The sequence below is a fragment of the Centruroides sculpturatus genome, unplaced genomic scaffold (assembly GCF_000671375.1).
Source record: "Centruroides sculpturatus isolate CEXI.00-Female unplaced genomic scaffold, Cexi_2.0 scaffold2156, whole genome shotgun sequence".
NCBI classification, from domain to species: domain Eukaryota; kingdom Metazoa; phylum Arthropoda; class Arachnida; order Scorpiones; family Buthidae; genus Centruroides; species Centruroides sculpturatus.
Genome location: NW_019386332.1, coordinates 1 through 54,280, shown reverse-complemented (window position 1 = coordinate 54,280; position 54,280 = coordinate 1). Strand labels below are relative to the sequence as shown.

The window sequence follows — 54,280 nt, the reverse complement described above, 5'->3', positions numbered from 1 at the left end:
ATATTTTAACTAATCCTCATAATCTATCTAAAAATAATGATGTAGGGTTAAAATATAACAAATATCTAAAAAAATGATAAGATATATTATTAATGGATGATACTTTTAGAGTCACATTGTATCCAATTTTCTTTCTTCTTGCTTTTGATAGAATGAGGGTTTGTGACTATATATATAAATTGACTCACAAACCTGATTTATAGTTAATGCCAAATTATGGCAGCATAACTGCCTATCCTAGACAAATTATTTAGTATTTAATTACTTACATAGTCATATTATAGATTTAAATGTATTTTATTAATTTCATTTCATAATCTAATTTCATTAAATTGGAAATTATTATTTATGATATTTCCAATATCATAAATATTTTCCAATTTAATCTAATTTCAACACAAAAAAAAACAAATATGACAAGAGAAATGATTTTCTATACGTAATCTATATTCATTGAAAAAAATTATACAGCTAGATAGAATTGTCTCATTACCAATTAAAATCTTGGCATATAATTTTCTCAGAAAGGCATGTAAATAATTACAATTGTGGTCCTATTACATGCCAAGTAATCACTACTCCAGTACCCTATAAAAACACTAACAGGATTATTGTGTTCAGAATTTTCAATGTACCTGTTGTTTATAGGTCTTTGAATGTTAGACATGCTTGTATGATGCAGTCAAACATGTTATGCACAGCTGACAAAGTTTTAGAAAGACTATTTCATCAAGCTGATGGAAGCAGATCGTCATTTTGCGAAATTTCTCACCATTTGACCATTCTAGCCTGATTGTAAGCAGGTATTAGAGGCAGCGAATACAACATGGTATACATGCATAGTGATCAAGTTCCAGATACTCTAAACAGATCACCAGGAGAGAACATCATCAGGACATCAGGAGAGATCATCATCTGATCATGTATGAATAAAACACACTTTTAATAATCCAGCAAATAAAAAAAAAGTTATATATAACGAATATATATATAAGTATATCTGATCATGTCTCATAAGACAAGCACAAATAGTTGCAATGGAATCTTTGTTTACCAATACACAGGAACAGATGGAAGCCTTACTACAGAACCCTACTTTTCTTTTGCCATTGGCAAGTAACTTGCAGAGGCCAATTTGCATGCAAGACAATCATTATATGGTTTGCCATTAGCACCTCAATGTTATTGGTTTTATTTAAAGTGATAAAACCACAACAGAGAAGCATGGGCTGGCAACATATTATCTTTAGTAATAAATTCTGGTTCTGTTTGGAAATGAACTATTATCATTTTAGAGTATGTATGACCACTGGTAAGTACTTCAATGTCACCTTTGGGGTCATTCAAATATGACCTCCATACTAGGAAGGAGAATATGTAAAAATTTATATGACACTGAGACAAAGGGCGAAAATGTTAATAGAATGATGATATCCTAAAGGTTCATAAAAATTTTCTTATCTGGAATAATTTTATTATCAAAATCATTGTGCAGAACTTTTTTTTTTTGATCAATGATCACACAACAAGTTCTTGATTATTTAAATAGCTGCACTTTAGTAGAAGCACTTTACGAAACATAATCTGTTGTAAGTTCCTCATAATCTGTTGCAACTGCCCTTTTGGTAATGTCAGGATTGACTCCTATCGACTTAGAAATTAAATGCATTATTTGGCAGGAAAATCTTGTCACCTTACCTTGGTGAGATTACAGAGACTCAGATGTCGACAAAATGATTAGAATAGATAAGATTCCCCCAGTTTGACCTTGATCGATGATATCAAAAAATTCAGCATCAACAAAAATACCCTCCCATCAGCTTGTCCTCAACGTTTACTTCAAACATCCAGGTGATTATCCCATGTTTAGGATTTACATTGATGGTTCCAAGATGGGTAACAATGTGGGTGCTGCTTTTGTAGTTTACTCTAACTTAGGCCATACGTGAGCTTCACAAACTCACTTCGTAAACTTTCAGGTGAGTTTAAGAATTTCAAAACAGCACTTCTAACATCAAAAGTTTGACTTTATTCACTTAATTTACCATTACATATGCATTTTGGAATGATGTATAATTTCATTCCCTCTTCAATGATATTTTTACATACATCAATATATTATATATCATACATCATTCATATTTTAAAGCATGATAGTATACTTTAAAAAATCATGTATCCACTATGTAAAAAATAATATTTATATTATACTGTTATTGAACAAAATTAAATAAACATAATTACTTACATTTAACAGTCATTATTTCATACTATAAACTGTTTTACAGATATTTCACATAAATAGAAAAATATTTTACTTTATTATTATAATGATGCTTCTTTACTTTAATGTTATGCCTTCTATTATGTCATATACTTTATTAATTTGCATACCTTCTGATATGTTATCCAAATTAAAAACATTATAAAAATGAAAATTTGATTGTGTTCTTTAAATTTACATTTATATCTTTAATTAAATGTAAGTAATTAGGTTTATTTAGTGTTATTGAACAAAATTAAATATAAATGTTATTTTTTTACATAGTATATATATTTAACATTATAGATTAAAAAACTCATTAAAAAATTCCTTTAAGTATATGATCAGGAAGTATATGAATTTAAAAAATTATATGAAAATATTATTTTTAATAAGTACTGATTCCATTATTGTGTTAAAATATGAATAATGTATGATATATAGTATACTGACTTCTTATGTAGAAATATCACTGAAGAGGGAACGAAAGTACAGTATACATTGTTCTGAAATGCATACATAACAGTAAATTAAAATATAATAAAGTCATTGTCAAGTGAAACATTTCAATATTACAAGTGCTGTTTTGAAATTCTCAAACTTACCTGAAAGTTTATAGAATAAAGAAAAAGCAATATATTGAATTTACTATTTTTGAAACATACTAATATTAACTTTTACTGATTTTTCAGACTGGTTTCCATCCCTGTCATTATGTTTGCACTAATAAAGTTTCATTTGATTTCAATGTCTCCTTCTTGGTATATAAAACTTAATGTATGGCAACAATTCAACTAACTATTCATTTTTCACTTTTCAAGAGCATACTGACAAATATGTTTAAAACTTTTGATAAATAAATTTATAAAACAACATTTTATAAGTGAATTACAATCTCATTCTTTCATAAAATCATTGGGCATTAGTTAACTTTTACAATAATGAATGACAATAAACTATTATAACAGATGTGTTAATCCTTTCAATCAAAATGTATTATTTACAAAATAAGAAATCTCAGTATTCTTTTTAAATAACTTCAATTACTTGTTTATACATGTTTATCTTAAGAAAATTGGCCATTGATTCATATTTATACAGTAATATTTTGTTACAATTGAGCTAGTATTTTGTAAAATTCAAAAAATTGAATTCATCTAACCACTATAAATCAGATTAATGGGATTTTTAATAAAATAAACATAAAATATTTATAAAATGTCTGTTTTATAAAATTATTCAATTATTAAAAAAATATTATAATATATTGTTTGTGACAGTGATGATTAGAGATAAATAAAATGTAGAAAGTGAACAGAGTATTGAAATGTGTTACAGAATAACAATTATTAAAACAAAAATATAATAAACAAATAATAAAATTTTATTAACCTTGAACTAAGCATTACTGAATTTTAAAGTTAAATACTTAAAATTTTTATCAAAATACTACATATACACAATTCTGATTATTATAATATAAAATGCATATATGTTTTTTTTTTTAATAACTAGAAACAATGTAAATAAATCTAAAATTTTACAATATTGATAATTTAAAGTAATTATCAATTTTATCATCTTTAATATTATCTTTTAACATATTAAATTAATTTAACTTTTAATTACAGAAAACAGAAGTGATTAATAATTAAGATAAATCTTACATTCGAGTGATTTGCACTGGTAATGTCAACAGCAAATGAGGAATTTGTAACAATATCATCAGAATAAACTTGACTTCAAAGATTCAGTTTATATAATAAGACAAATATTTTGAAAACTCAAAATAAAATTTATGAAATTTCAATATTTTCTTAATATGCATAAGCTGGTTTATACAAAAATTTATCTGCTAGAAAAATATGTAAAAAGTTAGATTTGAAAATTTAAATTTTTTGCCGTATTTCCTTGATAGAATGAGGATTTTTAAAAATTGTTACATAAAATTATCTAAAAAAAATTCAATTTTTTAAAAATTTCTAAGATGCAATTTGTTTAAAACCGATTTTGATTTATCTGAAATAAATATGTATCTTATATTCACTGTCAAAAACAACAATCAGCAATCATTGGGAGTAGATCACATGGTGCATAACAAAGACAAATAATAAACATTTTTGGCCATCTGATCAAAATTCACATCAATTCAAATGTGTTTTGCAAGTAACAAGCATTTAAATTAAACTCCTTTTTTAACATTTAAAATATCTTTGAAATAGCATTATGTTGCATCATTAAAAAACAGTTATTGTATATACAGTTTTTACTTTTAATTAATTTGCTTTCATTGCATTTGGAAGGCAATCATCCTTTATTCATAAGGTGTTAAAGAATGTAAAAATAAACATAAACTATTTAAATGTATGAAATAAGTAATCTAACTCGTTATTTATAAAAAATAATTATTTAAAAATTTCCTCTTCATAAAAATATTTTAAAATTTGATTTCAAAATTTTGGTTTATCTTAAAATAAATGCAACTTATAAGGGAGATTAGGCAACTGAAAAGTCAGAAAAATCTGAAACATTGTGTGCAAGCAGAGTAATTCTTTCACAACACAATTATTTTTCATTCATTCCATATCATGGTTTGAGAAGAATGAAATAACTCCTTAAACGTATTGATTTGTTTTTGCAGAATTAATGAGATATTGAAAAAATATATGTATAAGAAAATTGCATCTCTTTTTTATGACTATAAAGCTGAATATAATTATGAAAAAAATTCATGTTTTTTGAGTTGCCCCACCACCAACTCCCAAAACAGTTTTTGTACTTTGTTAATTTATGAGATTTATATGTACTTTGTATTGTAAATATATGTATGCATGGTAAATACTTCTCCATAACTTCTTTTAACACAGTAAAATACACATATTACTTGAATATTATTTTATTAGACTAATTTGTCAACTGCACAATAAATAAGATATTGTATAAAATTCTATTTAAAAGAGTTGTGGTGGGACAACTCAAAAAACATGAATTTTTGATATTTACCTATACACAGCTAAGTAGAAAAAAAAACGAAACTTTTGTCTAAATCTTTTCTTTATATCATTCACAATCAATAGTTATTAAGAAAAACTTTTTGAAGGAATGATTTTATCCCCTCAAATTACAATATAGCATAATAGTTTTGTGTTATGGATGAACTACTCCACTTGCACACAAAGTTTCAGATTATTTTGAATGTCCAAGTTGCCTAACCTCTCCTGTTCATATCAAAGAAATACTTATTAAAAAATTTGCAAGAATATTTCATTATTGGATGAGAATATAAATACATGTACAGTGGAACCTCGGTATACGACCTTAATCCGTTCCTGATGTTTGGACTTATACCGAACCAACCTTTCCCATAAGAAGTAATGTAAAAATGATTAATCCGTTCTCATGTTAAAAAAAAAATGGCTGGCTTGAAACACCTCGCTTTCCTGGCTAGTTCCTGCTTGATTTTTCATGAGATCAGCATGTATCTTTTTAGCTTTCGCGCAACTAAATGGTTGTGATACGCTGTCTCTAGCACACTGTTTTTCAGCTATCCAAAGCAAAAGCAATTTCTCAACATGATCTAATGTCTTCGATCTCTGTTTAGAAATTGATTTAACCCCTTTCGCAACGTTAGCAGATTTAACAATGTCTTCATTTTTCACGATTGTCAATATCGTCGTTTTCGGAATACGGTATGCAACAGTTAAAATCTCGAACACTCATGCCACCTTCGTATTTCTCAAAATCTTTTTTTTCAGTTCCATTGTGATTCTAGTCATTTTTTTACTTTTCTGTTTCTTTTCATTTGCCTTTTTGCAATTCATGATTAATAAAAATAATAAAATTTTACTTACAAATTAAAATCAGAAGAAATTTAACAAAGTTATAAACTGTGGCACCGCAAACGTCTAGTCTGGTCTAATCTAGTACACCGATAGTGCTACTTGTTCATAGATGGCGCGTATAATTGAATTAAGTCGTATACCGAACAAAATTTGTTTCGTCCAAACAGGACGTATTCCGAATTTGACGTATTCTAAAGCAGACGTATACCGAGGTACCACTATATTTGTTAATAAATTAAAAATAATTATTAGCAAATCACAATAAATATAACAAATAAAATATACCTACTTGTTATCATTATTACTTATATTACTGTTAAATCCCTTATCTGCACTGCCAGAACTATTTGTTTTGCTACGATAAGATGACATAAAAGGAGTCATGTCTAGGCACTGGGGAAAGGAAATAAAGCTTGAAATCTTTTTGTGGAAACGACTGGAGTGTTCAAATCGCTAAAAAAACAATGAATATAATTAATTAACTGAAAAAGATTCTAAAGGAAAAACAATGTAAGTACTTTTTTCCAATGTAAGAAATGTAAGAAATTTTACAATGTAAGAAATAATAATTCAGTGAGTGTATTTTTCTTTAAAACAAAAATTATCAATTATAGTTTCAGTTTGTTATACAGATTTCCCAACAAATTTAAACAACATTAATTTAAAACTATAAATTAAAACAAAAACAAACAGAACATATACAGTAAATTACTTTACAAAAAATTCAATATAAAACATCGCTTTAATAACAAAGAAATAACGGATGGTTATGATTAGTATTGAATGTTTAATAAAAACATTATTTATAACAATTTGAAAAGGCCAAAAGGTTGTTACTGGCATAAACAACAGGCATGAATAAAATAAATTATTTCTATTTTCAGTTATGATTAAATATACAGTATTAATAGTGTAACTTAATGATCAAATCTACTTAAATTAATTAATTTAAGCTTAAAAATCAAATTAAACAAATTACTTCCTGAACTGATAACTTTTTAAAAACTTTCAAACTGAACTTGGAGGATGTGATTTCCAAAACAAACATCACAACATGCACATTACAGAATATATTGATACACTAAAACAAAATCTCACAGCCAAAGTAGGTAGACTCAAATGATACAAAACATGTTTGCTACAAAAACAACAAAATAAATTATTTACAAACAATGAAAGCTCTTTTACAGACAAATTAGTATCAAAACAACCACTGATACACAGCACAGTGCCACACCAAAAGAACAACTCACAACCTATTGGTTTCTCTTTGGACCACTGCTGTCACACACAATTCTGATGCAGGATAAATCAAGGAGGAGAACAAAAACTTGTACAACATACCAACTATGCTCTATGCTGAAGTAAACACACATGACTTCCAATACAGTTTTAACAGAACACACCTGATGTAGACAACATTCACAATTTCTGGTACAAAAAATTTACATCACCAGGAACTAACTGAACAACTAATACATCATCATCAATCCACAAGACATGCCAAATTTCTTACTCAGGGCATCATCTACATGAAACTTAAAAACAACAATACCACAGACTCCACACAACACAGACCAATTACATGTCTTCCAACAGTCTACAAGTTATTGACATCCTGTATTGAAAACAAAATATACAAATTGTTTAACTACCTAAAAGGGATGGTGGACTAATAAACAAAAAATTGTTATGTCCTTCTAATCTGACTGTTCACCAGAGTTCAAGAATTACCCAGAAGTAATTCTGGTGAACAGTCAGATTAGAAGGACATAATAATTTTTTGTTTATTTTAGTCCACAAACCCCTTTTAGGTGGTTAGGTAAACAATCAATTAAGCTGACTAATATTGCCAAATTTATCTAAAATATACAAACATGCCAATGAACACAACTTTACAGAACAACAAAAAGATTATACATCTACAACAGCTGTAAATGATCAGGCTATATTTTGGATAAATAATTATAAATTAGAAATGAATTTGGCACTAGAGTGAGGCATTAGGCACCATCTCTTATTAAAATTAATAATTAATATTTAAGATTTCAATATTCCGAAAGCAACGTTCAAATATTTGTGTATTTATTACGTCATCAAGACGATAACAGCAGCGAGTCACTNCCCTGGTTTAATTGATCTTGTTTATTATGATAGTCTTTTATTACTTATAAAACATAGAAGACAGCAAAATAATATAAAAATATATGTGATTATAAAAGAAAGAATAGACTACAAATTATTTACCCTTCGCTATCTAGAACATCTTGAACACTAGCCCGAGTTATTAAGTGGTCATCACATTTGAACCATTGATCCCTGTGTTGTCGAATGTATGCAGTATAATGCCCTGTTTCTATGGTACCACTATGATTAACAACTGCAAATAGGCAATACCTGTCAAAATTGATATGTTGAAAATTAATGACAACATTAAACAGTTTTTAAATAAATATAAATTCATTAACATAACATTAATTTTATATATATAATTTCATTACAGAATTTGATATACTATTGCTATCAATAAAAATTTATACAAATGCAATTATATTGAAAATTTCAGTTCTTTTCTGTTAATGGGACACCAGTTGTAACTTTAATCCGATATGCAATATTATTGTCCACTAAGAATATCATGTTTAACTATTTAGCCCACTCAACTGTGCCATACTTGATGTTATATGTTTTACAGGGCTTGCCCTCACCTGGGAGCTAAAGTGCAAGTTATAGCAAGCACTGAAGTGTATGCCTACATGCAAAGCATGAAGAATAGGCAGTGTAATGATACATGTTAAAAACTGACCTTTGGAGGCAAATATCTCATGAAGGGTCAACAATTCTGGGATGGTGTAAAATCCCTCATTCAGAACTAGAATCTTACCTGTTGCTGTACGGCTAGCATCCCATTAACAAAAAAGTACCAAAATTTCTCTTCTAGTGAGAAATTTTATAATTAAAAATGATTTTATTTTTAAAACATCCTGACTGATGAAAAATATCACAATGAAGAACATTACATACTGGGTTAAATAAATATTTCTTTTAATGTAAACAAGGTTTGTTAAAACTTATATAAAAAAATATTACTTATGACTCAATTCAATATTTCTGAGTTATAGAATATAATAATATGAATGTGTTGCAATTCTTTGAAAATATATAAATCAGGTTTGTGAGTCAATTTATATATATATATATATATATAGATATACGTATTATACTCTGTAACACTACTAAACTAGAGCCTTATACCTCATTCGCCTTGGGGTGACCTCTCTCGACCGTTTCAATCTCAACTGAAACGAGGTTCAATCACGATCAACTTGAGAGAGTTCTTGAACTAGATCCAGTCATAAGAGAGATGTCACAATCCCACGCACGCGAGAAAATACAAGATGGCTGCAGAACACGTGTCGGGCTATCGACAGCAAAATAAAAAAGATATTGTATTTCGAAAGACGATGGCATCTGTCTATTATTAGATATATCGCAAGAAAAAGTATTGTATTTATTTCTAACCAAAACTTCCATTTTGTTTGTCGGTGTTCATGACTTACCGCCTAGTTATTTCAGTTTTATCGTCGTGTGTAACATCTGGGTTCTTCTCAAGTTGACTGCCTGTGCACAGTCAACTTGAGAAAAAAATTATTAAGGAAAAATTTTCTGTTAACAAACCCTTTGTTAAATATTTTGAATATCATCACTGAGTACACCTAGATGATGGGAAATCACATAGCAATGCATGGTCGGAAATGCTTTCCTGGAACTTGTTGCACGCATCATGGCAGCTGCTGGGGAAGTCCTGGACACGCCCAGTATTTTCGACCATGCGCCAGAGATGTGAGGCCTGCATCATGGCCCGGGGTTGTAATTTTGAACACCTTATTTGATTTTTGCTGTACTAAGAATAATAAACATGTTTTCTCACCCTGTTCGTGTCCTTCCTTTCTTGTGTTTTGTGTCATCACTACTGTGCCAGGAAAGTGTTTCTGACCATGCATTGTTGTGATTTCCCATTGTCTAGGTGTACTCTATCTCTCCTAAAAAATTGTAATCACTGTACTGATACACCCTGTATATATGTATCCTTAAAAAGAGTTTTGTTTTCAATAATAAAACTAATACGTTAATTTATATAATTTGCATATTTTATGTAAATTTTATCCCATTTATGCCCACTGGCATTGCTAGACTTATTAATAATTATTGATAATAATAATTTTACTTAAATAGTTATTATTTTCATGTTTAGTGACACAAAGTATTATATAACTTGTAATAGTGTATAGTATAGTAAACAGTAATCTATACAGTAATAGAGGGCAAACTGCTTAAGAAAATATTTATAAACTTTCAGCTATAAATGAAAATTTTTTTACTTTATTTTTATTATTATTTTTTTAACATAATTTTTAAAAAACTTTTCTTTTTTTTGAAAGTTTCAAAAAAAAAGTTTTTTTTTAAATTAATCAAGATTAGTTTCAAAAGAATCAAAATATAATATATTAATTAATATTTGGTCAATTGTTAGAATAGAATTAATAATTAATCAAATGTTCTAATTGAAACAAAATTATTACAGATGAAACCCAGAAAAGAATAACAATTCTACCTGAATTTATCACTAGTTATCAAAAGGTATTCTTTCGTCAAGTGTTTCCAGGAAGACTTTTGCAAGAAATTGATCAAAAAAATGCTAATGAGATTCTTGTTAGATCAACTCCACATAATGTAAGTTATGTTCTGAATATTTAATTCTTAAAAAATTATATTTTTTAATAAGTTTTTTTAAGAAATATGAAAAATATAAGTTAATTTTTTAAGAAGAAGGAAATTTTACAAGAGATAACTTTCAAGTGATTTAGTTCTTTTTAGATGTACAGTACATTATCTTTGCTAGGGATAAGATATATATTTGCTATTTATCAGGATTCAGGTTACTGATATTTTCATTTAAAATGCTATAAAAACTACAGTATATACTAGCAATTGCATTTTTCTGTATTATGGATGCTTACAAACCCCATTTATATGTTTCTCAGTTGTATGTTTTTCACAAAATATTTAAATATTTTCTGTATGGTATATTCTTCATTATAAATCACTTAAGCTGTACATTCTTCATTTATACAATTTTATACTTATATACTGTGTTTTTTGGTATCCTCCAGCTTTTATTTTCTTACTTATGCATTATTTGCTTCAAATGGAAAAATTTTAAGTGAAAAAGCAAATTATGTATTCATTTTAGGTGATCACAATGATAGTGAATCACCAGCAAATGCAAAAAACAGTGACTAACTAATAAGTAATATGATGCCATTTATGACATATTTTCTCATTTAGCAAATCACTCTGCTAGTCCAGCACAATGAAAATTTTCACTTTCTGCATTCTATAGTGTGATCCAATTTTGATAAGTGAATAAAAATCACTTTCTAGTTTCTAATTTATTTTCACTATTCACTGTCAGAATGACTCTTCATTCTTTTATGTGACTGGAGTTTTAATGGAAGGATACAACTGTGTGACAAGTCCATTGGAAAAAAAAAACAAGAAACAAGCAAAATTTGATCAATTTTTAAAAGTACATGACTTAATTTACTGTTTTATTTTTTGTTGTTTTATATGTTCAAATATATTATACATGTAAATTGAAACTTTTTTATTCATACTTACACATACAGATTCAGTTGTACTGTACTGTGTTAATTTATGCCATGCTGTACTTTTGTGGTGACTATATTCATTCTAAAAGCAATTACAGTAGAGCATCAATTATCCAAATACCGATCTACCGAAACATCAGTTTACCAAAAGCGTTCTAGTCTGCAAATTCAAATTTCTGCTAGTGCAGCACTCCCCTTCTCTGCCAACCTAAACTGTAGGCCTAGTTTAATGTACTACATTATGTAATGTATGTATTTGTAAGACATGTGTTACAAAATATATGCAGTACAGTTTTGTGTTTAATATATTTTTTTGTAAATGATCAGTGATCCGAACAACCCCAATCCCAAATTGTTTTAAATAATCGATGCTCTACTGTAAAAGGTTGTTTCACTTGTATGTTTCTCAGTTTCCTTGAAAAACATACAAACAAGATTTGACTGTAAATAAGATATNTTGTTTTTATATTTTTCAATATATTTATTTTGTTTGTAAAAAAATAAAGAAGAAATTTTTAAAGATACAATAGCCACAATTATTATTTTAAAAAGTTTACGTTAGGCTTAACATCGACAAAAATTCAACACAAAGTGACATGCAACAGAGAAAAATTTCAACATGGGATAGGTTAATATATTTTTTTATACATAATCGGTTATATGAAAAATAAGTTATCTGAACAACCCCAGTTCCCAATTGATTCGGATAAATGACATTCTACTGTACTTTTGTTTATATCTCGACATAATCGCCTTAAACATTGAGACATTTATCTCAGCATGACATTAGTTTGAACATCCCTTCATGGTACTGCTGCTTGCCAAGTTGCTTGAAATAGTCCAGAATGGTGTCTTGCAATTCCTCCTGATCCACAAAGCGTTTCCCGCCAAAAATTTCTTTAAAGGTCCGAATAAATGAAAATCTGATGGGGAGGTTAAATTTGGACTATACAGATGTTTCAGGACCTCCCAATTCTGCTGTGCCAACCACAGTTTGGTTTGATTTGACGTGTGGAGTATAGTCCAGATTTAGCCCCCTTGGATCTTCGTTTATTTGGATCTTTAAAGAAATTTTTGGTGGGGAAACACTTTGTGGATCAGGAGGAATTGGAAGACACCTTTCTGGACTACTTCAATCAACTTAACAAGCAGCAGTACCATGAAGGGATGTTCAAACTAATGTCATGCTGGGATAAATGTCTCAACGTTTAAGGTGATTATGTCGAGATATAAACAAAAGTATGTAGTGTTTATGGAATGTATTAAATATTTTCTTTAATTAAAAATGTTAGTGTAATTTTGGCCTGTACCTTTAATATTGGACTCCCCTTTGTGTGTGTGTGTGTAGTAGTAGTTCAAAATATCTTAATAATTGACTTCATATTTTAATAATTAATAATTAAATACAGATTTAGAAAAATTTTCTTTTATTTACTTACATAATTTCTTCTAGGTTTACAAGACCAGAACATTTAGGAAGTTCTGCTAAAATAAAATGCAGTAGCTGTCAAAGTTATCAGGAATCAACAAAGCAACTTACAATGAAAAAGCTCCCTGTTGTTGCTAGTTTTCATCTCAAAGTAACTATATGCTATTTAGTTTTTTTATTTTTGTAGTAGTACTGTGTTTCCCTGAAAATAAGGCATCCTCTGAAAATAAGACCTAGCAGAGGTTTTGCTGAATTGCAAAATATACGACCTCCCCCCGAAAATAAGACCTAGCAAAGTTTTTTTTAGTAGTAACGGTCATCCACAGATGGTTGGAAGTGGCCGTTGGCTTTTTGAAAGTACAGCCACCGATTGGTCAGCAGACAATCACACCACACAGCATGATTTGCAGAAGCCTATGGCTTGGGAATGACAGATTTGCATAAGGTTACGGCTGGTGATCGCTAATTGGTCGGCCGGGAATCACGACACATCACATTTGCATAGTGCTATGGTTCAGTAAGCACTAATTGGTCATCAATCCTGATGTCAATGCTATGAAAAGGTTAAATTGAAGCGAGAGTGGGAAGTTCACTCCAGCACGGGAACTTCATAAGTTCACTTTGGTTTTATTTAAGTTCAGTTTGACACGACTGGATATACGTCACTCTTGTTTAACTTAGACTTGGGAATTTTTTTGTTCAACAATAAATGTGAATTCTTCATGGAAAAATAAGACATCCCCTGAAAATAAGACCTAGCACATCTTTGAGAACAAAAATTAATAGACAGTCTTATTTTCGGGAAAACAGGGTAGTAGTAGTAGTTGTTGTTGTTGTTGTTTAATTTATTATTATTATGTTGGATTTAGTGAGTTATACTCAGTCGACACTGGCTGCTATGTACTATGCCAGACCAGAGTCAAGGCATAGCAACCAAAACAAGACAAAAATTAAATAAGGGTGTCAGTGTATGTGTCTGTATTCAGGAATTTCCTAACAATATGATATGTATTCAATATAGTGATCTTCTATAGTGTGATGTATGTGTTTCTTTTCAATTGTAATGTTCCCATGCTTTTGTGTAGTGTGTGTGGTATGACACCTGTAGAGGAGAGGACAACAGGTACAATAAGAACCTTATTCATCCTCCACAGATGCCTTATTTCCTGGGCGAGTTGTGTGTACTGGCTGATTTTTCAGTATACATGTTTTGTACATTGTGAGTATTTGAAATGGATATGTCTATAATGTATGTGATTTTATTGTGCTTGTCAATGAGTGATGGCTTGTCTGTTGTGGTAAATTATTTTCTCTGTGACTATGACTCTGTCATAGTACATTTTGTGCATGTTGTTTTTCAATACTGTCTGTGGAATGTATTTGTAATATGGTTTGTGGCTGTCTAATAATTTGTTTGTTTACAAGCTCTTAGTGTATTATATTTGCTACTTGATTATGTCTATGTAAATAATCTGTTTGTGCCAAGAGCTTGCAACTGGAAGTGATGTGTTGTATAGTTTCTGGCATGATGTGACATTTTCTGCATGTGTCATTTGTGAGTGTTGTATCTTTGAGTATGTGTTTTCTGTAGTTTTTAGTATTTATGACCTGATCCTGTATGGCAATCATGAATCCTTCTGTCTCCCCAAAGAGGCATCCCCAAGCTAACCAGCTGTTTGACGCAGTTATGTCAACAAAATCCTGGGCCAGGTCATAGGGATGCCTGCCATGGAGTGCTTATGAACTCACAATTGCTTTAATGGTGTCTATGCTATTTATACGTTGTAAGTGTAAATTTAATAGTGTGTTATTTGAGTCTGCTAGAGTTACTGCTTTATGTAACTAACTATGATGTTTCTTGTTTTTTGTAGAAAAACTCTTGCAGTGACTGTATTTGTTTGTAATGAAGGTTAACTATGTTGATTGCCATGTCTTCTATCGTTATGTGGAAGGGTTAATCTTTCTATGGCATATTTAGGATGATGATGTTTATGCTTAGCAAGTGTTGTTCTTGTTTTTGTTTGGAGTTGTTCACGATCTGTGTAGGTCCAATGCATAATTCCAAAAGAATACTGGGACAACATATGTGTTTATTGCTTTAACTGTGTTCTGAGAATAGCATTTAACCTACTTTGACATTCTTTAATTAATCTTTGCTTTATTTGTGTATGTTCTGTTAGTTTGGCCTGTTGGAATCCTAAATACTTGCAGAACTCGTCCTCCATGGATTCAATAACATCTCCATTTCCAAGTACAGAATTTTTTTTCAGGACTCCTTTTTCTATATGAAGTGTTTTACATTTGTCTAGGCTAAACTCCATTTGTATGTCCTTGGTGTATAAATATGTGATTTGTAGGAGCTGATGAAGTTGTTTTTGTGTGTAGATGCGTAAAGTTTTATGTCGTCCATGCACATGAGATGTGACAGTGTAAATCATGTTGTGTTTTCATGTCTGTTGATGTAACTATATTGCATGTTGTTTAACATGTTAGATAATGGGTTCAGGGCTAAACAGAACTAGAGGACTTAAGGAATTTCCTTGAAAAATTCCTTGCCTAATGAATATTTGGTTTGTTTGTATGGAAGTGTTATGAAGCCTGGGATGCATTGTTCTCTAGTGCTGCATAGTGTTTTGGAGGAATGCAATGAGTGATGGATGTACTTTGTTCATGTGTAGAATGTGTAGCAGCCAACTGTGTGGAACATTGTCAAATGCTGTTTTGTAGTGTGTATATATATATATACCATGTGTATGTTTCTGTGTTGTTTGGGTGCTTGCTGTGGAATGACTGAATCTATGAGTAACTGTTGTTTCCATCCCCTGTGATTTCTACAGCAATCTTTTTGTTAAATATACACGACCATTGAAATCTGATACGTTAAGTTAATACATTTACAACAGCCATAAATGATCGGGCTATATTTTGGATAAATAATTATAAATTAGAAATGAATTTGGCACTAGAGTGAGGCATTAGGCACCATCTCTTATTAAAATTAATAATTAATATTTAATTAAATAATTTAGAATAAACTGGAAGAAAAGAATTGGCCCAAAGCGGGACTTGAACCCACAACTCCCGCATACCATGCGGATGCATTGGCAGTTATGCTACCCGGAGTTGTGGGAGTTGCGTGTTCAAGTCCTGTTTTGGGCTGATTCTTTTCTTCCAGTTTATTCTAAATTATTTAATTAAATATTATTAATTTTAATAAGAGATGGTGCCTAATGCCTCACTCTAGTGCCAAATTCATTTCTAATTTATAATTATTTATCAAAAATATAGCCCGATCATTTATGGCTGTTGTAAATGTATTAACTTAACGTATCAGATTTCAATGGTCGTGTATATTTAACAAAAAGATTGCTGTAGAAATCACAGGGGATGGAAACAACAGTTACTCATAGATTCAGTCATTCCACAGCAAGCACCCAAACAACACAGAAACATACACATGGTATATATATATATACACACTACAAAACAGCATTTGACAATGTTCCACACAGTTGGCTGCTACACATTCTACACATGAACAAAGTACATCCATCACTCATTGCATTCCTCCAAAACACTATGCAGCACTAGAGAACAATGCATCCCAGGCTTCATAACACTTCCATACAAACAAACCAAATATTCATTAGGCAAGGAATTTTTCAAGGAAATTCCTTAAGTCCTCTAGTTCTGTTTAGCCCTGAACCCATTATCTAACATGTTAAACAACATGCAATATAGTTACATCAACAGACATGAAAACACAACATGATTTACACTATCACATCTCATGTGCATGGACGACATAAAACTTTACGCATCTACACACAAAAACAACTTCATCAGCTCCTACAAATCACATATTTATACACCAAGGACATACAAATGGAGTTTAGCCTAGACAAATGTAAAACACTTCATATAGAAAAAGGAGTCCTGAAAAAAAATTCTGTACTTGGAAATGGAGATGTTATTGAATCCATGGAGGACGAGTTCTGCAAGTATTTAGGATTCCAACAGGCCAAACTAACAGAACATACACAAATAAAGCAAAGATTAATTAAAGAATGTCAAAGTAGGTTAAATGCTATTCTCAGAACACAGTTAAAGCAATAAACACATATGTTGTCCCAGTATTCTTTTGGAATTATGCATTGGACCTACACAGATCGTGAACAACTCCAAACAAAAACAAGAACAACACTTGCTAAGCATAAACATCATCATCCTAAATATGCCATAGAAAGATTAACCCTTCCACATAACGATAGAAGACATGGCAATCAACATAGTTAACCTTCATTACAAACAAATACAGTCACTGCAAGAGTTTTTCTACAAAAAACAAGAAACATCATAGTTAGTTACATAAAGCAGTAACTCTAGCAGACTCAAATAACACACTATTAAATTTACACTTACAACGTATAAATAGCATAGACACCATTAAAGCAATTGTGAGTTCATAAGCACTCCATGGCAGGCATCCCTATGACCTGGCCCAGGATTTTGTTGACATAACTGCGTCAAACAGCTGGTTAGCTTGGGGATGCCTCTTTGGGGAGACAGAAGGATTCATGATTGCCATACAGCATAAATACTAAAAACTACAGAAAACACATACTCAAAGATACAACACTCACAAATGACACATGCAGAAAATGTCACATCATGCCAGAAACTATACAAAACATCACTTCCAGTTGCAAGCTCTTGGCACAAACAGATTATTTACATAGACATAATCAAGTAGCAAATATAATACACTAAGAGCTTGTAAACAAACAAATTATTAGACAGCCACAAACCATATTACAAATACATTCCACAGACAGTATTGAAAAACAACATGCACAAAATGTACTATGACAGAGTCATAGTCACAGAGAAAATAATTTACCACAACAGACAAGCCATCACTCATTGACAAGCACAATAAAATCACATACATTATAGACATATCCATTTCAAATACTCACAATGTACAAAACATGTATACTGAAAAATCAGCCAGTACACACAACTCGCCCAGGAAATAAGGCATCTGTGGAGGATGAATAAGGTTCTTATTGTACCTGTTGTCCTCTCCTCTACAGGTGTCATACCACACACACTACACAAAAGCATGGGAACATTACAATTGAAAAGAAACACATACATCACACTATAGAAGATCACTATATTGAATACATATCATATTGTTAGGAAATTCCTGAATACAGACACATACACTGACACCCTTATTTAATTTTTGTCTTGTTTTGGTTGCTATGCCTTGACTCTGGTCTGGCATAGTACATAGCAGCCAGTGTCGACTGAGTATAACTCACTAAATCCAACATAATAATAATAAATTAAACAACAACAACAACAACTACTACTACTACCCTGTTTTCCCGAAAATAAGACTGTCTATTAATTTTTGTTCTCAAAGATGTGCTAGGTCTTATTTTCAGGGGATGTCTTATTTTTCCATGAAGAATTCACATTTATTGTTGAACAAAAAAATTCCCAAGTCTAAGTTAAACAAGAGTGACGTATATCCAGTCGTGTCAAACTGAACTTAAATAAAACCAAAGTGAACTTATGAAGTTCCCGTGCTGGAGTGAACTTCCCACTCTCGCTTCAATTTAACCTTTTCATAGCATTGACATCAGGATTGATGACCAATTAGTGCTTACTGAACCATAGCACTATGCAAATGTGATGTGTCGTGATTCCCGGCCGACCAATTAGCGATCACCAGCCGTAACCTTATGCAAATCTGTCATTCCCAAGCCATAGGCTTCTGCAAATCATGCTGTGTGGTGTGATTGTCTGCTGACCAATCGGTGGCTGTACTTTCAAAAAGCCAACGGCCACTTCCAACCATCTGTGGATGACCGTTACTACTAAAAAAAACTTTGCTAGGTCTTATTTTCGGGGGGAGGTCGTATATTTTGCAATTCAGCAAAACCTCTGCTAGGTCTTATTTTCAGAGGATGCCTTATTTTCAGGGAAACACAGTACTACTACAAAAATAAAAAAACTAAATAGCATATAGTTACTTTGAGATGAAAACTAGCAACAACAGGGAGCTTTTTCATTGTAAGTTGCTTTGTTGATTCCTGATAACTTTGACAGCTACTGCATTTTATTTTAGCAGAACTTCCTAAATGTTCTGGTCTTGTAAACCTAGAAGAAATTATGTAAGTAAATAAAAGAAAATTTTTCTAAATCTGTATTTAATTATTAATTATTAAAATATGAAGTCAATTATTAAGATATTTTGAACTACTACTACACACACACACACAAAGGGGAGTCCAATATTAAAGGTACAGGCCAAAATTACACTAACATTTTTAATTAAAGAAAATATTTAATACATTCCATAAACACTACATACTTTTGTTTATATCTCGACATAATCACCTTAAACGTTGAGACATTTATCCCAGCATGACATTAGTTTGAACATCCCTTCATGGTACTGCTGCTTGTTAAGTTGATTGAAGTAGTCCAGAAAGGTGTCTTCCAATTCCTCCTGATCCACAAAGTGTTTCCCCACCAAAAATTTCTTTAAAGATCCAAATAAACGAAGATCCAAGGGGGCTAAATCTGGACTATACTCCACACGTCAAATCAAACCAAACTGTGGTTGGCACAGCAGAATTGGGAGGTCCTGAAACATCTGTATAGTCCAAATTTAACCTCCCCATCAGATTTTCATTTATTCGGACCTTTAAAGAAATTTTTGGCGGGAAACGCTTTGTGGATCAGGAGGAATTGCAAGACACCATTCTGGACTATTTCAAGCAACTTGGCAAGCAGCAGTACCATGAAGGGATGTTCAAACTAATGTCATGCTGAGATAAATGTCTCAATGTTTAAGGCGATTATGTCGAGATATAAACAAAAGTACAGTAGAATGTCATTTATCCGAATCAATTGGGAACTGGGGTTGTTCAGATAACTTATTTTTCATATAACCGATTATGTATAAAAAAATATATTAACCTATCCCATGTTGAAATTTTTCTCTGTTGCATGTCACTTTGTGTTGAATTTTTGTCGATGTTAAGCCTAACGTAAACTTTTTAAAATAATAATTGTGGCTATTGTATCTTTAAAAATTTCTTCTTTATTTTTTTACAAACAAAATAAATATATTGAAAAATATAAAAACAAAAAAAAATTATACTTTAGAAGTTAATCTAGTATCAAAAACGTTTGATTCAGCACGACACACAGTCCTCAGAAAAACACCACACAAAAGTGCCAGTGCTGCCAGCTAAAACACATACATCAACAAAAAAAATATTGGAGTAGCCCAAGATATAGCTAAAGATTGCAGCACCACTGCTCCAGCGAAAATTTAAATTTGCCGACTGGAATTCTTTCAGATAAACGACGCTCCACTATATGTAGTTTTTTGTGGAATGTATTAAATATTTTCTTTAATTATAAATGTTAGTGTAATTTTGGTCTGCACCTTGATATCAGACTCCCCTCATATATAACAAAAATATACTTTGCACTGATCTCCATATTTTGTGTGCTTGTGTGTATATGTATATGTGTATATGTATGTATATATTACATATATGTATATATTCTACATTAATTTAATTTACAATACAGTCGACCCCCCTATAAGATCATTGATTTTTCCGTTTTATCTGAATTACATGTTGTACGAGTCACTTAGATTTTACAAATACGTGTGCCGGACTGTGAATGGCTCACATATTTGTAAAATCTAAGTGACTCGTACAACATGTAATTCAGATAAAACGGAAAAATCAATGATCTTATAGGGGGGTCGACTGTATTAACATAGGCATATGCCACTTACAGTAATTGATTGCATGAATATCATAGTGTTCAGTAAGATATTGAAAGTTGAACTTTGACATCTAGTAGTACATAAAATATTATATTTTTTCAGATTTTCTAATAACATACTTTATCTGCATTTTAAACTGTATCATTTATTTTGAAAAAAATCCATTTCTAATTCTCAAACATTTTATTTCAGTGAGTATATCAATTGAGCCAATTTAGATATACTATATGATAAGTAAAACAACTTATAAGAATTTTCTAATCTTTTTATATATACATTACATGAAAATAATGTGTCTTAAAAAAGTTAAAACATATTGTTTATTATTACCTTTCTAAACAATCTATTAATGATGATGGCTCAGCATCTTCTTGTCCATCTCCAATTCCACATTCTAGTAATAAAATAAATTATAAGGAGTTTTTGATTTGAAATACAATATTTTTATGAATTATTATAAAATATTATTTATTAATATATTATTTCATCAGTAAAATATAAGGGGGAGGTCCATTGACTATGGTATGCTTGTTCAATATACAGCCTCTGTAGCCCTGACCAAGTTAATATTTATATATAATGAATATAGATATAGATGATAATATATTATATTGCATTGGTAGGCATTTTTATAGATGAAATACAGCTAAAAAAGATAAAAAAAAAAAGGTTTTGTTTTAGGAGTTGGAAATTGGCTGATCCATTTTACATTGTTTTTTTTTGGGAAAATTTGATTCGATTTGAGAATTTTTTCAGAACAAAAAAAAAAATTTGTTTCCAGACAACTTTTAGAAACAAATTAAGTTCATATAAAATGTAAAATAATATAAAATGAAAGATTTTAAATTTAAGTTTTTTATTCTCAGAAGAAAAAAGAAATTCTATTAACTAACATAATTTTTTTATTTATATTTATTACCTGATGTATTTTCAGTTGAACTTGAAGCTTGAAGATGAGTGTTTGGCCCAAGATCTAGTGAAATATCCCAAAATGGATCTATTGTTGTAGACACTGCTCTGTAATTATTAAGAAGTTAATCTTATTTTTAAAATATGACAAGCAAAAAATAATATGAAAAAGCATATTAAATTTATTTAAAGAGAATAATGAAGTAACAATATTTTTCTTTGAATAATACTCTGTATTTAACTATTATTTAAAAAAATATTTTTAGATTAGTCTCTAAATATCTATTAAAGGAAAATTTAGCAAAAGACACAAACTAAACTATGTAAGAAAGCAAAGTAGAGAATTTATTTGATTATTATTGATTAAATTTATTGACTCCCTTTAAACAATTACTCTAAACATTATTATTTTTTTATTCTTTCTTCTGGACAAATGGAAATCTACTATACAATTTTAAGAATTAAATAATATAAGCAATTAACAAGCCATAACTATAATATTAAAAAAGTGCACATTCATTTTATGAAGTATAATTCATTCAAAACTTAACATATTCCATACAAACAATGTCTCTGAGCATCCTACACTGCCTTGCTAAATATAGTGAAAATGCACATCCTCAAAGTTTGATTATTGTTAGGGGAAATTCTATCCTTTGTTTATAACAAAGTTTATTTTTATTGTTCACTGCACACTTCATTCAATATAGTTCATCCCTTTTATATTAATATTAATGCTATATATGGAGCTAAAGATTCCTTGTTTAGAAGTGCAGCAAACCCTAGAATGATGTCTGGCCAGTGGCTGTTTGGAATTTTGTCCAGTGTTTTCTTCTTGTTACTCAATTCATTACTTAATTTTGAAAATCGCTACTTTTTGCTGACTGTCTTTTTGTTTATCTTGTCATTTTAATAATTCTGATGAAGAATATAACTTCCAACTTACTAATTCCAACTTACAATTAGCCTTGACTAGTTTTATCGTCAACTTCCTTTTTATCGTCAACTTTTTGTTGACTGTCAAGGAATACCTCCTTTATTCTTACAAGAAATACCTTGTAAGAATATATAATTAATATATAAGTTGTAAATAGAACATGGAAGTTGTTTATTTTCAAATTAATACTACTCTCTATGCATCATGAATCCAGGCAGGCATTGAAATTTTTGTAAGGTTTTTATGAATACCTTAAGTATTTATTAATCTGCTGCATTAATGATATTCTATTTTATGATTTTAGTAACAAATTAAAAATATTCACTTATACAAAAAGTTTCATTAGTCAAAGAATAATTAGTGTTCTAAGTGAAATTCTTACTTGCAAGCTTGGCATATAACATCAGACTGAAGTCCTCCAGTAAATATTTGATCAATAATACAGTTACAATGATGAGGATTACTACTTGATAAACCATTGGTTCCTAAAATAATAAAATATTTATTTTAATATATTATACAATATAATTGCATCTAAAAATTGTATATCATATTTATTAATAGACATTGTTAATTTATTTTACTTTTAATTTTTTTTAATAACAAAAGTTAGATATTCCAGATTTTATTCTATAATTCACATATATTAATCATACAGAAATTTTGATCAACAATCAGAACAAATGCAGATGTTAATTGTTTTTAATTTCAAATCCATAAATTTCAGATTATGAAATATAAAAGTAATTATTTTATGTGCACTCATTATAATACAGAGTATTTTTGAATAGAAAAAACTTTTCTATGATTCATTATCAATTTGATTCTGTTCTTCCATCAAGTCAAATAAAAATCATCAATGTTACAACCAAACATGATTATAACACTTATATTCTAAGAAAAAGAAATGATAAATGTATGTCAATTTATAATCACTTAATAAATAATTATATTTATATTAGAAAACTAATAATTTTATTTTATTCTCAACATAGGTCAAGCTAATGTTTTGGAATTATTTCAAATATATTGGAATATACACATATAAGATTTAAACTTAAAATGATTAAACTTTGATATACATATTTGTTAATTTATTTAATACTAGCTTACCCGTCATGCATTGCTGCAATCTCAGAAGAAATGAAATTCAAGCAAACTCGTTATAATAAAATTCAATTTACATTTTATCATTTTTATTGAAACTTATTATTATAACTTTCAATAAAAATGATTTGCTTGAATTATTATTCATTTTCATCGGGAAAACATTTCAAAGTATCATTTCAATTCTATTTATTTATTGGAGTATTTTGTCTTTATTGTAATTTGTCTTTTTAAATTATTTTGAGTTGATATTAAAATTTGGAAAAGGGGATCCCTAGATCGGTAAAATAGGAGAATTTCCTCCTACAACTTTGGCTGTTGTTTAGGATACAGTTAAGGTTTTAACAAAGTTTGAGCGAATACATAATTAGCAAAAAATAGTTGAAATAAAGTGATTAAACAAAAATTATTACAAATATCGTAAATAGCAGTTCACAAATGCATATATAGAGATATTTTTTAAAGGGGTGCATAGACTACTNGTGAAGGTATAAACTGATGGTGGAACAAAGGGAGAAGGAAAATGATACTAAAACTTAACTTTCATAACATAATGTAACAATAACTTAGAAAAGATTTAAAAAATTATTGTTGTTTTATGTATATATTGTGTTTTTTAATTTTTATTCACTACTTTTTGCTTTCTTTCCTTCACTTCCACCAGCACTTTGACTGGATAGAGGTTGCTTGGTAAAATACCTTTCCTAAGAAGTTTTGCTTTGCCTACTTTTTAAAATGTTTCTAAAATGACTTTGGCAAATGTCATTACTCCGGTAAAAAGCAGCAACACGGCCACTGTGAACCTTTTTGGGATGTTTCTTTTCAATAAAATCAGTCACTTTCTGATAATACCTCAAGATTTCCTTTATCGAGCGAGATCCTTCCACAACGAAGCAAACACACGGACTGAGACCAATGAACAGAAGTGAATAAAAAATGGCGCAGCAAACTAATGTAACATTGTATGGTCAGTTTTTGTTCGTATCGTGAAGCAAAAATATGTTTGAATTTCATGTCGTATCCTGACAATTTCGTATGCTGGGGGTGTTCGTAACCTGAGGTACCACTGTATATAGATAAATGGATTAAAACCTCATTTTAAAAATAACAACAGACTAATTTTAAGTACTAGACAAATTTCCCATTTCTATTGCTATCTAATAAGTCTATGATGTAATATTCATAGCATAAATGTTATCATTTATAAACTATTTCATTCCATGTTTTAAATATATTTAACATTAATTTAATTGTTTTGTATTAAAACAACATAGTTATCTCTCTCTTTTTTTTTTTTGTGCTATAGTAGTGATAATAAATATCTTTCATTAAGGTGAATCAAATTTACTTGAAAAATAGAATGAAACAATATGTAAATGATATATTTCAGTTCTTTTTACCTCTATGTCCTTAATATTTTAATTTTGTTTTTAGATTGCCCATACAGACCTTGTTTATAAGTAGGACTCATTTTACTGGTGTAGTTTATAACTAGCAAAGAGAAGAAGTTTTAATCAAAAGGTTGTAAGAAGTTTTAATCAAAAAATTGTAAGAAGTTTTTAGAGAAAAATCCCACGAGGAGGCAAGAGAAAGAAAAAAAGCAGAGGACACTAGTTGTTTTCAAAACAAAGAAGAAAGATGGATGCCTAATCGTTGTAATTAAATTTGTTTTTTACAAATTTAATTACAACGCATTTGGATCTAACCTTTCACCCTCTTCTTTACAACCAGTAACCATGTGGGGCAGATTACATAATGATTTTAAAAGCTAACTACCAGTATTTCTCACACCTATGCCATGGTTTTACAAAGGGTTTACAGACTGATACCTGAATTGAACCTAAATTCAAACTTGACCCAAATGGAGTAATCAACCTTTAATGATTGAGAATCCTTACAAATTAAAAAAATTTGTTATATAGAAATTTAACTATTATTTAGAAGCAATATTAATTATATTTTTGGTTAAAAGAGCAGTGTACAATGCAAAAATTTGTTATGTGGAAAAATTCACTATATAGAAGTTTGTAATATGGAGTTTGATTGTATTTTAATTCATTTATACTATAATTTGTTTTTCATCTACATATATATTAATACTTTCAATAAGGTTTTTTTTTATTAATCAGTGGTGTACATATGATGATAGGGAAGCTGTGCCGGCCCTGGATAGAATCATTGAAAGCATTATACAATATTTTGGTGTGTAGCATCCACAAGCTAAACCATGTGAGGTTGGTGCTCTGTAAAGTGCAGCGCAAATCTAGCTGATTTACACGATTCAGATATTTTCACTATAAAAGCTATCCTGTATTTGACAATATGGTGCTTCCATTGGAAATATGCATATACGAATTTATATTTGAATATACAATAGCAATCTTATCATTGTTTTTCATATGCAGTATAGAAATTTGTAATAAGATACATAATGCAGTTATAATAAAATATTAATTTTAATTAATTCAAAGTACAAATATGAAAATAATTGTACAATATGTATTTATATTTTAGAAAATACAAGGGAAGCGGTGGTGCTTCCACAGCTTCCATGGATGGCACGCCACTGCTATTAACATTTTATTAAATTGCATTTAACTTTTTTATGTCATAAAATATTAATTTAAAATACCTTTACAATGCCGATGCAATACATCTAATGTAGCTATAAAAAATTCATGAGCATCTTGTTGTTCATAACCAGCTAGATGCCTGGCATGTGTCCATACAAGATGGAGTAATCGGTATGGAATGTGAGGAGTGCTTTTCCCTGAATAAAACTATAAAAAATTTATCTAAAAAATATATCAATAAAAATACATATTTATCTGAAAATACATACTATACATATAACCAAAATTATTATATCTGAAAAATATTTATATTGAAAAAGTTATTATAATAATTTAAACTAATGATTTCTATTAGAAGTAAATACAGTAAAATTTCACTTTGTTGCCACCTTATTTAAGTAGCCATGATAAGTGTCATGAAATGACATTTATCTCCATTTATGTGGTCAATAGAACAGGAAAATCCTGCATTTCTAAACTAAACATATTGTAAAGTGCTTTAACACTAAACAAAACTGAACTTTGCTGCTATAGTTTTAGAATGGTTTGATGAGATATCCTCTAATAGATGGCATTCAAATAAAATAAAATTATTTACACTAGACAAATTAAATTAATCTTCAGAATTTAGTAAGAAGAAAACAATTATATATTTGTTCAATAATTTTATACAAAATCTGATCACATTTTGTAAAAATATAACTATTGTAAATCAATGATGGTCTATGTCATGGATAAGTCACTTGCAACAGTCAACAAAGTTGATACGTCTGATGTAAAAGCCAATTTTATTAACTTGGACATTTTTATGTATTTATTGACTTCTGTTTAAATTTTTTTTTTTCTGAATTCTCCTGTTAAAATACAAAATTTAATGAAAACCTTTACTACAATTTCATAAACAAATTGATTCCATTAGAGTACTGATTCTGTCTATGAGTAGTAAACAGTTGAACTGTACAATACTTGAATGAACTCTACTGCAAACAGTTTGCAGTAGAGTTCTACAGTTTCACTCTACATACGTCCTGTTTCAGTACTCGGTATAACAAAGAATGACAGTGTGATCATAATTAAAGATAAGATATTCAGAGCTCTTTGTTGGAAAAACTATTGGGCAAATTTCAATCAAATTTCAAATATACAGGGTGATTCAAAAGTCACAGAAATTTTTAAAAATTTATAACTCACAAACTATTTACAGTAAGATGATGCAGTTTTCACAGATATGATAAAAAAAAGCAGGATTTTTTTAGATGTAATAAAAATTTTAGTATCAAAATAGTTACATTTTTTGACATAGATGGTGCTGTAGTATTTGTAAATTTGTTAAAATAAGAATAAAATAATAAAAATGTTCTTAGTGTAAGCTCTAATAACAATTACACAAATTATGTAATCTTATCAAGTGCCATCTATGGCAAAAAATGTAACTATTTTGGTATTAAAATTTTTAATACACATAAAAAAAATCCCACTTCTTTCTAAGCATTTCTGTGAAAACTGCATCATCTTACTGTAAGTAGATTGTGAGTTATTAATTATTTAACATTTCTGTGACTTTTGAAATATCCTATATATTATATATACATACATACATACACAGTAGAGCATCGATTATCCGAATGTCGATCAACTAAAACGTCAATTAACCAAAAGCTTTCCAGTTGGCAAATTTAAATTTCCGCTAGTGCTGTGGCACTGCAATCTTTGGCTATGTTTTGGGCTACCCCAATATTATTTTTGTTGGTGTGCGTGTTTTAGCTGGCAGCACTAGTGTGACTATGAAAGGATACTTAAGTATGTGCCAGGATTTGAACAAATTTCAACATGGGATAAGTTAATATATTTTTTTGTACATAATCAGTAATCTGACAAATCGATTTNCAAGTGTGCAAAATCATGACCAATAGCCTGATTATGATCATTGACAGTGCTTCCATGATTACGCAAGTGATTTTGACATTTATGTTGGAACTATATAGGATTTTCTCCTATAACTTGGAGTACCAGAAATATATTGCCAATGGGTATCCCACATGCTAACTGAACATCACAAGGAACAGTAAATGGACTCCAGCTTACAGTATTTAGGGTTCGGACCTGTCCAGAGCCTCACAAAGGCATCATAAAATATTCTTCATAATTCATTGGCAAATGAACAATCATGGTGCTCATTTTGCCTAATTAATCATTAACTTCATATTTGTAATCACGTTTGTAATTGAAGTAAAACTATTGCACTATCTTTCTTAACTCCTGAAATTTGCACTACATTTGCATCAAAGTTTACTATAGTTGTTGAATTTTGAAGTAAAAATTTTTCCTGAAAATTGAAACCACATACTTAGGACAGTGTGTGCAAAGTTTGGTTGAAATTTGTCCAATAGTTCTTTTTACAGAAAGTTCTGAATTCTTACTCTATTGTGCCTACTTAATATGGCATATTATCTTTTTGCTTACTTTTACAATCAATATTTAACTTATAGCAAGATTCAGTATGGTACTCTAAATACAATTTTGTATGTCAATTTTTCATAGATAGGCTTACAAGTGAGATTTTACTGTATTTCTAAGATCCTGTTAAATTAAAAAAAGTTAATCATCACACATTTGTTACAATAAATATTAATGTATTTTANTCGTCTCCAATTAACGATTTCTAGTTCCAACTCAACATCCTCCTGAAAGGGCTTCCTTTTAGTCTCTCTTTAGCCATTGAACACAGAAATATCCTGGAAATTGAATAAATCCAGGTTATATCGAATACTTTGCTATTTTGATAAAAGATATGATATTTTTTAACCCCATTTGTGAAACTATTAATGTAAATTTTATTTACTTTCGATAAGAACGCTTTATGTATACTTCTTATGTGTTTCAACAATAAATGGAAACGACAAAAATACACCTGAATTATTAATTCAGGCTTCATTCGTCTCGCTTGTACATTTTAACATCAAAAATCAGATTTTCATCTTTTAACAATTCCATAATTTCTTTCAGCTATTTTTTGTCAATATTATATACATATATGTATATAATACATATATGTATATAATATATATGTATATATATACATATATGTATATATGTATATGTATAATATATATGTATATATATACATATATGTATATAATAAATAAATAATTGATAAATATGATAAATAGCATGATTATGGTCAAATACAAAAACATTAGAAAGGTTGCGGCCAACGTTTTCATTGCGAAAATGTCGGCTGCAACCACTCTATTAGCTAAACTAAATTTATCTTTGCTGGAATTTTATGGCAATATTTCTTATAATACTACCAAATCATGAATTTGCACTTTAGTATTTTCTATTATAAAGCATTCTCATGATTGTAAAACTAATTTGTTCAATTTGATAAGTTCACAGATAGATTAAATAATTTAAATTATTTAATTAAATATTATAATTATTAATTTTAATCTGAGATGGCACCTAACGCCTCCCTCTAGTGCCAAATGCATTTGTAATCTATAATTATTTATTCAAAATTACAGCCCGATGATTTACAGCAGTTGTTAGTGTGTTATTGCTTTACATTGGGTTAATAGGGTTGTTTATATATGTAGTCTATGATATTATGTACAGTTGACACAGTTTAAGGAAGGTTATATCATTGAACTGAAGAAAGCACAATGGCTATTTTGACCTGACTGTGAGGTGTTGGAGGCAGTGAATCAGCACACACAATACATGGTGGCCAAGTTTTGGGCACTCCAGACACACCACCAAGCAAGATGATCATCTAATCATGAGAAAAGCACAAGCAGCTTCAATAGCTTTTTTGTCTATTATCCAGATAAAAGTGGAAGCCTCTTTAAAATCCTGTCTCTTTTTGTACCATTAGCAGATGTAGCAGAGGCAATTTACAAAAACAGCAACTGCTATCTGTCCTACGAAGCTCAAAAACATTTGTGGAAAGAAGATTTTTTCACGCAAATTACACCGGTAACAGGTTCAGTATTTAGTATTTCATCCCCAGTGTCAGAGTGAAGTTTAATTTACTGTCCTACTGTTAGCATTCCTACATCATTAGATTAATTTGCAGTGATGCTGTAACAGCAGAGAAGAATGAATAGCTATGGACTGACAATACATTGTCTTTAGCAAAAAATCCTGGGGCCATATTCTGGTCACCATCTCTGGTCTCTTGTCTCTCATAAGCCGGTAGCTGATTAGCTAATCCAAATGATTAGCCAATCAGCGACCAGCTTGTGACAGATGAGAGACCAGAGACAGTGACCAGAATATGGCCTCTGGAATCTGTTTGGAAACAAACAACCACCATGTTAGAGTGTGGAAGACCACTAGGAAGTGAATCAATCTTATCTTTACCATTGAGTGGCAGACTGCTCCCATTGCTGGCATGCTGTCTGAGGAACCATTTGTATGAGTTACATTACCCATAGTGGTGGTGGAAGAAACATTGATGGCACAGCACTACATCCAGAAAATGCTTCAAATGAAACCCATTTAAAGTGTGCCACAAGATGAGTTGAAGTTTGGAATGCAAATGCTAAAGTGAAACCATATATGTGGTGCATGCACAATTCTTAAATTTTCCACTGGCTTCATATTTAGATGCATGGCATTATGTTGGCGATGGCTGGTGTGGTTAGAAACCTGTCCAAGCAGGATCAGCAAACAGTAATTCAGTTTTTAACAGCTAAGGGATGCAAAGCAGTGGAGATTCATTGGAGAATGGTTGCTGTGTGAAGAGAAAAGAGTATGTCAAAGATGACTGTTATTGATTGATTGCAAATGTTCCAAGAGGGCTGAGAGGAAACAGCAGATTTGCCATGTTTTAGCCAAGTGTGCAAAATCATGACCAATAGCCTGATTATGATCATTGACAGTGCTTCCATGATTACGCAAGTGATTTTGACATTTATGTTGGAACTATATAGGATTTTCTCCTATAACTTGGAGTACCAGAAATATATTGCCAATGGATATCCCACATGCTAACTGAACATCACAAGGAACAGTAAATGGACTCCAGCTTACAGTATTTGATGCACTACAGTAACAAAGGTGACAATTCCTATGGTGCATAGCATCAGGAGATGAAACTTGTTCACTACGTTTCATCTCCTTCCAATAGGAAAGTCTGCAACATGCAGTGGCTCACCCAAACCTAAAGAAATTCAAAACACAGCTGCCACCCAAAAAGGCTATGCTGAATGCATTCTTCAACATGCAGAACCCATCTTACTGGAGTTTAAAGACTCCAATGATCAATACCCACCAGTATAATCAATAATCTGCATATGACTAAAAACAAGTGACCTGGCATGCTGTTTTCAGGAGTCATCATTCTCCATGACAATGCATAGCCATACATCATGAGGGTAATTGTTGATGCACTAGCCCATAAGAAATGGGAGGTTCTTGAACATTCTGCACACAGTCCAGATTTGTCACCATGTGACTCATCTTTTCAGACTGTTAAAGAAATTCCTAAAGGAAGAACGATTCAACACTGATGAGGACGTAAAGGACACAGTTCAGGATTAATTCAAGCAGCAACCAAAATCTTTCTTTGAAGACAGAATTCATTGCTTACCAAAACAATAGGATGCCTGCTTAAATGCCAAGGTGATTTCTTATGAGAAACACTGTATACAGTAAGCTTCATTAAATACTAGTCTTTTTATTTGCTTGTGTTTGATCTTTCCTTTCTTCCTTGTCTGATAGCTATGCATCTTGAATGTGTTTCATTTAAAAAAAAACTTATATTTGTATATAAATATAAAATACAACAATTAAGGAATTAATATTAATAAAAACATTAAATTTTCATTGTCTTTTATTTACCTCTTGGAAGAGCCTGGACATTTCACACACCAGGCACATGGAAGGATCATCTTGGAACTGGCAGACATGGCGATCAGCAAGAAAGTAATCTCGAAGAAGAGGGGTGTGCGTCAGAGCTTGGACAATACAATTCATAAAACAAGTGTTTCCTAAATTTATCAATCCACGTAGGCCTAAAATGCAAATAATTTTAACCTTTATAAAAAAAATAATATATTAAAAAAATATTTTGATATAAAAAAAATTGTTAGTTATTCATTATATAAGCATCAGTTTTATTTTAATATTAGTAGAATTGCCCAATACTTTATTGGTTTTGAATAATCAAAAATTTAATAAACATAAATATGGCTAATTCTCAAATCATTTCTATTATAACTTGTTCAAAACAATTATATTTTGGAAATCATACTCTATTAGTGGGTTTTTGTAACAAGATAGTTAACAATTGAATTTTAGTAAATAATTCTGTGTTAAAATTTTATATAATACACAATAAATAAATTTATAAATTTTTATAAGATTAAAAAGATTTGAACTGTTTATAAATTTCAAATTATCTAATGCCTGAGTAATTGAGGTAGCTAATGTTGGTATCTGATAATGTTAATATCTGAATGAGCAATTATTTATTGTGACATCACAATGCTGGGCTGAAATTTTTAAACATATTTTTAATTTATTTAATTTAAAATACATGCTCTCCAACTCAAGTTAGTAGTGGCTTGTCCCTGTACATCATACTTTTCCTTTAACAATAGAATTGTGTCGATCATCTATTAACTGTTTTCAGGGTAAAAGTTTGAATTGAAATAACGTAACTTCTGGTTTGCATTGGATGTTCATATATAATTAATCAAGATCTTCTGTCCCTAAGATTTCCATATCTGGTCTCATCTTTCGTCTATATAACACCATTCTTGAGATTAAGGAAAGACAGACAGATGACAGTGGGAATTTATAGGTCTACAATTTTTTCAAATTGCAGCCCAATAAATGGAAACTAAGACCATTATAAAGACAAACTTTCAAGTGTTTTCTCTACTCTATTTAAAATTTTTGAAAAATTGAGCAAATAATTAAATTTAGAATGGAACTCTGCATTAACTTAAATTATTTAACCAATTTTAAAATAAAATTAAAATCTTTTATAATACAGCGATGTTTACCTAGAATAAAATATTTTCATTTGTCTTAACTGGTCATCATAAATTCTTGAACAGAAAGATTTAAACTACATAGTAGAATGAAGAATGTGTAATCTTTATGTAGATGAAATAAAAAATAAATGTAAAAACCTTACTCTTTCTAATCTATATAATGCAGAATTGTTAAGATCTCCAGATCAAACTTGGCTAATGTTCTCACTTTCTTTGGAATATTGTAATTTCTAAAGTGTCGACTCATCTTTTTGCTTATGTAGATGCACAAGAAGATGGCAATGAAATCAGGTATCAGCGAATGAAATATTATTTTGCTATTATTAATAATTATATATTAAGTAATTTGGTATTAGATTAACCGTGAATGGTTATATCTATGTTTAAATGTCTGGAAGTGAAGAATTGCTCAAAGGTCCAAGTGACATAACTGGCAGTACACTACATAGAGCAGAGGTTGCAGGTTCAAATCTCTCTCCAGGCCTGTTAGTTATTTTCTTCCAGACTGTTCTGAATTCTTTAATAAATTATTAAATTATTATAATTATTAATTTAGATAAAAGATGGCACTTAACATCTACCTCTAATACCAAATTACTTAATATNATAATTATTAATATTTATAAATAAAATAATTTATTTGTTTGAACAAAAAATTAACAGAAACAAGTTACAGAAATGCTTTCAGATTTCAAAATGAAACTAAATTTTCCTGTCAAAACACCTAAATAATTTCTCTAGCATAATGACAACTATTGGAAAAATAGTGAAATAAACATACAACAGTGAATGCTTCAGAGATGTTAAAACAAAAATTTGTAGAGCATTTTTCACATCAAATGTATGACATACATCAATGCCAAAAAAACAATCACTGCATATGGGCATATGGCATGCAACAGTGAGTAAGAAAATGTTAAATAATTATTGATCTTCAGTGTAATTAGAATATTCTTAGAAGTTTTGAATATCATTAATAATTTTTTTAATTTATAATAATGTTGATTTTTAGCAATCAGTTGAAAAATTCTAATATACAAAATATTGCTTCAAAATCTTGAATCTGTTCAGAAAATAAAATGGGCAGAATCTCTCTTTAAATAACCACCTTAAAAAAGTAATCAAATAAAACTAAAAGTAAAATAATTGAACATTTTAATAAAAATATATTAGTAACATTACATCAAAATTAAAAATAAATATATTTTTAGAACCACATGTACAAAATATTTTTTAAGCCAACTTCCCTTAGTTTGCTAATGATATAGACAATATTCCTTAGTAATCTTGTATTGATAAATTGGATACAGAATCCATGTTTTGGATTTGCAATACTAGATGCAACGAACATCAAAATAGTTTAAGTTTTTAAGATGCAAATTAGAAGGTAATTCAAGGAAAAAAAGAAACATTTTCATATATTTATTAGGAAATAATCACTGAACATATGATATAGTTTTAAAGTTGTAAACAGAAGAATTTTAAGCACTATACACCGAAGAATATAAAATACAATAAAGAAAAGTGACTGTCTTTTAGCATTAGAATGACTAATTTCACAATAAGACAAAATTCATACTACTACTTTCAGCAAAAGTATTTTCATCATCCTCAGGCAAAGTTCTTCACACAGAATAAAAATAATTCATATTTGTTAAGAAAATTCAAGAAATAGAATACAATATATAAGACTGAAAAGTTAATACACAATTTTTTTTAACATTTAGAGCTAAATTGAGATTAAAAATTAAAGGTAAACAGTTAACTTTCAAAAATTACAAAACCTTAATATGATTTGAATTCAAAATTTAACTATTAAACTGCAATTGCAGGGATGGGAATATGAATGTACAGTACATGAAGTGGTCTCTTAACAGCTATAACTGCTTTTTTGCTTCTTTAAAAAATAATATCCATAGTTCTGGTAGTTCAAGTGTAGGCTGATTGCAGACATCGTTGGTTGAGATGTATAATGATTCCTAAATAGCGTATTTCTATCTATACATTGTCAAAGCAGAACAGCTTCTGACTCTAGGGGCTCTCAGTTGTGTTTCAGGACCCTCTTAGCTAACTCAGTAGTATGTTTATCATATAAAATTTCATCTTGTTTCTCTATTATGATGTTAGCAAGCATTCTAGAGATTGTGTCTATAGAAATGCTTGAATCTTGTTTCAAAGAAATTTTATAAACTCAACCTCTCATGAGTGGAACAACAGTCCTTATCATTACTCAATCTTTGTAATATGGGTTATGGTTTAATGGCAAGGAAGTAGCCACACTTTTTAAAGAGCTAGGCAAGGCATAACATAATGTGTCCAAGTGCATACATTATTGCATTTAACAGCCAACGTAAAAATCAGAAACAATAATTTTAAAACTAGTTATGAACTGATTGAATTTTCCTAGTGTATAACTTGCATTCCTAACTGTACTGCTAACAACTTTTAATTATTTGTCTCTTAGATATATATAATATCTAATACTTAATATCTAATATATAAATAATTCCTAATTCAAAGCTGTGGATATTGAATGTGAATATGTCATATCATGCAAAGTTGATACTTAAATTTCATCCATACTCTCTTCAGAAAAACCTCTTTCTCTAAATGTTATCTATTGATAATCCATTACTTTAATTCCTGAGAATTATACAGTAAGGATGGTCTATCAACAATACAGTAGAGCGTCATTTATCCGAAAGCTGGTTATCCAAAAGCATTCCAGTCAGCAAATTTAAATTTTCGCTAGTGCTGTGGCGCTGCAATCTTCGGCTTTTTCTCGGGCTACTCAAATATTCTACATTTTTGATACTAAATTAACATCTGAAGTATAATTTTTATTGTTTTTATATTTTTCAATATATTTATTTTGTTTGTACAAAATAAAAAAAATAATTTTTAACGATACAATAGTCTTCGTTAGGCTTAACATCAATGAAAATTCAACGTGAAGCGACACGCAACAGAGAGAAATTTCAACATGGGATAAATTAATATATTTTTTCGTACATAATTGGTTATCCGAAAAATAAGTTATCCGAACCACCCCAGTCCCCAATTGATTCGGATAAACGACGCTCTACTGTATATGAATATCCCCAGAGAAAGAAATCAACTGAAATGAGATTCAATGACTATGAAATCAATGGGGGAAAAAATAATAATGTCAGCAGCAGCAGCAGTTCTTCCAACCTAGTAGTCTAGAAGGGTTTCATTGAAATAACACTTTCTCATCAACTAAAAACAAACTTTGAGAATTATTCTAGCAATTGACAATTGATGTATATGATTATAGTCTCAATGATAATTTCTTTATAAGCACATGAAAATGCACTTCAACTATTTCTGTAATTAGCCACAGATGATGATATGACTATCAAAGTTGTCAAATGCAAGCAGCCTTTAGCACATTTTATACTATTATAGTTTGTGTTAATTTAAGTTTAATTGCATTTTTAAAACTTAAAAAAGAAGTGAAAACTACATATTTAAATCAGAATCAAAATTTGATCATTTATTTATGTTTAATAAGATAAAAAAAAAACTTTCAATGCCCAAAATCTCAAAATAATCTATCTCCAAATGATAATCATCTTGAAAGAATATAATATCAAGAGACAGTGAATCATAAATCACTAACAAAACCATCAAACATTTCTGTGAATATCAGAAAATCATAGTTAAGCAGCTGAACTTCTGAACTTGTTTGTTCAGGAAGTTCATTGAAATTATATTATTATTTTTATGGTATATATACTAGTAAAATTATAGTTATTTAGTAAGTCAAACAATAAAAATAGATGCCAATTCATGATCATCTTGAAATATTTTACTCATCAAAAAATATTTAACATTTAAATAATGTGTTTAATTGATTCTGAATTGCCACTGAATCTAATGAGAACCAAAGTTTCAGGACAAAAACATGTTAATTTGTAAAAATAATGCATTCCTTATATCATCAAACATGCAGCCACAGTAAGTTAATGTATTCATATAGCATTTTTGGAAAAACATTTCATTGTCATGTTTACAGTGCTTCATGATGTTCACATTTCCAAATATATTCACTTATAACTTTAATATCAGGTATATAGGATCTGCAGACTAACACAAAATCACTGTCAAAATTACAGCATGATCAACATTTTAATTACAAGATTTCTTGTTGGTATACACAAGCTTGAAATTTTCCAGATTTGTATTATCACACTGAAATATCTGTATACATGTTATTCAGCATAGCAGATAACTCTTTGCTTAAATTTAGTTTCATGAAAGACCAGTTTGCAGAACATTGTTCATTCAGCTTGCTTTAGTTTAAAAGACCACAAAACCATTTCAAAACCAAAACTGAAATACTGTGAGGGGCATATACAGTATCAAAGACATAATATACACAAATTGTCATGCCAAGTAAAGAGTAAATGATGCAAACAAGGCATCACTAAGTTGAATTTATGCCTGATTCTAATGCATGCCCCAGTTTTGGAAACCAGGGGAAAGTGTACAATAGAATTGAGAAAACAAACATGGTAACCTAACAGAAAACATTAGTTATTAATTGTTATGGTCAAGAAACTCTTTATGAATAGTGAATTTATCAAACAGTGTGATTTTAAAATAGCAAAATTACTCAAACTTTTAATAATAATAATAATTCTAAAACAATAAAGTTTCAACAGAAAAATTACAAGTCTGCTTTTTATATGGCATGTCTAACATTTTCTGCAATTTTTAGAGTACAATAGAAAAGCAATATTAATTTGAAAATTTGAGCCCTAGAAAGGTGGGAGCTAGTACTCTGTCAACTAAGCTGTCCATGTTCTTGCTTATTAGCACTGCTCAACAGTAAAATAAGTCAAACAGTAAATATTTTCAAAATGAATATCCTGCATCAGTAAGTTTGTTCCTGCTGTTTCATCATCATTCAAATTCTCAACACTTGGACAATTTACTTAGAAGTCATCATATCCAATATGCTTGCAAGTTTCATCGATGCACAGTACATACATATTTTGATATTGGTAAATTTTGTGAAACAGTCAAAACAACTTTCTACATTTCAGTGAATTTTTCCAGCGAATCAAAATACATCATCTGGTTTTTGAATATTTAGTGCATATGTCTGTTGCATTTGAAAGAATTCCAGGACAGATGTGAAGTGTTGTACACAAAATTATAAAAAGAATTGGGTTCTCCACAAGTTTCTATAACTATCAAATCTCAATTTCTATATAAAAGTTGTGTTAATATGATTGTGTTTGGGAAAAGAGCAAAGCATTCAATTCACTAAACTGTAACAGAATATCAAACAAAATAAAAAATATGAAAATATGAATTTTGAAAAGTTTATTGCTATAGTTACTCAAAACACCAAGGTTACACATAAGACTAGAACAGATTTCATTGACTTTTATATATTCAAAAACAAGTAACTACATGTTAAATTGAAATCCAAACAAAACATCTGAGATATAAAAAAATTATGCCAAGTAAAAATTTATGACAATTTAGACAACACTCAATTTTTCTTAGGAGTTTTTCTTTGGTAAAACTAAGCTTGGCACTTGGAAACTACCCACAACTTTTTTACCTGTATTATTGTTTCTATATTTTGCTTCCAAGTGCCAAGCTTATCTTTACCAAAGAAACACTCCTAAGAAAAATTCTGACTGTTGTCTAAATTGTCATAAATTTTTACTTGGCATAATTTTTTTACATCTCAGATGTTTTTGTTTGGATATCAATTGTTTTTGTTTAATAATTGTATTGTTACATCAAGACATAAGACAATGATTTACAATTCAACAGGCACTCAGCAACTGAATGTGGCACTAACCAAATGCAATGCCAAATACACTCTTTCAATATTCATTTTGATCGATACCAACCAAACATGTTACTGACAAAAATGCTACCAATCAAATGCACTGCTGACTGATGCTTTCAATATGCCATTTAAAAAATAATTTAAAAAGTTTTAATTGGCATAAATTTGAGCTTTCGTAATTCTGAGTAACATTTTGAATAAAATTCATTTGTTTTCATGCAATTTTATCTTTATAAGCATAAAATTAAGCCATAAAACTGAATTAGCTCTATGGGAAACTCCCATGAACTTTGACTTATTGACTCTAAATTTTGCAAACACCCACTGGTAACAAGAAAGGCTTAAGTTTAAAATTTGAGCTTTCTAGACCCGGTAGTTTTTCTATACAAGTGTCTGCCGTGTCGGATGAAGAAAAAGAAGAAAAAAAAATACAGCTTTTTTTTTTTGGTGATTTTTGCACTTTTCAATTGCTTATATTTTGGCAACCGCATTATAGAAAATATTGAAAGTTTGCACACTACCTAAGAAAACAATTTTCTTTCAAATGAGATATTTGGAATTACTACAGGTATTTGGGGAGCAGAGAAATTGATCCCCAAAAATCAGCAACTCTGATTCCTATATATATAGTCAGTCAGTGCATTTTTTACTCGATGGGAAGTCACTGCCATGACTTCTGATTCTATGTATTCTATTCTACATTAGATTCTACTTCTTTTTTCTTATTTATTTATTTCTTCTATTCTACATTAGATTCTACTTCTTTTTTCTTATTTATTTATTTCTTCTATTCTACATTAGATTCTACTTCTTTTTAAAACTTATTTATTAATTGAAATGTTTCAGCTGTAAGCTGAAACATTTCAATTAATAAATAAGTTTGCCAATAAAGATTTTGAAAAGTTTAATGAATTAAAAAATAATATTGCAATAAAAACAGCAACTAACCTTTCTTTTAAAATAATATTGAACTAAATAACTTACACAATATATTAAATAGCTAAATAACTTATAAAATATATAAAGTAGCTAAAGGATTTGAACTAAATCCTTCTAAAAAGAAAAGTCCTATTTCATCTGCTATATAAACAGGGTTAATTACGATACATTTAGTTAAGTAGCATATTGGAACTACATGACCACCACAAGCCACATGACCTTTACATAACCATCTGACACTCCTCTATAATAGAGCATACTTAGCAGCATATATAATAATAAAATGTTAATAAAATTTACTACATTTTTGGAAGGATATATATGTGGCCTTTCTGACACCAACTTTAGCCATTCCATAATAGACCCTGCTCTTTACACTCTTTTTAACTGAGTTCCAGCAAAGCAAATGTAGGGAAGGTAATCCATAACTGTAAGAAACAACCATCAGATTCATGTGGGAGGCCAAAGGTCCATCAAAACAAATCTTAGCCATCTTGTACACAGGTAATTGTTGCAAATGTAGTTCGGAAAGAAAACAATGAACATGAACACACACACAAACATAAAGCCATCTTGTTCAACAGTTGGATATATCCCAAAGTATTTTAGGAAATATCATTTACAATAATCTGCAGATGCAATGCAGGCACAAAGCACTTGGACACAAGCTTATTGCACACTACATCCAAGAACAATTTCACAAATGCCCAAAAGTTGTATGAAAATTTCCTTCCTAATGACAAATGGCAATAGGTTATGTCCTACAGAGTAAGGAAAAGCTCTGAAAAGGGTTTATTATAGTGGTTGGCTATTGTGCTTGTGGAAAGTTGTAACTCAAATAAGTGGATACCACGACAAAGATAAAGCATACTTCCAGAAGAAAATATCATTTATGTTGGAACAGCTGTACAAAGAAGAGATCCCCATCTGTATGGTAATGACACTTCAAAGGTCTGAATCCATAAGGACAAGACTTCCAGCCACACAGCTAAGTCATCAATGGTCTATTATGACTGGAAGGATGTTGAGACTGGAATCAAGATGATTCCATTTCTGTCCATATCTGTGAAGACCCCAGATGCCTCTGTGGATTTGATTTGTTGAAGGAAGAGCATGGAAAATAAAGATCTAAAAATGTTGATGGACATTAGAAAGTTTCAGTCAGTGTGGACCAGTATTCCTATGGAAACTGAAGTGCAGAGCCATTGTTTGGTTACATGGGAGGCATATAGCACACAATCAATGGTGGAATCCAAGATTGTATTAATTATAGAAAATATCCAAAATTGACTACTCTTATCATATTCAACCCCTGTACTGTATATTAATGTAATTTGAACATACAGTAGAGCATCGATTATCCAACTCAATTGGGATTGATCGGATAACTGAAAAAACAGATAACCAAAAAGTATGAAAAAATGCATTATTAGTATAGTATATCCCATGTAATTAGTATATTAGTATATCGCTATTAACCTACTTCGCGTTGAATTTTCATTGATGTTAAGCCTAACAATTTTTTTTAAAAAAATAATAATCGTCGCTATTGTATCGTTAAAAATTATTTTAAAATTATTTTATTGCTCACAAAACAAACAACCACTCATAATTAGAAAATTAAGCCTCGTTTAAATACTGACTTCCCTTTCATGTTTGAGTCAGTGTTGCCAGTTAAAACATGCAAAAATTTAACAAAAATAATATTAAAGTAGCCAAGACATAGCCAAATATTATAACGCCACATCACTAGCGGACATTTGAATTTGCCGACTAGAACGTGGTCGGTTAACTGATGTGACGGTTGATTGGGGGTCAGATAATCAATGCTCTACTGTATATATGAAACTTTTTATTGTTTGACAGTTACATAATTTTGATGCAATTAGTATTGCTTACAACAAATATTTATGCAATTTCATTTTCCTTTCAAAAAACAATATAGATATAACAGTATATAGATATAAAAACAGTATAGATTTCTCTCTCTTTTTTTTATTATGATTATTGGTAATGTATTACTTATAATAAAAATCAAATGGTATTTGATTTGAATTAAAGTTACATAATGAGGGAATTAAAGTTTGATACATTCATTTTTATGTCTGCATTGCAATTTTAGAAATATAGTCAACCTGCTCCTTGCCTATATCTGTTTTCAAATTAAATACATAATGGTGTTTTTCATATTATACCATATACTTAGGTAATAATTTTACTATAATAACTAAATTAGTTTGACTATTACAAAATGTGGGGTAAAGATATACAACTGTCAACTCTTCTTGAGACAATGTTATTTTGTCATAAGATATTTGGTAGCATCAATATACTTGTACAAGTTTTCAGATATAGTGGATTAATATACTATATTAATACTGATAAAAAATAAAAACAATTTATTGTAAAATAACATAGTAATGATAGAACAAGAGAAAAATTATTTAAAATAATTAGATAATGAAATATGTGCTATATATTATGCATTATACCGACTCTTCATGTACACTATATTTCTAAGAAACTATAAGTCAATTATAGTTTATCTAAAATATTACTTTTTTTTTTAAAAAAAACTTATTTCTTTATGAAAAATATGGAATAAATATTCTAATATTGATGACGATATGAACTAAATTATAATAAAATAATTCAGATTTTTATTATTTAAATATTCTTTATTTTATATTTACAATATTCAATACTATTAGGAATTTGTGATAAAACCTCTCTTACCATTAGGTGTAAAATCATATAAAAAATTATTTTATTTCTAATGAAACATAATGGAAATATGTTCCTAGTATATACTAAGTATATAATTTCCATATATTTAAAAAAATACAAATAAATTTTGTGAAAAATTCCTTTTAGAGATACATTCTAAAATTATTAACAATTAATAATAAAAAATTGTTGTATGATTTTTTATATAAAAATTTCTAATAAAGTTGTTAATAATCAATATTTTCAGGTATATTAAATCCAATTTATAAAATAAACTCTTATCAGATAAAATTTAAGAGCACTGTCTGCTGGCATTAATAAACTTTAATAAGTGAAATAGAAAAAAACCATGCAAGTACTTTTTACATTTATAGAATGTCATATCTTCAGGTGTAGAGAAAACAAATTTTAAACATTAATATTTGTTTTTTTTGTGTCTTCCTTATTACGGCTTATTAATGTCAATAGATAGTGCTCTTAAATTTTATCTAGTAAGAATTACTTTGCACAAGAAGATAATTATTTCTTTCAAAATAAACTACATTAAAAAACTAAGATTTAATTTATTTCCACCAAAACCTTTAAAATTTCACTCTTGGAATTTTATCATCAAATTTAAGAAAATATCTTTTGAATTTTTTCTAACATTATTGATGTTAGCATTTTAAAATGAATTAAGTTTTAAAAGTTATCGAAAAGTGTATTCAAACTAATTTCATTTCATATTAAAATGTTAGATAGATCACCTATATAAGAATTATCAGTAATTCTTTTTCGACGTGGATTCCTTCTTAATAAATCCATTTCAAAACTGCTGGGTTCCCAAGGATAATACTGTTCTTTCATGCCTGAAAACATGTCTGTAAATTAAAAAAATGATATATCTTGCTATAACCTATTTTATAATTCAAAAAAATAATTTAAAAATCATTTTATATTTTTCAAAGTTTAAAATTGGCATTAACATTAAATATAGTATTGTTACAAAAATTATTTTCCTTTGATAAAATTTCTAAATTACTCGATGCTTAAAAAAGTTGAACACACATAAATCAGTTAAACAATATTTAAATCATGTTTTTGGAGAATATAGAATTTCTTTTTTATTACTCATTGAGTTTTAACACTCATTATGAATACAATTATTAATAAATTAATTAATATTAGATGTATTATAACAATATCTTCAATACAAAAAACTGTTACTTTTTTATAGTGTAATTATATCAACTCAGTATTTATTTTTTTACATGTCAATAAAACAGTCAAAATATTTTCTAGCTTGTAAGAAATTTTTAATGCAAAAAATTTTGAAAACCAAATTAATACCTATCATTTATGATTTAAAGGAATATAGTATAAATAGTATCAATACAATAGGAAAAACAGTATAAATACAAAACCAATATGAAAAAAATTTTCTATTATATCTGAATGTTTAAATTTATAAGATTATTATAAGACTTGCATATTTAACATGCATAAGAGAAAGAAAATAATTAAAAAATATTCATATTTTTTATTTGTAATATTTGTTATTGTTCTTAGATTTAAGTTTTCAGTTTAATAGTTTGTTGCAAACTGTGTATTCAAATGTTAATAATCTTTTCACTGAACTATCACTATCTCTCAAATTTTATAATCTTCACATCTTCCAAACATTATTATATTAGAAAATAAGAAAAACAAAAATATGTGTAATTATGCAATTTATAGGCTTTGAACTTTTGAAGAGGATTATTATTAAAAACATTCAGAGAGTACAAAACATTTTCTCACTTTGGCTTCATGTGATTATGTTGTTTTAAATTCAATTCAAATTATAAACATTGAAAAAAGCTGTAGAAAACCTCTTAACACTTCTAGTTCATCAATTTTCAGAATATCAAATTTTTTTTCCTTTTATAATTCCTAGGACAAGATGATATAAAATGGTCAAGATAATAAACATATCATTATCATAAGTAAATAAAATATTAACCTACTGGTGAGGGGCGGAGCCCTACATATCTGAACGGACCACCCCCGAAAAATTCCTGGGGATTTTTCGACCCGTTTGGATTCAAGCCCGGGTTTCCCAGAGCGGTAGGCTGCCACCTTGACCGCTCAGCCATCCGGCCATATTAACCTACTGCAATAAACCAGTTTCCTACTTTTTTACTATCAGATAACCCAAAATCATCACAGTACTATCTATCATGATTTCAGATGTCTGACAACAAAAAATGACTAGTATTATATGTCTATAAATGAACAAATAGTATATACAAGTTTTCTGTTAAATTCTTTAAAGATATTTTTATAATCTCCCATTTAACTGAGACTTTTTCAAATAACTAACCACCATTCTTATTTTGATCATATCTGAGAGCATATGTTAAGAGCATTTGTATTATACATGGTGATACAATTAAAGTGAACCAGTCCCATAATTTGAGAGTGATTAACGATGAGAGGATAAGACAAATTATAGCCAAACAAGGTACAAGAGAATTATACATGCCCAAAAGTTGGTGAATATATGTATTGAAGACCAGACAGATTAACAAAAGTCCCCACAGGACCCATAAAGTCCAATGGTGTATGCCTGTATGGGATCAAAAATGGTACCATCACAAAGTACATAAAAACTTAAACAACATTTACTCTGGGGTAATTTTTGATAACTTGTGCCATTGTCAAGTAAACACAAACATCAAAGCCAGAAAATCCAGAGAGGCAAGCACATAAACAAATGCAACTGTCATTAGCATGCATATTTACTGCTTCGTGTGATAGGTATGTGCCTAAATCACTTCCCAGGAATTATATAGTGTGCGCAAACAGGCATTCAAAGCTGCATTACAAAGTTTCTTCAGGAAAATGGATATTACTTTGAATATATGATGTTAGTAATAAAGAAAACAGTTGTCTTGGGAACAACTGTTTTCTTTATTACTAACATCGTATTAAAAATTACTAATTGTACTAGTTCTTTGCAAGTATTTAATAAAACTGCTTTTATTCTTTGTTGGAGTTCGTTATTGTATTTTTACAATTTGGGACAGGAACAATTATCTTTATTGCCATGGATTTAGATGTTAATAATGCAAGGTTCTACAGTCACAAGAATATATTTACCACTGTTATCTACAGTCGAGTGCAGCAAAGTGCATGTGTTGTGGTCAATATACGTGGGGGGACCAAAAAAAACCGGATTTTTTGTATAAAAACTTTATTTATTAACTTTTTTACAAAATTTCTTCAGTCACCTTCAAAGTACTCTCCATTAGATGCGATGCACTTGTCAAGTCTTTTTCCCCAATGTTTGAAGCATTTCTGGAACTCTTCAACCTTGATTTCATCCAGTGCCCTTAGCGAAGCTTTTTTACCGCCTCCACATCATCAAAACACTTCCCTTTTAGATTTTTCTTCATTCTCGGAAACAGGAAAATGTCGCGCGGGGCTAGGTCTGGTGAATATGGAGGGTGGGGAACAACAGGCCATCCCCGAGAGGCCAAATATTGGGTCACTCGTAAGGCCGTGGTGTGGAGGTGTTGTCGTGATGAAGGAATCAGTCACCTGATTGAGAAAAGTTCCAGGCGTTTCCTTCGCACATCCTCTCGCAGACGTCTTAACACTTTTTTGGCAGATTTTTTCAATGTTTTCATCATTTTGAGATGTTGAAGGACGCCCAGAACTTTGCAGGCGGAACAAAATAACAGTAAGAGAAACATAACATTACGTTCAAATGTAAACCTACAAACTGATGCCGTTTGCACAGCTGTTTTGTGAAGGTCTCTACTAACCCCATGTAACAGGAGAACTCTCTACTACGTCTACATATGGCAGCACGCTCTCAGTTTGGTTTTTTTGGGGTCCCCCTCATATATATATATATTTTATTTTATTTATCAAAAAGACACTGTGGCCAAATAGGCCTTTTTCAAGTATCTACAAACAAAACCGAAAAATAAAACAAACAGTAAGCGGTCAGTCGCCAAAAGTGTTGTCTGGAACACAAAGTTAATAAATGGTGGTTCCTATATTTTTTTGGAAAGGACTTTGTCTTCAAAAGAATTACTCTTACTTTTAGTCATTCCCAATTTATAGAACTGGTTCACTTTATTCATAACACCCTGTATATAAAAAATAATTTAAAATTATACATTTTTTAAATTTCTCTCGTAAATTTATATAAAAATGCTGGACATTTTGGTTATAAGTTAGTTATGACTGAAGTTGATATATATTGGATTCCTAAACCATTTTATGAATTTAAAATTTTTATCTGAAAAACAGTTTAATTTCATTAAACCATGTTAACAACTTTAATGTTTAGGAATAAACATATGTGTAATTACTATTACGTACTAATACATCATAAGAAAATGCTCTTTCTCTAACAAAAATGAAAAATTATGGATTTAGTGGATTTCAATGTTTATATAGAACTATATAATTGGTAATTCTATAGTAATAGTAATCATAATTTGAAATCTACTTATTTGAAGTAGAAAAAATGCAATAATCAATAATCAAATTGAGATGGATACAGGTTTCTTTCAGGAGTCAGGGAGATGATATCTCCAGAAATTTAAAAATATCCTTTCATATAGCCTGATATATAACACATTTTGTAAAAACAATTATTGTTTCTACATATCTAAATATAAAAAATTACTTGTCCTGACTGACTGAGTTACTGATTCATCATTGCCCAGAGCAAACCGCTGAACCTAAAGAGGTGAAATTTGGTACACAGTTAGGGTATGTCATGAAAACACACACTAAGAAGGGATTTTTTGAAATTTCCCTGCGGGGGAGAGGGAAAGCATTAACCTATCTGATGTTGAAATTTTTATCTGTTGCCTGTGATGCCATGTTGAACTTTTGTCGATGTTAAGCCTAAAAAAATTTTTTTTTTAAATAATAATTGTGTTTACTGTGTCGTTAAAAATTATTGTTTTTATGTTGCACAAACAAAATAAATATATTGAAAAATATAGAAACAAAAAAAAATTATATTTCAAAAGTTTCTTTTAATATAAAAATTGTGATGCATAGCAACATCTAGTATCAAAAACGTTCCGATGTAGACACGAAAATATTCGGGATTGCCCACGCAGGTCAAGGAGGTCAACATGAATATTTTCGGGAACAACACAGGACACATTAAGGCTTAACCGGAAGAACAGCTTCTACTGTACTATTTTAGATGCAATTTTTTGTTTTCAACTATGTTTAGTCTTCATTGAGTACTTAGGTGTATTAAATTGATAACATTTCAGATATTGTTATAAATATTTTTATATATTTCGATTTTTTAACCAAATGTTTGAACCATTTGTTATTGCATATTGGTTCGATTATAGAACGATTGTAAATGTTCCAGAAAATTGATCAAATTGAAAACAGTTTGTTTGATTCTCAGCAATTCTCATTATTCTCAGTAGTAGGTGTTATACAATATAACAATTACTATGGTTATTGAAATACTGAATATGAATGGGGTTTGCTTGTAAAACCTCCACAGGCAAAGTTGCGGGTAACAGCTAGTGTATATATATATATATATGTATATGTTACCGCTAAAGCTTGAAATCCTTTAATGTGTACATTACCTAGCTAATCTGCAGATTAACTAGGGTAATCTGTTAAAGCTGCTAAAATTGTTCAATTTCTCAAATTACCTAGGTAATTCGCAGAGTATCTAGGTAATCTGCACATTAACGGCTTCCGTATCGTTAAAGTTCAAAAGTTTGTTTCGTTCACTTCCTTTCCCCACTTCTTATTTTTACGTAGATAAATTTAAATCCTAGAATGCCAGCAAGCATCGAATTGGTGAGTAAAATCAAGAAAAGATTTTTCACAAACCTCTTCAGCGAAGATTTAAAATATAATACGTAGTGTTTCAATAACAAACCAAAGTATGATTTTTTAATTAAAGATGTAAAGCAAATAAAAGTTTCCAAGAAGAAAAAATCATCTCCAGATTATCAAATAATTCAAAGGTGTGATGTGTTGACTGAACGAGGCTGTGAAAAACTCATTGAGCCGTTGTCAGATGCGCGAGAAAAGTTTGAAAAAGTTTGTCCATGCCGGAGAATTGTTTGACATTCGATAAAAACTGAAGAAGACCTTGAAAAATTAGAAGATTCACAAGAGACTGTGATTATGAGATCACAGTCAAATCTTACTCAAGAGGACATTCCGTTATCCCCCGCTTCTACAGAATCACCTATAGAAATACAAGAATTTACCGATAGTAATCTTAAACTGCCTTCTATACCGTTGATTGATGATGCAGTCACGAAGAATATTCAGTTACCCTGCACCTCCAAGGAATCGCCTCTGCAAGTTGAAGAAGTCATCACTGAGTTACTCTCAACTTCAGCAGAATCGCCATCACAGTTTCGTACGGAGCCTGTAAAGAGCACTATACAAGACATAGTCTGTATTGTTTGCTCAAAAGCAGCATCAAGTGCTCACAAGTGTAAATCGTGTAATATGTTTGTTCACGCAGTTTGTGGTGAAGTAGATCCTAAAGAGGAAGGGTATGGTAAGAATGTATTGTGCATCATCTGTAAAAAGAATATGGATCAGAAAATACAGCGTGATGAAGCCAAGAAATGTTTAGAAAAGCAAGCAAAGAAAATGTTAGCAGTTTCTAATGCAAAGCACCCAAACGTCGATGAAGGTTTCGCTGTGAGAATTAAAGTACCCGAAGAAGACAGAGCAAAAACTGATGCACGTTCAATTTTAGCTGTGGTTCTTAGTAAAACAGAGGATGGCTTTTATAAACTTGATACTAAAACAGGTATTTTAAAACAATTGTATGCAAAATCTGAATTCAGTGTTTGCAAAGAGAGATTTTTAACGAAAGAAGATGGATGTCCCTGCTGTAGAAATATCTTTACGTCAAACAGCAATAAAACAATCCCTTGGTACTGGGCAGGGTTTCAGAAAATGTGACTGCAAATCTAAATGTACCACAAATAGGCGTGCTTGTCGCAAAAACCAATTGCTACGTAATTCAAAGTGTCACCAATCTTTAGATTGCACTAATAAGTAAGTACAATTTTATCATATGTTTTGCAAATTCATTTCCCTAATTGTAGTAATATTTTAAACCGTTTGATTTTTGTATTAAAGTTTTTTTAATTGATTGATGATTGATTCAATCAACTAATTTGTTGATTGTATTAACTTGATTCTTTAGATATTGAAAATTAAATAAATAACATTATGTTAATTTAAGCGTACAGAAACGTTGCTGTTGTTCCAGCAAAAATCTTATTTTCACTTTACCGAGTGCCTAGTAGGTAATTTGCAGATTACCTAGATAATCTGAACATTACCTAGGTAATTTGAGAAATGAAATAATTTTTGCAGCTTTAATGGATCACCCTAGTTAATCTGCAGATTAGCTAGGTAATGCGCACATTAACAGATTTCAAGCTTTAGCGGTAACATATATATAAATTGACCAACCAATTGTATCTATCACGCCCTTAAATAAGAAAAATACTCGCAGAAAATGTTTTCTGAAAGAAACACTGGATGGATATGTTATATAAAATAAAAAAAAAACTGATGTTAAAAATTGTATTTATATGTATATTTGTTTATATTTAAATGTATTTTATATTGGATTATCTACCTAGTAATCTTGCAGCTCTTCTCCTTTGTTTACGAGCTATAGCTTCTAATTCTTTGTCGTATACATAATCACTGCAGGAAAAACAGTAGACAGCTCCATATGATACATCAACAGCTATAAAAATATAATAATTAAATATTTTTACAATTTAGAATTAAAATTCAACAATATATAAATTATAAAAACAATCAAGTCTGAATATTGTAATCATTAACGAACAGATTGATTTTGGGCTAGGACTTAAATACAATCTCAGCAGCTATTATTAATTATTATTATAAACAGTAGCCAAGTTCTAGCCCAAAATTAATCATCTAGCATAATGATTTAAATATGAATTAATATATATGTTTATTAATTCATATATTACCAATACCACGAATAACTTTTCTAATTTTTTATTTATTGACATGAAAACAAAGTACAATTAAATAGCAGGAATCTTTCAAAATCGCTAATTTTCCTCTATTTTTAAATATAGTCACCATACTTGTAGACACATTTATCCCAGCATACTACCAGCTGTTCTGTGTCCATGTGAAAAACACTTTGTCCTGATTATTTGTATAGCCATTTGTATATTTCAAGTTGCACCCCATAATTTGAGCAGTAACATATCCCTCAGAGATGCTTCTTGAGTTGTGAGAAAAATATGGAAATCTGAAGGGATCAAATTGAGTTTATAAGAAGAATGGGCTAAAACCTCCCATTTTCACTTCTGCAGCAATGCAACTGTCTTTGGCAGCATTGTGAATTGTCATGAAGAAGAACAACACTATGAAACAGAATAAATAACTTCTTGTGATGAATGGCCTCCTTCAAATAAGCAAATATATCCTAATAAGAAAGCATTGGCATTGGCATTTATTGTCATCTCCTTTGATGAGAAGTCTTTATATAGATACTCATGAATGCCCCAAAATTCAGTTGCCAAAACTATTCCAGCACTTGCTGACATTTTGAACTTCTTGTTGAAAGGGAATGCCAGATGCTTCCATATCATTCTTAATGTTCTTGATTTCAGATTGGAAGTGTTAAACCCAAGTTTCATCTGCTGTGAAAATGGAATTAAAAAGATTTTTTCCCTGTTCTACATAACAGCATAGATGTTCTAAAGCTAGATCTATTTGCAGATACTTTTGAATAATCTGGAGATATTCTGAGACTGGACAGACTGTAAGAGGCTATCTGTCACAAAAGACCTGGGACAATTCAAAAGGAATAATTTTGTTACATGAATGTGAACCCCATATTGACATCACCTGTTGCTAAATTGAAGATTTTTGTAGAGAGGTTTTGGAACATCCTATCCACAACCTGAACCAGTCTTTCAGCAATTATTAACTGTTTGAGCCAACAAAAGACCAACTCAATGGACAAAGATCTGAAATTGAAGAAGACCTGCTACACTGTTTTTAACTGGCTGGAGTTGCTCAACACAACTTTCTTCTTTGCTAGAATGAATGCATTAATCTGTAGGTGATTAAATGCTTGCATAAATATGGAGACTATGTGGAGAAGTAGTGTGAGTATGCATCTATCTTCAGGTTATAGTTACATTTTTCTACAAATAAAAGTATGTCCATAAATTCATTTGTTACCTTATTTATTAATCTGCCTACCTTTTTATAATTATTTTATTTTATTAATTCTCTATATAGAGATTGAAATTCTCTATATAATTTTAATTCAAATAAAAAACAAACTAAAAAAATTCATTAAAAAATTCAAATATTTTGATGAATAATCTTAAAAATTCTAAAGAATGAATGACATGTAATTATTAGCTTGTAGTTTAATTTCATTATGAGATGAACAATGAATATAAAGTACAGTATTGTCTTCCCAATCCAGTTCTTAATAATCCGGTCTCTCAATTATTCAGCAATTCCTAGTGTGATCACCTATGTGCTTCTATTCACTTGAAAATGTTAATCATATCATGCATTCTGTTTTCCTGGGATTCAGATTCATTTCTGTATACAGTATTGCATGTCAGCACACCATATTTGACCATCTATCTCCAAAAAGACTCAGTACTGAAGGGTGACAGGTCATGCCATTCATTGCCTTTAGGTCACATCATTCATTGCTTTATCAGTAATCCAACACTGACTAATCTGGCACACCACTGTATAGAGAATAGCAGATTAGCATGAGTCTGGTGTATTAGATATTTCTGCATATTCATTCATTTGATGTTATAAGCCAATAATTATTATACACCATACTTCATTGAGTAGCATTACATTAGTAAAAATTAAAATAAATTTAATTCATATGAATTATACAGAGANTATCTCAACTAAATGGTATATTTTTAAAATTTGCATTAAAATATTTAAATAATTTTTTTTCAAATAGATAGATATATATTATGATTTTAACACCTGAAATTTTTAATGTATACATATCATACTTGCCAACTTTAGATTATAAATGAGATTTACTTTATAGCTAGGAAAGGCTGATTTGTTGAGATAACTTGCTGAAAGAAGTGAGAAACATGGTCTCTTGTTGATTACTTTCAAATTGGCTTTCTCATACCAAAAGGCGGATAATTTTGTATAACTATTACATTTTGAGTAAAATTCCATACATGGAAATCTTTTAGAAAAGTTAATTTCCATAATTTAATCAGAAATTTAAAGCTCTTATTGAAATTCTTGTATGTGAATTGCAACATTGAATGCAAAGAAAATATTATTTTTGAAATGTGGACAAGTTCTAAAAGAACCACAATACAAGCAAACTTGTATTTTGATTGGGAATTTTAATATTAGTCATAAATTGATATTGTTCTTTAATCTGCCAGGGTTTAGGTCAGGGGTCACCAAAGTGGTTGATACCAACCCTCAGGGATCAATATAACATTATTGAGGGTCGACAGAAAAATTTAAACTAAAAATTATTATACATATTATTATGTTTTTTGAATATTGTTTCAATGAATTTAATAGTACAGCGTTTTGCAGATTTAGAAAATATTGATATCACAGAATGGATCATGGTGCCATTTTTTGCTCAAATCGAAAACGTCTACATCAACTTGCAAGATGAACTTATTGAATTATTAGCTGATCTTGAAGCAAAAACACTTTTTAAAAAAATTTAAATTTGAGCAATTTCTGGATGAATATAAATATAACACAAAAATACACAAATCTTTGTGATATGGTAAATCCTTTTTTTTGCTGGCATCAGCCATGATAATTCCATCTTAACTAAACACAGAAATAAGTTGAATGTGGAACTTCAAAGCAATTTAAGACTAAAACTTACAAATTTTGAACCAGATGTTGCTAATCACGCTAAGGATCATCAAGCTCACCTGTCTCATTGATTGTCAGTTACAAAAATTATTATTAACATATATACAATAAATGTAAAAATGTAAAATTAAAAAAAACACATATTAAAATAGTAAGAGTTTTTTTTTCCTTGTAACACAAACTTTTCAGTGGAGTCAATGCAAGGTTTTGAAAAGTTGTAGGGGGGTCAATGATCAAAAAAGTTTGGCAACCCCTGGTCTATGCAGTCAAGAATCCTTAGCTTAATCTTTAAGCTTA

At 29.8% G+C, this 54,280-nt stretch overlaps 1 protein-coding gene across 1 annotated transcript; it reads right to left on the bottom strand.

Moving 5' to 3' along the window:
• Window positions 1-3,930: 3,930 nt before the first annotated feature.
• On the bottom strand, window positions 3,931-50,829 carry LOC111614579 (ubiquitin carboxyl-terminal hydrolase 22-like; the record flags this gene model as incomplete). The annotated part of the gene is made up of 10 exons (XM_023355951.1): window positions 3,931-4,003; window positions 6,395-6,558; window positions 19,254-19,380; window positions 21,365-21,428; window positions 21,954-22,051; window positions 23,263-23,365; window positions 26,620-26,767; window positions 32,408-32,580; window positions 43,816-43,929; window positions 50,712-50,829. Coding segments are annotated over 10 exons (1,182 nt in total), but the record flags the coding sequence as incomplete, so codon positions are not given.
• Window positions 50,830-54,280: the final 3,451 nt, after the last annotated feature.